Source organism: Hordeum vulgare, chromosome 1H (genome assembly GCF_904849725.1).
Source record: "Hordeum vulgare subsp. vulgare chromosome 1H, MorexV3_pseudomolecules_assembly, whole genome shotgun sequence".
Lineage (NCBI taxonomy): Eukaryota > Viridiplantae > Streptophyta > Magnoliopsida > Poales > Poaceae > Hordeum > Hordeum vulgare.
Genome location: NC_058518.1, coordinates 463,656,615 through 463,727,023, shown reverse-complemented (window position 1 = coordinate 463,727,023; position 70,409 = coordinate 463,656,615). Strand labels below are relative to the sequence as shown.

The 70,409-nt window shown below is 48.0% G+C and overlaps 6 protein-coding genes, 1 non-coding gene and 2 pseudogenes across 7 annotated transcripts; 7 read left to right on the top strand and 2 right to left on the bottom strand.

Annotated features, from left to right (window-relative positions):
- Positions 1 to 10,661: 10,661 nt before the first annotated feature.
- On the bottom strand, positions 10,662 to 12,456 carry LOC123445576 (aldo-keto reductase family 4 member C10-like). Its single transcript, XM_045122580.1, has 6 exons — positions 12,277 to 12,456; positions 12,149 to 12,199; positions 11,989 to 12,065; positions 11,776 to 11,863; positions 11,409 to 11,681; positions 10,662 to 11,198 (listed from the first exon to the last, which is right to left on the bottom strand). The coding sequence occupies exons 1-6, from the start codon at positions 12,451 to 12,453 to the stop codon at positions 10,869 to 10,871; spliced, it is 996 nt and encodes a 331-aa protein (XP_044978515.1). The 5' UTR covers positions 12,454 to 12,456; the 3' UTR covers positions 10,662 to 10,868.
- A 7,592-nt stretch (positions 12,457 to 20,048) lies between these two features.
- Positions 20,049 to 22,593, top strand: LOC123445569 (CASP-like protein 5B2). Its single transcript, XM_045122571.1, has 3 exons — positions 20,049 to 20,415; positions 21,064 to 21,196; positions 22,057 to 22,593. Exons 1-3 carry the CDS (start codon positions 20,285 to 20,287, stop codon positions 22,255 to 22,257), a joined length of 465 nt encoding a protein of 154 aa, XP_044978506.1. The 5' UTR covers positions 20,049 to 20,284; the 3' UTR covers positions 22,258 to 22,593.
- Positions 22,594 to 23,536: 943 nt separating this feature from the next.
- LOC123415103 lies at positions 23,537 to 24,255 on the bottom strand. Its single transcript, XM_045106701.1, has one exon. It carries the CDS (start codon positions 24,098 to 24,100, stop codon positions 23,864 to 23,866), a length of 237 nt encoding a protein of 78 aa, XP_044962636.1. The 5' UTR covers positions 24,101 to 24,255; the 3' UTR covers positions 23,537 to 23,863.
- A 1,715-nt stretch (positions 24,256 to 25,970) lies between these two features.
- Positions 25,971 to 26,131, top strand: LOC123422511. The gene has a single exon (XR_006620531.1). It is a non-coding gene; the product is annotated as a U1 spliceosomal RNA (small nuclear RNA).
- Positions 26,132 to 37,942: 11,811 nt separating this feature from the next.
- On the top strand, positions 37,943 to 39,293 carry LOC123400816 (protein CLT2, chloroplastic-like). The gene is made up of 3 exons (XM_045094666.1): positions 37,943 to 38,072; positions 38,433 to 38,558; positions 38,943 to 39,293. Exons 1-3 carry the CDS (start codon positions 37,943 to 37,945, stop codon positions 39,098 to 39,100), a joined length of 414 nt encoding a protein of 137 aa, XP_044950601.1. The 3' UTR covers positions 39,101 to 39,293.
- Positions 39,294 to 42,031: 2,738 nt separating this feature from the next.
- LOC123400800 lies at positions 42,032 to 43,647 on the top strand. Its single transcript, XM_045094665.1, has 5 exons — positions 42,032 to 42,090; positions 42,374 to 42,394; positions 42,502 to 42,799; positions 42,883 to 42,996; positions 43,188 to 43,647. The coding sequence occupies exons 1-5, from the start codon at positions 42,032 to 42,034 to the stop codon at positions 43,350 to 43,352; spliced, it is 657 nt and encodes a 218-aa protein (XP_044950600.1). The 3' UTR covers positions 43,353 to 43,647.
- Positions 43,648 to 63,988: 20,341 nt separating this feature from the next.
- Positions 63,989 to 64,120, top strand: LOC123422521 (annotated as a pseudogene).
- A 55-nt stretch (positions 64,121 to 64,175) lies between these two features.
- Positions 64,176 to 64,288, top strand: LOC123422529 (annotated as a pseudogene).
- Positions 64,289 to 64,657: 369 nt separating this feature from the next.
- Positions 64,658 to 65,248, top strand: LOC123415087. Its single transcript, XM_045106700.1, has 2 exons — positions 64,658 to 64,895; positions 64,992 to 65,248. Exons 1-2 carry the CDS (start codon positions 64,719 to 64,721, stop codon positions 65,037 to 65,039), a joined length of 225 nt encoding a protein of 74 aa, XP_044962635.1. The 5' UTR covers positions 64,658 to 64,718; the 3' UTR covers positions 65,040 to 65,248.
- Positions 65,249 to 70,409: the final 5,161 nt, after the last annotated feature.

Here is a 70,409-nt window from a genome sequence, read left to right as displayed (position 1 = left end):
CCTATTCCTAAATTTTGCATGATCGGGGCGCATCTGAAAATAATAACAGAATAGATACATGAGTCCAATTATTTGAGCAAAAACTAGACAGGAAGAAAGATAGTTCAAAACATGATAAATTACCTCTAGGTGAATTTTCCACCAATCATCATCTGCATCCATGGTTTTTGTTTGGGGATCCCAGCCTAGTCCGGTTGCATTTAGCAATTCCATCCACCACGTGTACTCCTTTTTCAACTGATCCCATTTGTTCTTAAATTGTTTCCTCACTAGCTTCTCTCCTACTTTCTCATAAAATTTTCTCTCCAGATTTTCATAGCCTTTTTTACTCAAGCAGCCCCCATCCCTATTGTTGTTGTTCACTTCTTCCATACAAATGTCGCAAAACACTCTAATACGGTATGCATCCCAAGTGGCAACCATTGTTTCTTCACTAGTTTCTATCAAAATTACAGCAAACAAATAAACATCAGATGGAGGCCAGTACTTGCTGTTCCTATCCCAGTACTTGCTGTTACAAACAAATAAACTAGCTACAAACAAATGGAGGCGGCAAGTACTTGCTGTTCCTATCCCATCTATGGAGGCCAAGCAAGTCCTAGCATCTATGGGAGCCCAAGCAGTACAAGCAGAGAGGAGGGGACGGGAGCTATACCTGAGGCCGACGACGAATCCGGCAGGGAGGTGGACGAATCCGGCAGGGCTGTGGACGAATCCGGCAGGGAGGTGGACGAATCCGGCAGGGAGGAGGGAGCAGCGGCGAGCTAGCACGGCGGGGATCCCTCCGCGGCGGACGACGAGGCCGGGAGAAGCAGAGAGGAGGGGACGGGAGGCCGGCGGCGGAGTTCGTGCTGTCGGCGATGGGAGGACTGCGTGCCACTTCGAGGACGGCGGGGACGGGAGGATGGCGACGGAGGGAGAAGGTCTTCGCCGCCAGGAGGTGCGCCGCTCGCCGGCGGGAGGAGTAGACGAGGCGGCGGCGGCGGCGGGAGGAGGAACCCTAGGAGGATGCGTCGGGCGCGTGGTGTTCGTGGAAGGGACTGGTGGGGTGGAGGCAGGGAGCGGTGGGGCTGTGGGAAAAATTCGAGTGGCATTCAGTTGTAATTTCCTTAGAACGAAATGTCCCTTATACAAAACGGTTCGGATCACTTTGCGGGAAGCGAAGGAAAGCCACGGAAAGCACGTCTCGGGGTGCTTTCTCTCCTACGTGCAATGGAGAGGCCGGCTTTGTCAAAGCCAATAGCTAAGCTAGGCTGTTTGGTGAGCTTTGTTGGCTTTTTTTTGTGGAAAGCCACCAAAAGCTGAAACAAACAGGCCCTGAGACGTAGGGCTATTACCTCCACCGCAGAGGGGCCTGAACTCATACAACCTCGCCGTAGCTAAGGCTCTGCCCATCCTTTCGTACACTACACATCTACTGTCAGGCTTATACCCACGACATCCGTCATCGCAAGTCTCTGTTCCCTTGTATGCCCGTCTGGAGCCCTATTCCGATGCCCTGCCGAAGGGGGATCGATCACGAAGGGCCTCTACATCAACCTTGCTGCTCCCATGGTGATGTGTGAGTAGTTTACCACAAACCTATGCATGGGTCTGTAGTTAGTACCTAGATGACTATCTCTCTCTTGATCTTTAATACAAGGACCATTGCATCTTTGATTTGATCTATCCGATGTAATTCTTTTGTGCGGCGCGTTTGTTGGGATCCGATGAATTGTGGGTTTATGTTTAGATTATTCATGATATATTTGATCCTTTTTTAAACTCTATTATGATTCGTATTTGCATGATTAATATAGCTTCGTAAATCTCTCCGGTATACTGAAATAGTTTGAACAACTAGATTGACATTTCTTCGGTGAGAGGGGTGCGTTATACTTGGTTCAATCTGGTGGAGTTCTATATATCAGTGATAGAAAGGGACAAGGACACGTCTTTGTACTGTTACCACTAAGGATAAAACGATGTGGTTAATTCATACTAATTGAGTTTTCTTTGTCTACATCTTGTCATTAATCTATTTTACTTAATACTCTAGATGCATGTTGGATAACGGTCGATGGGTGAAGTAATAGTAATATGTGCAGGCAGGAGTCGGCCTATTTGCTTATGAACTTGATGTATATATATACATGAGCGTTGTCATGAATATCACATAACTATGCGCTTTTCTATCAGTTGCCCAACAGTAATTTGTTTACCCACCGTATGCCTACTATATGAGAGATGCTGTTAGGGAAAACTATGCCCCCGGGTCTATTGACTTACAAGTTTACAAATGCTATAACTACGTCGCTGCCTTTATTTACTTTTTAGTTACTTTGCAATTATCAACTATCGTATACATACGCTTTACTTGCTTGTAAATAATGAGTCCAAGGGGATGGGCAACCCTCTTGCCCGTATTGGGTGCAAGTGTTTGCTTCTTTGTGTGCAGCCGCTGAAGACGGGGGTTGGTTGTTACTCCTATTGATTCGATAAATCTTGGTTCTCTAGTGAGGAAATACTTACCTATGTTATGATGCATCACATGTTCCTCTTCATAGAAAATCAAACGTGGATCACAAGTATTAATGACGCACAAACCTCAATGACGCCTCCAAGAAGCGGATGACACCCACGGGTGCCATCACCGTCGACCCGATAGAAACCGAGCAAGATTTTGATTTGGGCATGGCACATCACCACGCCCTTCTAGAATTGGGCAACACCGTCCAATTAGACTTGCACCACCGCCAATGCAACATTTAGATGAAGTAGTCACAAAGCAAAGGACCGACAACCGGCTGCACGGCAAAGAGGAACCCGGCCACAACACTAAACTCCCAACTTTAGGAGTACAACCAAAACCACCCTGCACCTCCAGCAAGGTCCTGGACCGCCCACAACAGTCGTCGCCAGGTCCAAAGGACGCCCTTGCAATGGTCAGACCCGCACCTCCACAAAGCACGAAGCTGCACTACCGGGAGAGCACAACCGCTCACCACACCACACAGAGGTGACCGACCACTCGTTGCTCACCAAGACTCCGTCTTGGACGAGCCATCACAGCGCCGCCACCACCAACTTATTTGTGGGTTCGAGCCTCTTCCTCCAAACGACGGCGCCACCACCAGAGCTCGGCACTACACCGATGCCACCCTAGCAAACCTCCTCTCGCGCATCGACAGCCAGCCCCACTCTCGGCGGATGCACATCTGACCAGTTCGAGCTCCGCCACGAAAAAACTTCATGTCGCCACCAGCCCGCGTGCTTCGCCTCGATGCACCACACCTGTCCAGCATGTCGTCCCGCCCTGCACAACCGCTGCCTGTGTGCACCACCCGTCGCGCCGTCTTTCGAGCTATGCCACTCGCCTGAAGAAGAAGCCCCCCCCCTGCGCGGTCCATGTTCCAAGAGAGGCAAAGGAGATCATGTCGTCAGGGGGAAATGGATGGGTCTCGGTCCGGTGGCTAGGTGTAACGACTAAGATGCGGTCCTTTCCGATTTGGGGATCGAGGCCCCGAATTGGAAAGGAGCGCATCTAAGCGTCTCGCAACCAAGGTATGATTGCACATACATAATATCAACAGAATGACAATAAGGGGTTCAATTGCCATCTCATAAATATATCAAAATACATCACGCATACAATCAAAGTAGTTCCACTACGGACTACAAAATAAGGGAAATGGCTATGCTACCTTGCCTGTGGCCCACGATCACGACCACGCCCCAATCTTCTGGATAGTTCACGTACAGGCGGTCGGTCTCCTCATCGTACTGCCACGTCAACTGCGTGCCGTCGGGATCACCTGTCTCTGGGGTACCGGAACTTGTTGGTGTTGTGAAGGAATCTGTGAGCCACGGGGACTCAGCAATCTATGACCTCGGTGCCAGAACTAGTCAAGTTATTAGGTTGGATAGGTGGAGTGTTTAAGGTTGCAACATCCTAAACTTGATATGGTGGCTAACTGACGTAGAACATGTGAAGGTGGTCTATACTAGCGGTTGATAATACTTGATCACTAAGTGATCCTGAACACCTACCTACGTCAATCATAACCCCATCGTGTTCCCGATCGAAGAGAGATCTTCGAGGGGACAGTCACGGTTACGCACGCGGTTGGCAATTTTATTAGTTTATGTTTAAGTTATCTAATACCGTATGTTAACAAAATATTTCAAGTTGCCACGTAACCGCGGGCACGGCTTTCCGAAAGATTAAACCCTGCAGGGGTGCTCCAACTAGTCCATCACAAACGAACACGGGCCGCAAAGTAATCCTCTATCACGAATCTCGTGATCTCGTCGGATTCCTTAGAGGAAAACCTCAACTCTGGGGGAACCAAAGCTTCACCGGGATTCCTATACGCAAGATATATCGCTAAGGTAAGACAAGACTAGCAGGACCTCCCGTCGTGTCGACGACTCTGATAAGAGCCGCGTATCTCAGTCTCAGGACACGACGGATGAGCTACGCTCACGATGGCCTGATAGAAATCACTCAAGTTGCCCTGAGTTGGCCCCGAGAAGTGCCCAGTTTGGACCAACACTCATGAGGAGCACTGGCCCGGGTTGTTGATTAATTCCTCGGGGTAGCTATTCCCTATGCAGATTATTATTAAGTGATTAGCAAATTAACACCAACGTTGGGTCCTGCGGACAAGTCTTAACACTACGCGATTTATCAAGGGGGTCCCCATAACAACCCCGAACGTGTTAGGAGCGATCAAAATGGAATCAAACACCGATAGCCGGTAACTATGGCGGCAATAACGGAACAAAGCACCCGGCAAAAGGCTAGGCCTTCCGTTATTTACCAAGTATATAGGTGCATTAATTAAATAACAGAATTAAGATAATGATATCAAGCTCATGTTATCACATGATGCAAAACACCTGCATCTAGCAATGCTAACATTAGTAGTTGAGCAAAGCCTACTTAGCCATTCAAGTTTGCTAGGAAGGGATAAGTGTTTGGTTTCATGGCATTTCAGGAGGCAATATTTCAGTGGTAGGCAGCGAGCATATGACAAGGAAACGTAATCTAGCATAACAAGTCTAGAGATGGAATCAAGGTCATATCATCTTGCCTGTGATATCCTCATCTTGGAATGGTTCTTGATCGTCCTGCACGTACTCTCCCGAATCCACGAACTCGTTCTCCGATCCCGGTGCTACCCAACATAAGAATAATATACAATGAACAACAGCACCTCAAGATGCAACAAGCACATGATGCATGAGATGAATATGAGCATGCATCACTATTTCTATCACTAGCACAAGCATAAGGAGTAATTACATGTTCCTGGACAGAACTGCATACTAATCTATTTTGACATGCATGATAATGACATGATCATATGCGTCTCGAGAAAACAATGCAAAAGCATACAAAGAACATTACAATCGGAGCCACGGATCAACGGGAATCAACGAAACAAGATATGAAGCCCTACGTGTCAAAATCATCACCACACACTCAAATGGCACAACTCTGGTATTTCCAGGTTGCCAAGACATAAAACAAACCATCATGAATGGGGTGGAGCAAAGAATAACACCACATCATCAACTAAGCACTCACAAACATAAAAAAGACAAAACTACACAATTTGCCATAAACTGCATCTTAGCACTTTGTGAGCTACATGCAAAGCACCTACAGCCACCCAAACATGACAAATAATATATGTGGCTGTAGCTATCCAAGAATACTACAAGAACAAGCAAGAATCACACAAAAAGGAATTAAACACAGAAAGATACAAGGCTGCAAACTTGCCCAAAAATATCAGATTTCAGGGACTTTGTGAAAATTCCAGTTTCTCACTTTCTGTCTTTGCTCTGAAGCATTTTGACATCAGACAAAACAATATCTACAGGACTCCAAATGGAATGAAATTTTACAGGGCGCTAAACAAACATATCAGCTTCAACTTTCTAGTTGAAAGCTAAGGTTAAATCACAACACATTGACCTGCACAACCTCATCAACAGGAGAAGAAAATATAAACAGATTCTCAGACTTAGTGAAAATCTCAGATTTTTACTAATCTGGAATTTCAGCCACAAGCCTACTTTGGATGGGCACAACTTGCACATATGGAATCCAAAACATGAAATGAAACCAACATGTGGTAGAGGGGGTCACCCTCTACTACCACAACCAAGAATCAAACACAAAGGCTCACCACAACTCATGAAACCAAGCTCTAAACATAGAAGAAAAATGAAATATGTCATCTCCAGAAAATGTTCCGATGGCAAAACTGAGTTCACCAATGGATTCCTTGGGAGATTCTACCCCAAGAACATATATAATATGTATGCACTTACTTGGAGCAAGTGACCACAAACTAGGAAGGAAGAAACTACAAGAAATAATACATAGTGAATAGTGCAACATTTCATGTGCATTTCACTAGAACAACTCCTACATAGATACTTGCCCATGTGCACAACACCAATGGTTACATGAGGGTTTTGACCCCATGTATGTGTGCCATAGCACATCAATCATCACAAGCACATCTACCAAGCTATCCACACCCACAAAACACCATGCCCTCTCACATATGGTCATGTGAAGTTGCATAGTTTTGCTTGCAAAGGTGGGAAAGTACCACACACACACATCTACTCCACACCACACTACAACATGCTCTTTATCAAAACACAAGAAGTAGGGATCTAAATAGTGACACAAGATGGGAGCACCATATCACATACACATGCTCACATCTAGGTTGTGGGTGTGTTCTTCACACCATAAGCACCACAAGACATATGCACACCAAACCTATCACCTACTCCACATAAGCATGACACTATGATCACCTACACACATAAAAACACAAGGCTAGCACCACCTCACATACACATGCACAACACCATGTATGCACACAAATACACACATACACCACACCCACATAAGCTGCCAACACCACTACAAGCACTAGACAGGAAGGAAAAAGAAGATGCACACCCTCATGCCTATCATACAGGCACAAGAAGTAGCAAAAAATAGCAAAGAAACAAAATAAGAAAGAAAGAAAGGAAAAAATACAAAAGGGCTGGTCTGGGATCGAACCCAGTGCCCCTGGTATACCACAGAACAGACTACCACTCTGCTAGGTAGCATGCACTCGACAGAGGAGGGGAACAGAGCAGGTTAACCTCCCTGCTGCTACTACTACTATCGTACAGGGAAAAGAAACCCAAAAAGGGGGGTGCACCACCGGGGACTCGATCCCTGCACCTCTCGACAACTAACAGAACTCCCAACCACTACGCTATGACACGGCAACTGATAGAACACAGGGGTACCGCAGGGTATACTAGCACGAACACCTATCCTCTACTCTGCACGCCGGCGACAGGGAGGACGCCGGGGTTATCTCGCCATTGCTGCTGCTGATGTGCCAAGGAGATCTACCACTCCACATACGCTGCGCCTGATACGCCACGGCTACACGCCATCACACCAAGCTACTGCACCACAAACGCATACCCTGCTGCCGATCTACTACGAACAGAGAGGCCGACGAACACCACGACGGATCCGGGCCGATCCAAGGAGGAAGAAGGAAGGGACGACGTCCTCACCTAGAGAAGGAAGTAGGAGGCCGATCTGCGGAGGAAGAGGCGCTGGAGGGGAAGAAGAACGACGACGAAGAAGCTCCTGTCGCAGAACCGAAGCAGAGGCGAAGGAGCACCGGGTTCGCGGCGAAGACAAGGTCCTGGTCGTCGGTGAGGACGAAAATGGGGCGCGGGCACCATCCTCGTGCCCCTGGACATGGCCGCCGGCGCTGCTCGACGGAGAAGGCGGGGTAGATGGCGGCGAGGGGTTCTCTCTCTCTCTCTGCTCCTAATCTATAGAGAGCTTACTAGGAAGAGGGAGGAGAGATGGGGAAAGGAGAGAGGTGGCGGCGGCGGATGGGAGAGATGGGAAACCCTAGGAAAGGGAGGAGGGCACGGACGCCGAGATAAATAGGGGGCCTCGATGTTAGTGCCTCACGGCGCTTGCGTCTCCCTCTGGTGGTCTGACGGAAAGGCAGAGAGGGGGGAAGACGGCGTCATGGAGGAAGAAGGATGCCGTGCGCTGGCCCTGTGCGCGCGAGAGAGAGAAGGTGGGCCGGCCAAGGAGAGAGAGAGCCCACCTGGGGCGCCACTTAAGAGTAGAGTAATTCCCTGGCCCTTTTCTTTTAACAGAAAAACCAGAGAATAAAGAAATGCACAGAGAAAAGTACTGGGGATAAAAATACAACAAAAATGCCCCTCTGCTTGGAAAAATCTAACCTATTTGAATAAAATGCAAAATGAATATTAGGGGCAATTGAATATTTTACAAAACAGCAATAAGTGGGTTGTTTTGTAATTATTTTGCACCTTTCAAACCTAAGTCAAAACAGAGACTTCACTTCATCACACCCAACTCAAATCAACCTAAATCATAGGCATTTTTAAAACAGAAAAGGAAGAAGTGGATCTTAGCATAGAAGAGATAGAAAGGGAGTGAAGGTGGTTTTTGAAACCTAAGCACTTACTATCTCATGCTTCACTCCACACAAGCCTCACATCACAAGGCATCACATGAAATCACAAGGTACATAACCACAAGATCACAAACACCACAACTCATCACATGATAACACAAGCAAACACAAGGACAAGACATGGCATGAAACATATGGTATGTATGCATGCAAGGAAGAACAAAAGGGGCACATGAAACCATACATGCAAAAGGACTCTCTCATATCAATGTCAAGGTGGTCCCACATGGAAGGTTACAAAAAGGGAAAGCTTTACACTTGGGGCATCACACTAGGGTTAGGGCACCGAGTCGCCTCGGGGGAGAGAAGGCGACACGGGGCTGGGGGTGGAGGAAGAATTCAAATTGTTGGTGTTTTAGCTCTCGATACCGTAATATTTTGAAGGATGTCTCCCGTTCCGATCGTTGTGACTTGCAAATTGTGCGTAGGGGCGGTACAAAGTTCTTTCTCATGTAGTTACAATTTTGTCTCGTGCTACATTCTCCTTTGATTGTTCAAGGGAAAACATCATAACTACATATGCTACTTCTTTTAGGTGTGGCTGGCATAGACGGGAGGCGATTCGGACACGTGAAGCTCCCTTACAATCACAACAAATCCTATGTTGGAATCATCGCAATGTTCTTCGCCGGCTTCGTTACATCGGTCATGTAAGCAAAAAATCAATATATTTACTATTGGACCCTTAAGCCGATCATCTCATGTTTTATTGTCCGAAAGGCTGAGGCCCGCTTTGATTTGCACGATCTTCAGAACGCGGGGACAGGGAAAATATAGGAGTCGAGCGGCATGTACACTTGTATATTGATTTCATTGGAAAAACAAAGAGATTGGAAAAAGAGGTTGGATTGGATGCTAGATTTCTAGTGAAATATAGTACACTTGGTTTTATAGAAAAAATCTATATGATTCAATCGTGTGAATCAAACGACAAACATAAGAAAAAATCCTATGGGTTCTAACCCTTACAAAATCCTATGAAATTCCTTTAAGTCAAAGGAGCCTTGAAACTAGTAGAGTGTGGTACTTATAGTTTCATGTGATACTTCCACCTTTCCAGGTTCATTGAGCATAGCTAGACCGTGGACGTTGCCTCCGGCATCACGTGAGTTGTCGTGCCGGTTTTCGAGTCAGTCATGGTCAACACACGCTTGAATGACATTGCCTTCTTGTCGGTCGCTTGCTTTTCTATAAGTGTAATGTCAAAAATATTTGTGTACTCCTTTTGTTCCTAAATACTTGTTGTTAGGGAGAACTAGACTAGTTCTTTCGAACAACAAGTATTATGGTACAGAAAAAGTATTATAGAACAGAGTGAGTACTATGTTAGTGATGGTGGGGTTGCCGGAAGCGGCATCTCGACAAGTGTAGCAATGTTCTTTGCAGTCAGTAGCTAGCACATTGTGGATACATTACTGTAATTTGGAAGGCTTTGTCGGTGAATACACTACAATGAACTTCTGTTGCAGACTATCACTGAGTGCTGGTTTAATCCATTTTCTGTCTCCCTAATAGAGTTTTAACTTGAATTTGGTTTTACAATGTTGTTGAGTAAGCATCATTGCTGAAAGTTTCGAATAACATTTGAAGACACAGAGGTAAAAGTCCATTTTAAAGAATATGGAGAAGCATGAGTTGTTGCTGAAACAGACACCCTATATTTCCTTCTTAAACATCCTCAACGTCTCTAGCTAGGGCGAGGCCACCCGTGCCAGCAGCTGGAAGAGGCCACCGAGGAGCAGCTGGAAGAGGCATCGCCACCGCCAGGAGCGAATCTAGGGTGGGGCGGGTCAGAAGGGCAGGTGGGCGGGCGCCGGGGGGGGGGGGGGGGGGGGGAGCCCCACCAACGCCATCATAGTGTCGACGCGGCTTCACCGGCCGGCCCTCCGACGACGACGACACGGGGTAAACTGGAGGAGGGGTGGCTGGCCAGCGCCGACAAGGTTCCCCACGAGTTGCCCGAGGCGGGCGACACGAGGGTCGGCTGCCGATAAAAAAAAAGAATTTATGAATACAAACGATAAAATTTGAGCCATGGCTGGTCGCTATTCGTCCATGGATGTTTGTGAGTCCAAGTTTATGAGTTGCGGCTGTAGTGCAGATGCTCTAATACGACTGTTTTCCCATAACTTTGAATTTTTGACTAATATAATGAATAAAAGCATAAACAACAGAGGAGGACAAAGCTATTTGTATTTTACAACGTCCATAGCAACAGAGTAGTTTACTACCGCGTTATTCCGTTGCCATGGCAGTTGAGTTGGCAGCCTCCTCCGGCATACGAAAACAAGCCGCCCTCCGCGCAAGGAACAGTGGCTGTTGAGACTATATTTCACCATCCCAGATCTCCTCTTCGGATTTGAACACGCCTTCCGGGTGAGTCCAGAACTTCCCTCGGATCAGCTTCGCCTGCTCGATCTCAGAGAAGCCGGCGAAGAGGTCGCCGGGAATGGACCAGTCGTAGACGTCGATGTTGGCCCTGATCCTCTCCTCGTTGGTGCTCTTGGGGAGCACGCTGTGCCCCGCCTGGACCCCCCACCGCAGCGCCACCTGCGCCGGCGTCTTGCCCAGCTTCTCCGCCGTCGACACCACCACCGGGTGCTCCAGCACGCTGAACGCTTTGAACGTCCCCGGCGAGCCCAGCGGCGAGTAGGCCTGCATACGCATCATCGGAGCACACTCCAAGTGTTCAACAACACACTGGGGAAACTACAGTAACAATGGCATGTTTCTATAATCTACTCCCTCCGTCCCAAAATAAGTGTTTTAAGCTTAGTATAACTTTGTACTAGCTCTAGTATAAAGTTAAGACAATTATTTTGAGACGGGTGGAGTATAAGTAAGACAAGAAGAGACATAACGTACGGAGAAGTGTATCCCTTTGGACGCACAGAGGTCCCGGAGCTTGGCCTGCTGCCAGACGGGGTGGCACTCCACCTGGTTGGCCGCCGGCGTCACGCGCGCGACGGCGAGCAGCTCCTCCACCTTCTTGCACGAGAAGTTGCTGACGCCGATGGCGCGGGCCTTGCCGGAGTCGTAGAGGCTCTCCATCGCCGCCCACGTCGCCGGTATGTCTGCCGGGATGACGTTCTCCGGGTTGAAGCCGGCGCCTTTCTTCATCCGGATCGGCCAGTGCACCTGACGAAGGAAGAAGGCATCTCAACATACCGGGTGTGGAATGGAAAGACAGTAGAATATACTACTCCATGTCAGTTGACGTGCAGGCTCTCACGAGGTATAGATCCACGTAGTCGGTCTGCAGGTCCTGGAGCGTGCCGTCCAGCGCCACCGGGACGTCCTCCGGCGCGTGGTTAGTGCACCTAAAACAAGTTCAGGTTGAAATTTTTGCTCGTGAACTTCTCAAATCAAATGATTTGCACTTGCAGTGTGTGAGTAGACAATGTTCAAATCGAAGAACGGGACAATGTTCAAAAGACAGACACACCATAGTTTGGAGGTGATGAAAAGATCTTTCCGAGTGGTTACGCCCTCGTCGAACACCTTCTTGAGAGCGAATCCGATCTGCGAAAAAGCGTAGTGGTAGGTTTTTGTCCTGCCTTTTGATGAGAAAAAGATCGTTAATTTGAGAGGACCGATTAGGTTACCTCTTTCTCGTTGCCGTAGACTTGAGCACAGTCGATGTGCCGATAACCGGCCTGCACATATAATGATGCGCACAATAAATTAAATTCAGATGCCGCGAACTTGTTAAAACGGGGAAGAAAGCACGCACCTTGACGGCGGCGTAGACGGCGTCGCCGACGACGCCGGGCTCGGACTGCCAGGTGCCGAGCCCGACGGACGGGATCTTGGCGCCGGTGTTGAGGACGAAGTGGAGAGCCATGCCTTGTCGCTCGCCTACACTTGCAAGTGCGCGCGCAGACGGGAGAAGGCGACCGAGTGCTCCCATCCCACTGACACGGGCCAACTTGTATAGGCCGAGCCGGGGCGTCCGGCGATTAACTTGGCGTGCTATTACCGGTGAGGCCGACGCGGCAGCTGACATGCAGCACGTGCCGGTGGGGGCTGGACACGGAAACGCCAAACGTGCTGCTGTCGTGTCTTTACTTTCTGACAGGTACGAAAAATGGTTTCCGGCTGTGCGTCAAGTGGCAAGAAAACGAACATACTCCCTCCGTTCCAAAATATAAAACATTTTAGAGATTTTACTAGAAGACTGCATACGGAGCAAAATGAGTGAATCTATACTCTAAAATATGTCTATATACATTCATATGTAGTTTATAGTATAATTTTTAAAAGGTCTTATATTTAGGAACGGAGGGAGTAAAATTTACTGGCCTACCCCTTGAAACAAAAGGACGACGGCTTAGGACATGTACAATGGGGGCAGCATCATGTAGGTGCCCATATGCGAGGTAAGATGAGACCGTGGTACATATTCTTTCTCTCCAATGCAAGGACAACTTCATCAGACCACTCATTCGCCATTTTTCTTGTTCTCTCTCTTACTCTTTCATCTACACATGCATCATCCCTCTCACTACTGGTTACTTTCCGTTGCTTTCTTTTACCTTTTTGAACGAGGCATCGGACTCCTTTGTAAGAGGTCGTTCGACCCTGCAAGCGATAGCTTTTTCCCCTCCCTCCTCCACATCAACAACTTTTTCAATGGGCAGCACTCCAAGTTGGAACGTTGGCGGCCATGCCCTTAGCTTCTGAAAGCAATGCTATGGAAGCCTTTTTAAAAAAAAAAGTGCAAAAAAACTTGACATTTCATTAACCTCTTGTATCTGTTTCAAACGTCAAGACAAGCTAGTGACCGATCATAAAAACTCGATCCAATCGGACCTTTCAAACTTGTCTCAAATGTCTGGACTAACCAGCACCCCTCATAACGAACCCAAATCTAAGACAGATATGAGGCGGCATGGTCACGCCCGAGCACGTCCACCACGTCCTAGCTGACAGGCCTGGCCCACCACCCACCCCACCACTATCCCACAAAAATCCCATTTTGGGCGCCTCGTTCTGAACCCTAATTCACTCTCTCTCGCTCTGTCCTCTCCTTTCCTTCTTCGATTCCAATCCCATCCACTCCAATGTCCAGCTTCAGCACCCGCTTCGTCTCCGACCTCGACTAGGACAAGGAGCTCACCCTCTGCATTGTGCTGGAGCGGTCCAAGGTGGACACCGACGGCAGCTCCGGATCTGGAGCGTCGCCACAACACCCGCGTCGGCGCAGCGCGGACGCTGGAGTAGGACCCTCCCAGCCCGCGCACAGCTCTGCGAGCATAATGCAGTCTGCACCGCCCCGGCACAGTCTCCTTCCCCCGCCAGTCGCTACTCCACACGGGGCGGCGGTGTGTGCTATTGCCCGCGCCGCCGACCCGCACGCGCACTCCAAAATCGGAGGCGCACGCCACCCGCCGCGAGAAGCAGCGGAAAAGGGAGAGGGAAGCGGTGGAGCAGTCTGCACGCCACCGCCACGTGTTGCACGCAGAGACGAGGACGAACACATCCTTGCATGGGTGTGTCGCTGGCCCCTCACAACGTCACAGACGGACGCTCGCCGCCTTCGACGGAACGCCAAGGCGCTCTCGCTTGCTATTGAGGAGTCGGAGCGCGAGGCGAAGGACGAAGCGACGGAGGCGGTTCGGGTCGCCAAGTTGAGGTGGGAGGAGGACAGGGCGTTCCATCGGATGATGAGGCTCATCGTCCTCTCCAACTCCGACAATGACGACGACGACAGTTGCACCTCCTCCGAGGACGACCGGCGATCGAAAGGGCAAAGTGGTCGGCGAGGAAGTGGTGATCACGTCTCCCTCTGTCTATGTTTATAACGTTTTTAGTTGTAGAAGTTTAAGAACTTTGTCCGGGTGAACTAAGCTGATTTTTTGGGTGATGTTTGGTGTCCGTTTGCAGCCAATCTTGTTTTCGTTTGCATCCGATTTTATTGTCTGATGTTTGATCACGTAGAGTAGCTTAACGTTGTGTAGTATGAATATATGGTGTATGATATGAGATATGCAGATGCAGAGTAGAAAATATGAGACGTGCACGGTGAGTGAACGCAAACACGGTCGGACGCCTCTGCGGGCATTTGAGGGGCTGAATTAGCCCATCGCGGGTGTAGTTGCTCTAAGGCGTTGTAAAGTGTGAAGACAACAACCAAAGACTGGCAAAAATTAAGCAACTACTCGCGGGATAAAATTACATTTAAACCTTTGGCATTGCCAACACCCATAATCGTGCCTTGTCGATGATCTTGTCGGCGGTAATTATTGACGGGACATAGACATTCCCAAAGACCATAGCATTCTTCTCCCTACAAAGTTCTCGAGCAATAAGCATAAGGAGAGAGGCCATTATTTTATCGTTCGACGAGCGTACAAGGGTAAGCTTGGTCCGCCAATATTTTCCACTGTTCATAGACGCCCAATCTCTGATCACAATATCAACCAATCGGATCCCCGCCTAAACCGCATTCCAAAGCGCAATCAAATATCGGCAGAATAGAAAATGTGTTGTTCATCCATGAACTTTGCTCCACAATGGGCACAGGCCGCAATTTGGCCACACCCTTGGGTGAAACCTATCAACTGTCCACACACGACATTCTTATGATGCACCCTTGATATTTGACGTGAAATGATGTGATGGAGTTCGACACGCGACTCCCATGTTCATTCATCCTGGACTGTGGCGGAGCCACCGCCCAGCTACCCTGGTCAGTTGCCCAGGCTCAGCTTGCAATCTCTTTCTTAAAATAATGGCAAGGATGAAGAAAATCCAGCTTTTCCATGGGCAAATCACAAAACAGCTGCCGTCCATTAGGAGCCTTCATATGTTGCCCAGGCTATCACATTAAGCTGGCTCCACCACTGATCCTGGACTTCACGACGCCGGAGCTTCTCGAATTCCAGCCACGAAACCTACTCCGATGAGGATCATGGTTGGTATTTCTCCATGCTGATGCTCGCACGATGGACTCGGGGGGATGGCGCGATGACATGGCTTTCACGGAGGGTGCGCTAGTTCAATTTTTGTGTTACTTAGCACAAGTTGGTGCTATGCAACGTACAGTTCCAGCAGCGGGCCTGCACGATGTGAGTCCCGTGGTGAGTAATGGAGGAGACAAAGGAGAGGTGACGTTACCCCATTCCGCCCATGTTCCCCTCCCACACCCAAGTCATTCACTCTGCAAGCTCCTCCGGATCCTATCGAGAGTGCATCGTCCTGCTGCGATCTCGATATCAAGGAGGGAGGACCAGTTGGTGGTGTTGGCTAGAGGCGATGTAGAGAGGATGGGGCGGTTGCAGAAAATCGACGCGTGGTTCTCGATGGCGAAGAGACTCAACGACGTCGAGTTCACAGTGCGCGCAAGGATGACAGATGCGGAGATCCTTCGATGTATCCCACGGTTTCAAGCCCAACCGGCGATGTAAGTGTTGCTCTGGGTGATGCTCGAAGCGGAGGCACCAGATCTATAGTAGTGCTTCAAGTGGCGGGTCTTTCGATCCTTGCGAATCAAGGTGAATCTACAACAGCATGAGGCGTCGATGGAGGTTATTGATACGTCTTTAAATGTATCGATAATTTATGAAGTATTCATGCCAACATTCTTCAACTTTCATATACTTTTGACAACATTTTATATTATTTCTAGGATTAACTTACTTATCTAGTGTCGAGTGCTAGCTCTTGTTTTTGTGTGTTTTTGTTTCGCAGAAAATCCATATCAAACGAAGTCCTAGCCCGGACTGGCGTTGTTTCCAGCAGAATTATCATGGTGTTGTTTTAGTGCACAAAATAAAAGTTTTCGGAATCACCCGAAACTTTTTTGTAATTTTTTCTATAGGAAATAAGCAGTATTGGAGCAAAGAACCAACGGAGGGGAGCCACATGTGGGCCACAAGACAATAGGGCACCCCCTAGGTCGTGTTGTGATGGCTTGTGGGGCCCATGTGGCTCCGTTTGGCATGATTCCAACACTAAAAAAATCCTATAAATATGAGAAACACGAGAAATAAAGAGAGAACTTCCGCTTCGCCGCCGCAACTATCTGTATCGACAAAAAACTCATCTCGAGCCTTTCTAGTACCCTCTCAGAGAGGGGAAATCATCTATGATGGCCATCTTCATCATCCCTGCGGAGGTCATGACGACGAGGCAGTAGTTCACCCTCGGGGCAAGGGTATGTACGAGTAACTATGTGTTCTCTCTCTCTCTCCCTCCCTCTCCCCCCTCCCCCTCTCCCCCTCCCTGTCCCCCTCCCTGTCCCCCTCCCTCTCTCTCTCTCTCTCTCTCTCTCTCTCTCTCTCTCTCTCTCGTGTTCTTGAGATGACACGATCTTGATGTATCACGGGCCTTGTTAATCTAGTAGGATCATATGATGTTATTCCCTTGCTACCTTGTTGTGATGGATTGAATCTTTCCCTTTAAGATCTCGTTATGTTGAATTGAATATTTTGGTTTGAAAACACTTGATGTATGTCTTGCATGCGGATACTGATACGTCTCCAACGTATATAAATTTTTTTATTGTTCCATTCTCATATATTATCATTCTAGAATACTTTTGGGGTGTTTACTTACCATTTTATATTATTTTTGAGCACTAACCTATTGACCTAGTGTCCAATGCGAGTTGTTGTTTTCTGCATGTTTTTTACTTTTCAGGTTTTCCATACCAAATGAAGTCCAATTGCCCCGAATTTTTTTGGTATTTCTTCTAGACCAAAAGAAGACCAACGAGCATCACAAGAAGGCTGTAGGCCACGAGGGGCCCATATGCCAATAGGGCGCGACCTGGGGGCGCCTTGATGACTTCTGCCTCCCTCGTGGCCCTCCCGACTTCGTTCTTTGGCTTATAAATTCTCATCTACCCATAAAACACAAGAGGGAGTCCCGAAACACTTTTTACGCTGCCGTAAGTATCTGTTCCGGTGACACGCGATCTGGAGCTCCGTTCCGGCTCCCTGTCAAAGGGGGGTCGATCACGAAGGGCCTCTTCATCAACCTTGCCGCCGTCACGATGATGTGTGAATAGTTCACCACAAACCTACAGGTCCATGGCCAGTACCTAGATGACAATCTCTCTCTCTTTGATCTTCAATACAATGATCATCACATCTTTGTTTTGATCCATATGATGTAATTCCTTTTCTGTGGTGCATTTGTTGCGATCTGATGAATTATGGGTATATGCTTATATTATTCATGATAAATATTTGAGTCTCCTCCGAATACTCATATGCTTCTTATGTGCATGATTATGATAGCTTCATAATTCTCTCGGATTTATTGAAATAGTTTGGCCAACTAAATTGATATTTCTTTGATGAGAGAGGTGCATTATTCCGTTTTACTTAATACTCTAGATGCATGCTGGATAGCGGACGATGAGTGGAGTAATAGTAATATGTGCATGTAGGAGTTGGCGTATTTATTTATGGACGTGATGCCTATATACACATGATCATTGACGTGAATATCGCATAACTATCCGCTTTTCTATCAATTTCCCAACAGTAATTTGTTTACTCACGGTATGCTATTTTTCATGAGAGATGTCATTAAGGAAAGCTATGGTCTCGGGTCTATTCACAACATATTGATAAAACCTTCATTACCTTGCAGCCATTTACTTGTTTTTATTTTATCTTGCTATCTACAATTATCTACACACCTCACTTCTTGCAAATAACAAGACAAGAGGATTGACAACCCTCTTGCACGTGTTGGGTGCAAGTTGTTTGTTCTTTTATGTGAAACCGCTGAAGACGTTTGTGGTTGATATTCCTATTGATTCAATAGACATTGATTTCATAACTGAGGGAAATACTTACCCACATTGTGTCGCGATAACCCATCCCTCTTCACGGAAAACCCAATGCAGATCACAAGTATCAGATACCCTTAGTGACATTGTGGTATTCAAGTGATTCACTTGATATATGTTATGGCATCAACTTGCGGATTCCGATGACTTTAGGGATCTATGCATAGGGGTTGATTACACGACGATAATTGCTGACCGAAAGAGTAAAAAAAAAAAAGAGTGTATGCACTGTGCACGTCATCGGTACGTGCATGCATGCCGCTGTCGCATTAAGCCCATGCACACATTATTACTATATAAAAGCAAAGCATCCTATGCTACCTAACAATGAGCTTAATATAGACTTCATTAATGAAGACGTATCCTTCCATTAAAAACGCCTCATAAATTTTTTAAAAATAAATTCAGAAATAATGTAAACGTCATGACTTAGACCCTTTTAAACACAATGCACATGCAAACGCTCATATACATGTGCCTACATTCACCCATATGAATGCAAGCACGCACATCATATCCCTACGAGCACCTCCGAGAGACCGAGTTGTCATATCATCTTGAGATTTACGAAATCAGCGTAGATGCCTCGTCATCGAAGGGGACGTCTTCTCCCAATAAATGTGCATCGCCGAAAAATCCTGAAAGAAATCCAGAAATAAATGCGAACAACATGACTTAGAGCATCTCCACCCGTCCCCCCGGGAAGTCTTCGAGGAGCACTTTTTTGGCGCCGACGGATGAAAAAAGCCACAGTCGTGCCCCCACGACCTGGAATAGCACCGAATTTGGTCAAAATTGCGACCGACGATCCCAACCCAAACCCAGGATCCTCTGGGGCAACTAGGGGGAGGAGAGAGACTGTTTTGCATGTCATTTGGCCCACCGTCAGCCTCCCACTCCCTATCTCCTTACTTTTCCTTCGGGCCCCACCCACGTGCTGCTCTCTCTTCTCCTCTCTTTTCCTCCGGGGACCAGGGAGGAGGTCGACGCAGCGAGCTCAGTTGCCGCGTGGCAGCCCGACAGGGAGGAGGTCGACGCGGCGAGCTCGTGTACGAGGTCAACACAACGAGCTCCACGGGCATGCGCGCCGTGCCCTCGCACCCGTCATCGCAGTCCACGCAGAGGAACGCCGGCTCGCCTCCCCCGATCGCCACGCGCGCCGCAGCCGGGCGGGCTACCTCCCCGCAGTAGTCGCACGCGAGCGAGCCAAGCAAAGAAGAGAACCTTGCGGTGTCAGAAAGAGGAGGGGCGGCGGAGGGGGGGGGGGTCAAACGGTGAGAAAGCGAGATTGTGTAGGGGCTGAACGACCGGGAAACTTTGCCCCCCTAGAGCAAAATTAGCGCCGGCAAATCTTCATCGGACACGAAAGTCGTCCCGATGCGATAGAACGGCTGAAGATGCTCTTTAAACCTTGATGAGCTGAGAATATTACAGTCCTTTTATAACCATCTAACCATAGGTTGGTTTGCAAATCGACCGGTTGAAGCGAATTGCAGAAATTTAGACGCACGTACGGACGGGGTGTTAAAAGACGTGCACGGAAAGATGATTAAGGGGATCGCTCACCACCACCTCTATCGGCTCACCCCGGCCATCAGATGAGGGCCAGATCCAGATCAGAAACCACCAACGCAAGCAACCCCCGGTGGCCGCTGCTCACGGTCCTTTAACCCGCGGCCGGGGCCCGCCGCCCGCGCGCGTCACCCCCGCACCAACTCCCCACCGCGCCGGCGCCCCACTCTCATCCCCCTCCCCTTTCCCAATCCCCTTTCCTAAAGCCGGCAGCTCAACCACGACTCCTTCCGCCCCCGCACGGCGCCGACCACCTTACACCGGCCCCGGGCCCGGATTCGGCGGCAGGCAGCAGCACTCCACCCGGCGCCTGCGCGCGAGCATGGCCGGTCGGGGCGGGAGGTGATAGGCGGGGGGCGCGCAGATGAGGGAGCTGGTGGGGAGGCCCGGGACGTGGGGCGGGCTCTGGCTGCGGCTCGGCCAGGCCGCGCTCGCCGCCGCCTCCATCGCCGTCATGGCCTCCGCCTACGGCTTCGCCGGCTACACCGCCTTCTGGTAACCCTCCCTCCCGTCTTGGTTTCGGAGGTATTTTTTTTTCCCCGGGTGGAGCACCATACCTAGCCCCGAATCGCTCATCGTGGACTCATGGAATGTAGTATTAGAGCGAGAGATGGACGATTCACGAGTGGCTTTCCTTTCAGTGGAGTGGGAGATGGATAGTTTATGACTACCACCACCAGGGGCTTTGTTAATCTGTGCGCAGGCAATTAGTACTAGACTACTCGCAGAGTTGGTTAGAGAATCTTACAAGATACACTAGGTTAACCATCACTGCCCCTGAGAAAATACAGTATGCAAGTTTAGACTTGTGATGAATGGCGATTTTAGTATACAAGTGTGCTCTTGCACGGGTGAGTGCTGTCCGAAAACTAATGGCTGAGCTCCTGAAGGCCAAATTTGTAAGCCATGTGGTGTTGGTGCATGGTGGTGATTCCTAGATTCGGCTAGAAATTTAGTGCAATGATGGCTTGTTTGCAGACTTGTAGTATTAATACAGCATTCCTAGATTCTATAAATTTCTACATTCGGCTGGCTATACTATTAGCCATGCTCTTAATACAGCATTCCCCTTTTATAATTTGATTTCTACTGCTAAAAGCATTTGAGTTTTGTAATGAGCTCTTTGTCTCTTTCCAATTTCAGCTATTTGATTGCGTCCATGGGATTGCAAGCGTTGTGGAGCTTGGGACTTGCATGCCTTGATGGATACGCCCTTAAAGTCAAAAGAGATCTCGGCAATGCTGTTTTAGTGAGCTTATTTGTCGTCGGAGACTGGGTAATCATAAAAGTCCTTCTGAAACTCTTGTCATGCAGTGTGCTGTTTTTATTTTTGTCTTTCTCCACTTTTTTCCCTTTGAAATATGCTCTACTTCATTGTTTATCATGGACTAACATTCTACTCCCTCCGTTCCTAAATATAACTCTTTTAAGAGATTTCAGTAAAAGACTACATACGGAGCAAAATAAATGAATCTACACTCTAAAGTATGTCTATATACATTTGTATGTAGTTCCCTAATGAAACCTCTAGAAAGACTTATATTTAGGAACGGAGGGAGTATATATGATAAGCATGCTCTTTGAGAAGCTCTGAAGCGGAACATATATGAGAAAATGAGATCAAATGATCATTCAAGGCTTATTTTGCGCGCTGAAGTGCTACAGAATGTGGAATTCTGTACTTAATATAGTTTTACTAGGTTAATGGTCCTTTTCTAGTTCAATTATTCCCTCCCTCTGTCCCACTCAGGATACATGCTTGGCTGGAAGCACACATATTACATTGGTGACTTTTCAGCTACAGCAGATGGGTGCCCTTGTGAGTTATTGCTCGTTCAGTGGAGTTTGTTGCACAGTAAATTTAGGGTGTTGTACTTTTTGTTGAGTTTTGGTTTCTCTGCTTATTATCTAAGTTATTCATAGTCTTTCTATTCTTCTTTCCATATAATGCATCTAGCGTCATCTGAATGGTTATACTAATTTGACATCAAAGGAAATCTTATCTGTTCGTGTCATACAGTCTTAGTCGATCGAGTTATCTACCAAATTGTAAGAGTATGCCCTTCATTTGGACATGTTGTGTTCCCTTGTTCAGTGTCTCCAGCAACACTAATGAAGCCCAACTATGAAATGCAGGTTACGGCAATTCTCTCGTTTGCCGCATCATGCTCAGCTGCTGGCGTCATAGTTCTTTTTGAGAGGGACATTTCTTTCTGCAGAAGATTTTACCAACTGCCTTGTGGGAAGTATCAACTTGCCACGGCATTTGCTTTTCTGTCTTGGGCGCTAAGTGCTACGTCAGCGGTCATCATGTTTTGGCTCCTGGCATCCTTCTGATTTTGTATATAGTCCCCCTATGTAAGTTCTGTTTATAGATTTTTCAGCGATGTAAGCAACAGAAACCACACTGCCAAAACGCATGGAAATGTTGGGACACCTGTAAACTCCATGGAGCTGGCATGTTCTAGGTATTACTCACTGGAAGCTTTGCTCCAGATAATGATGCTGAATCGGCCTGTCATTGTAGCGGCTCCAGATACTCTTGGTATTCATTCTCTAAGGCAGTAGTAGAGCCATAGTCTTAACGGTGCAGTTGTACCTGACTAATTACTTCCTTTGTAATTTGGGATGATGTGATGTAATATTGGTGAGCAATTGGGAAGTTTTAGCTGAGATGTGGATGTGCATTACTGCTCTTTAGCAGCATCGCGAACGAACACAAACAATCTGTGGAGTTTCAGGCACGCTGAAATCTATCAGCTCTGTTTTGAAGAGCCAAAGTATAAGGGTGTTGGTTTGGACATAGGTGTCATTTCAATGGTGCACGCTCTTTCTAGCCCGACTACTTTAATGTTGTTCCATAACTCTACCTGAAGACTTTGTATATATTTCATCAACGTAATGTTGACTACACTCTGCACCTCTAAATCATCTGAATGGCACTCTGGTCCATCAAGCCTACAAAAGGCTTTTGTTGCATGATCCAAATGGGATCAAAGATGTGGGAGTGGTCCTCGATATCAAACCGAACTTAACAAAACAGGAAAATTCATTTGATATCCAAAGCTTGTTTCAGACGGATTTGTTAGGGCACAGGTGCCTGGAATTTTTCTTAAATTCCAATTTACTTGCTCCTACCCCTGTTTTTTCCTTTGGCGCCCACCCGACATTCCGGTGTTAGGGCTTAAGGTCATTCGATGCATTCTGTTTTTTTGGTGAAAAGCTTATTGGAATAGACTTCCGTGCAGAAAGAACATGTCTTTAGGGTAAAAGGGGCAAGGTTTCAAAGTGGGAGGGGGACATGAACTTCATGATCCCCGCAAGAGATGGTCCTTTCCTGATTAGAGACTATAGGCGTACATCTCCTTTTTCTTGCGGGGTCGATATACATCTTTTCACCCCAAAGCTGTTCTTGTTCTTCCGAGTTTCAAAAGAAAAATAGTTATTCTTGCTCTGGGTGTCAAACCAGAAAGTTGTTTTTATCCTGATTCTGAACCGAAAACGAGATATATTTTTTCCTTGGAGAAGGAAGACTAAACTGAAGAACGAGGATGCATGTGATCAGCAATCTTGATGCTTTGTACGCATTTTTGCAGCGTTGCATTGCAGCAAGTCATGTTATAACCTTCTGTCTTCTGTCTTGTGTAAATACATGGTAAACCTTTTATTGCCATATTACACTCCACGTATGCACTCCGACACTATACATACATCTTCTTCACAGGCAGGGCCTCCTTCGGAGGTCCTGCGCTTATGCATCCCATAATTATTTACAGTTGATACTCACCGACTCACGGACCGATCATTTTACAAGCTTAACTGAAACACAAATACATGCATGCATAACACACACAAACTGCTAGTTTTGCAGCTCGTATTAGCTTAGCTAGGCCAACAATACTCGCAGCTCCTCAGCAATCGGCGTCGCATCATCCACGGTCGGTCACCACGATCCGTGCTCCATGGTGAGCCGACGGTGCGCGGGAGACCGCCGCGCCGCCGTACCGTAGTCGGCCGAGAAGAGCTGGTGCCGGCCGGAGTCTCCGGGGAGACGGAAGTAGGCCGAGGTGGCCGTCGGCGAGGAGGAGGGGTCGTCGAAGAGGAGGTCGGCGAGGGAGACCTGGCCCTCCTTCCTGTACTGCGCCACGGCCCTGTAGATGAACGGGATGAGGCCCTCCATGGCCCTTCGCTTTTGCTTGAGAGAGCTGACCGAAGAAGAAGGTAGAGAGAAGAGAAGAAGCAGCTATTAGGACGCCACTCGAGAGAGAGAGAGGGAGGGAGGTTTGACACGCTTTGTTAGTGGATGATGGCAAAGGCAGGAAGACATGGGTTTAAAAAGGGAGGCAAGGCACAAGAAGCCTAGCCTCGGAGTGGATAGCAGGATAGAGACCAAATGGGGCGCTCGGCTAGGAAGGATAATTGCTCCCTGACAGCTTCATCTTAACTCTGAATCAATCAATCAAGAGCAAATGTGTCGTGCCAGACACTCACCATGAGAATTCATCAGGGTGACTGCTAGCTAGCTAGCTAGCTAGGGCAGAACTCCGGGTTAATCATTGCTGCAATGGAATTCCAGCAACGGACGGGATGAGGCTTGAACGCAATGGGATGGTCAGTCTTACAAGCCGGGTTTTCCAAGCGGACAGCGACGTGCCGAGAGCGCTAAATTAACAATCCCGACTCGTTGCGGTAATTTCTGTGTTTGAAAAACCTTCGGTTGACGCCTACAGCTTACCTGCCACGAAAGGGAAGCAAGCAAAGCCTCCGACGGATCGTGAAAGGAAATGTTTATCTTCTCACCCGCGGTGGCGTAAGCCTTCGGGAATCGCTGCCATGGCAGGAAAATTCAGGGTGATTGATCTCACCCCCGGCCGGCTATGCTACGCTTTGCTGCCAGGGCGGGGCGGGACAAGCGGATCGATCCACCTGGACGCTGACTTCTTCTCCGATACACTTGTCGGGCGGGCGGCTGACGTGGAGGCATGCATGATTGCTAGGGTTGACCGACTTATGTAAAGCTTAAATTAAACTAGCAGCACGTATGGTGCAGGTTGGTTTGTGATACCCAAGATGCTGATAGGACAACGGGTTCATACCAGATCATGTTTCTTTTTTGTCCCCCCCCCCCCCCCCCCCTCGGAAAATAGAATGAGCGGAGGTTCGTACCAGATCATTGTTGTATTCTGTATCATATAGTATGTTTTTTTTAGCTGAGCCACAGTCTGATCAATTTGTATTTTGCTTAGGTAGCTGGATCTGCTAAGCTTGGCTATTTGTCATTGTGTTGGCACTGATCGATGTGGCTGTCCCAACTAACTGCAGTTAGGCTGGGCTCAAGAAGAGCAGAGCTACGCAGAAGCATTTTTTTTTGCACTGGCTTAAGAATACAATTTAAAAATCTTACTTTTTTTCAGATTTATCAATAAAAATTACAGATGCATCGATGAAATATGTCCCTCCAATTTTCATTTTCAACTAAGGCCGTGATTGGATTCCCGTGTTTTCCTTCAATACGCCTGTAAAAATTAGATGCTCCTCGGCGTTCGTATCGCTTCCGGCCGAAAATTAGGCTAAAGCCTTGTTTGGAATGGATGTAAGATTTTACACCTGTATTTATCTTATAAATGTAAATTACCAGTCAACACTTGATTCCTGCCTGAAATCAAAACGACGGGACAAGCTCTGTATTCTTTACCGGTCTGAAACGAGGAGAAACACTAATTCAATCACGGCCTAATCCTGTAAATTACGCTTGTAAAATTAATACACCTACATTATATTACATTCAATCCAAGTGCGGCCTAATACAACTCCGTTCCCTAAAAGAAAACCTATACAACTCTGTAGGTGACTCGGACTGGATGTATTGTGTCCGCTTTGGCCCAAGAAGCCCAAGTCCCGGACGTCACCAGCCCATGGGCCTGCAGCTGGGAAGAAACATATTTACATATGGCAACACGTCTGATCTCGTTTAGTCCCGTACCGCTCATCAACAGGGCAAGGCATGTCAGCGGAGGCTATATATGAGGCACCTGGTGCTACCGGCAAAAATACTTACCTGGACGGGGTCGATGGCTGATCAAAAAGACCCATGGCCTGGATTAGTGGCCTCCATTGCACTTGGGAGGAGCACTGGTCCACCATCTCCTCTAGTAGGAGAATGGACGTCATAATTTGTGATAGAGGGGATACGCGTTCGCGCGGCCCCTGCCAATCCAAATTCAAAATATTCATGCTATGGGTAAGGAGAATTCGTAATTTTATTTACAACAAACTTTGAAAGTGTACTAAGTTCTCTGCTCCGAAGCAAACTAGTGACGGGATTCGACTCAGACTGCAGTTTTTCTTTTTGTTTTGAACAACAGATTCGACGTCTGAAGTCTGGTGCAGAAACGATCTGCTTTTCGGTGCATTCTGGGAATTTCTAGCTGACGCCTGACTGCTTTCAGCCCTCAAAAATGCTAGACTTACCAAAAAGTTACGGGCCTATACTTTTCCCTTCAGTAATCTTCCCCTTTGATTGGCCTATACTTTTCCCTTCAGTAATCTTCCCCTTTGATTTTTACCGTAGGACCGGCCTCATTTAATCACCAATTAAAATAACCCAGCTCAACCTCGTCCGTAGAAGTCCTGTAAAGCATCCGTAGCTGTAGCAAAGCTCTTCAGCCCCTATAAAAGACTCACGCCAGCTGCTTACAAGAGAGCATTCGCCCTTCTGCTTGGTCCAGCGGTCTGATCAGTTTGTATTTTGCTTTAGATAGCTGTTTCTGTTAAGCTTGCTATTTGTCATTGTATTGGCACTGATGTGGCTGTCTTGAACTATCTGATAGGAGTACTTGCCTGGTTTGCTCTGCCGAAACTAAGAATAATTTCCACGCTTTCATCGATTGTCCACTTGCTCGGGAACCTGGAGTTTATACAGAACAGCGGGACTGAATGGCTGTTACAGTTACTTTATCATTTGCCTGAAATTGAGATATCCATGGTTCTTATGACTCTGTGGCGTGCCTGGCACTAGGGATGTAGGCGGACAACCCACATAAGCCCGCATAACATAATATTAGTTTAAACTATGGTAAATCTAGTAAAAAATTATAACTAACCTAAGATATTTTGACTTGGAAGCGGGGCGGACCGGATGTTCATCACAAACCTCCTCCTCCTATGGAACTATCCAGAAGGTTCTTAGCCAGCTACCTTGGTTCTTTGATTGGCATAAAGGTAGATCTCTCACCCAATCCAAAGAAAGGTAAGTCTATTGTCTGAAGCAGTCCGGCCACATGAGACACAAGCTGCTGCTGCACCGGCCAAGTGGTGTTTCCCTAGTGTTGGGTGGGTTAAGTTGAACGTGGATGGGTCTTATTTGGAGAAGCATGGAGCAGGTGCTGGTATGGTGCTTCGCAATGACAAAGGAAAAAATATTTATCTTCTCATCTTGCAGACAATTGTTTTCGTGCCGGCTGAATAGTGTGCGTGTATGGAAGGGCTATCATTTGCATTTCAGAGGAGATAGAGCATCTACAATTGGGCACCTCAAACCCATGCCATACGTTCGGTTGGGCTGTTCGGTCAAAAAAATTGCCCCATACGGATGTCTTAAACCATCAGGACGGATATGAGATGGCCCCCGGTCACATCCGGGCGTGTCCATCCACTAGTAGAATCTGCAAATATCCCTAGGGCTGAAATTGTTCCTTAGAGCTAGAAAGAGCACCCTAAGGACAAAAGGTTTCCCTAGGATACGAACTCGCAACCCGAGGGATTGTATTATTTTCTTAGGGGTAACTGTGAGACCCAAGGGATATTCATTGTATAGGACCTTTCTAGAGCCACGTCGGCAACGTTTCTTAGGGGTTACTTCCCGAACCCTTAAAAAACATCTATGCTTAGGGTAAGAAAATGAAATCCTAAAGAAAGAGCACAAAAAAACTAACATTTCCATCATTCCTTACTAACACCGTAAACTACCCTCAGGGTTTTGATGTTAACTCTAGAAAGATCTGCACACGCTTAATTTGCAAAATATGTTTTATACCTTAGAGTAATATTTTAAATATACACAAAAAAATAAAATAAAAAACTATAAGGAAAAAGTACATGCGGAAAAAACACGAAATAGATCGATCATGTTTTTTAGAAATATAAGTTGATCTATCTAGTTCGTACACACACTTGATAAAAAGATATCTTTATTATTAAAGGGGGATCTGTCGTCGTCGTGATGGTTCGACCTCGTACTATCCTCACTTCCTCCCGCTAGCACTTCCACCGATTTTTTTCATCCCTTCGTAAACCAGACGATTAAATAAAGAAAAAAACCGGTTCATAAAAAATGCCCTCTATCTTAATGAAACGATAATCCCCACCACCCCTCGCACGTCTTCCCATCGCTCAGCCTCACGCCCGCCCACCCCGCACCCGCCCCACCAGCCCGCACGACCCCCCGCCCACCTCGACCCCCTCGCCGCCAGCGAACCCAGCCCCGCCGAAACCCACGCCACGCCGCCTACCCCTGACCCCCTCGCCGCCGGCCATCCCAGCCCCGACCCATCCTTGATTCGTTCCACCTCTCCGGACCCGATCGGATATAGCCGCCTCGCCCCTGCCTCAGCCCCGTCCCGAACGCGCCATTCAATAGTCCCAAACGCGCCATTCAATACCCCACGGATCCGCCTCTCCTCATCCTCGCCGGCGTCGAGTGATGGTGGTGCTCGGGCGGCCCAAGAGCGGGCGCGGCGCGGGCGGGGATCCGCCTCTCCTCATCCTTGCCGGCGTCGAGTGATGGAGGTGCTCGAGCAGCCCAAGCAGCGGGCGCGGCGCGGGCGGGGATCCGCCTCTCCTCATCCTCGGCGGCGTCGAGCGATGGAGGTGCTCGGGCGGCCCATGAAGAGGGCGCGGCGTGGGCGGGCTACCACATGCGCCTTTTATGCCACCCGCCCTTGGTTGTCCAAGTCACGGGGTGCAGATGGCGTCGTGCGCGGCGAGCTGCGGCGTTGGAGGCGGGGACAGAGAAAGGGAAGAGGAGGAGAGTGTTGGGGAACGTCGCATGGGAAACAAAAAATTTCCTACGCGCACGAAGACCTATCATGGTGATGTCCATCTACGAGAGGGGATTTCCGATCTACGTACCCTTGTAGATCACACAACGGAAGCATTAAGAAACGCGGTTGATGTAGTGGAACGTCCTCACGTCCCTCGATCCGCCCCGCGAACCGTCCCACGAACCGTCCCGCGATCCGTCCCACGATCCGATCCGATCTAGTGCTGAACGGACGGCACCTCCGCGTTCAGCACACGTACAGCTCGACGATGATCTCGGCCTTCTTGATCCAGCAAGAGAGACGGAGAGGTAGATGAGTTCTCCGGCAGCATGACGGCGCTCCGGAGGTTGGTGGTGATCTAATCTCAGCAGGGCTCCGCCCGAGCTCCGCAGAAACACGATCTAGAGGAAAAACCGTGGAGGTATGTGGTCGGGCTGCCGTGGCAAAGTTGTCTCAAATCAGCCCTAAAACCCCACTATATATAGGAGGGAGGGAGGGGAGGAGGCAGCCTCAAAACCTAAAGGTTTGGCCGAAATTGGAGGTGGAGGAGTCCTACTCCAATCCTACTTGGAGTAGGATTCCACCTTCCCACTTGGAAACTCTTTCCACCTTGTGTTTTTTCCTTCTCAAACCTTATAGGCCTTAGTGGGAACTTATTCCAGCCCACTAGGGGCTGGTTTATCTCTTCTCATAGCCCATGAGACCCCTTGGGGCGTGACACCCCTCCTGATGGTCCCCGGCACCCCTCCCGGCACTCCTAGTACACTATCGATGAGCCCGAAACTTTTCCGGTAATGCACGAAAACCTTCCGGTAACCAAATGAGGTCATCCTATATATCAATCTTCGTTTCCGGACCATTCCGGAAACCCTCGTGACGTCCGTGATCTCATCCGGGACTCCGAACAACATTCGGTAACCAACCATATAACTCAAATACGCATAAAAAACGTCGAACCTTAAGTGTGCAGACCCTGCGGGTTCGAGAACTATGTAGACATGACCTGAGAGACTCCTCGGTCAATATCCAATAGCGGGACCTGGATGCCCATATTGGATCCTACATATTCTACGAAGATCTTATCGTTTGAACCTCAGTGCCAAGGATTCATATAATCCCGTATGTCATTCCCTTTGTCCTTCGGTATGTTACTTGTCTGAGATTCGATTGTCAGTATCCGCATACCTATTTCAATCTCGTTTACCGGCAAGTCTCTTTACTCGTTCCGTAATACAAGATCCCGCAACTTACACTAAGTCACATTGCTTGGAAGGCTTGTGTGTGATGTTGTATTACCGAGTGGGCCCCGAGATACCTCTCCGTCATACGGAGTGACAAATCTCAGTCTTGATCCATACTAACTCAACGAACACCTTCGGAGATACCTGTAGAGCATCTTTATAGTCACCCAGTTACGTTGCGACGTTTGATACACACAAAGCATTCCTCTGGTGTCAGTGAGTTATATGATCTCATGGTCATAGGAACAAATACTTGACACGTAGAAAACAGTAGCAACAAAATGACACGATCAACATGCTACGTCTATTAGTTTGGGTCTAGTCCATCACATGATTTTCCTAATGATGTGATCCCGTTATCAAGTGACAACACTTGCCTATGGTCAGGAAACCTTGACCATCTTTCATCAACGAGCTAGTCAACTAGAGGCTTACTAGGGACAGTGTTTTGTCTATGTATCCACACATGCACTGTGTTTCCAATCAATACAATTATAGCATGGATAATAAACGATTATCATGAACAAGGAAATATAATAATAACTAATTTATTATTGCCTCTAGGGCATATTTCCAACAGTCTCCCACTTGCACTAGAGTCAATAATCTAGTTCACATCACCATGTGATTCCAACGAATCCAACACCCATATAGTTATGGGGTCTGATCACGTCTTGCTCGTGAGAGAGGTTTTAGTCAACGGTTCTGAAACTTTCAGATCCGTGTGTTCTTTACAAATCTTGATGTCATCTTATAGATGCTGCTACTATGTGCTATTCGGAAATACTCCAAATATCTACTCTACTATACGAATCCGTTTCACTACTCATAGTTATTCGGATTAGTGTCAAACCTTGCATCGACGTAACCCTTTACGACGAACTTTTTAACCACCTCCATAATCGAGAAAAATTCCTTAGTCCATCAGTTACTAAGGATAAATTTTGACCGCTGCTAGTGATTCCATCATGGATCACTCTCTGTACCTCTCAACAGACTTTGAGTCAAGGCACACATCAGGTGCGGTACCCAGCATGGCATACTTCAGATTCTACGGCCAAGGCATAGAAGACGACCTTCGTTTATTCTCTTTATTCTGCCGGGGTCGGGTGTTGAGTCTTACTCAAATTCACACCTTACAACGCAACCAAGAACTCCTTTGCTGATATATTTTGAACTCCTTCAAAAACTTGTCAAGGCATGCATCTTGTTGAAACTTCTATCAAGCGCTTTCGATCTATCTCCATAGATCTTTGATGCTCAACGTTCAAGTAGCGCAACCCAGGTACTCCTTTGAAAACTCCTTTCAAACAACCTTGTATGCTTTACAGAAATTCTACATTACTTCTGATCCACAATATGTCAACCACATACACTTATCAGAAATTCTATAGTGCTCCCACTCACTTCTTTGGAAATACAAGTTTCTCATAAACCTTGTACAAAACCAAAATCTTTGATCATCTCATCAAAGTGTATATTCCAACTCCGAGATGCTTCCACCAGTCCATTGAAGGATCGCTGGAGCTTGCATACTTGCTAGTATCTTTAGGATCGACAAAACCTCCTGGTTGTATCACATACAATGTTTGCTCAAGGAAACCGTCGAGGAAACAATGTTTTGACATCCTATGTGCAATATTTCATAAATAATGCAACAACTACTAACATAATTCTAACAGACTTTTAGCATCGCTACGAGTGAGAAAGTCTCATCATAGTAAACTGTTTGATCTTGTCGGAAACATCTTTGCGACAAGTCGAGCTTTTCTTAATAGTGACTTATCACCATCATCGTCTGTCTTCCTTTCAAAGATCCATCTTTACGCAACAGTCCTATGACCATCAAGTAGTTCTTCCAAAGTCTACACTTTGTTTTCATACATGGATCCTCTCTCGGATTTCATGGCTTCCAGCCATTTGTCGGAATCCGGGCCCACCATTGCTTTCTCCATAACTCGTAGGTTCACTGTTGCTCAATAATATGACCTCCAAGACAGGGTTACCGTACCACTCTGCAGTAGTACGCGACCTTGTCAACCTACAAGGATTGTAGTAACTTGATCCGATGCTCGATGATCACCATCATCAGCTTTCACTTCAATTGGTGTAGGCGCCACATGAACAACTTCGTGCGCCCTGCTACACACTGGTTGAAGTGATGGTTCAATAACCTCATCAAGTTCTACCACCCTCCCACTCAATTCTTTCGAGAGAAACCTTTCCTCGAGAAGGATCCGTTTCTAGAAACAAACACTTTGCTTTCGGATCTGAGATAGGAGATGTACCCAACTATTTTGGATATCCTATGAAGATGCATTTATCCGCTATGGGTTCGAGCTTATCAGACTGAAACTTTTTCACATAAGTGTCGAAGCCCCAAACTTTCAAGAAACGGCAGTTTAGATTTCTCTAAACCTCAGTCTATACCGTGTCATCTCAACGGAAATACGCGGTGCCCTATTTAAAGTGAATGCGGTTGTCTCTAATGCATAACCCATAAACGATAGTGGTAATTCGATAAGAGACATCATAGCATGCACCATACCAAATAGTGCGTGACTATGACGTTCAGACACATCATCACACTATGATGTTCCAGGTGGCATGAACTGCGAAACAATTTCCACATTGTCTTAACTGCGTACCAAAACTCGTAACTCAGATATTCATTTCTATGATCATATCGTAGACAGTTTATCCTCTTGTTACGACGAACTTCACTCCGAAACAGAATTGAACTTTTCAATATTTCAGACTTATGATTCATTAAGTAAATACTCTTGTATCTACTCAAATCGTCATTGAAGTAAGAACATAATGATATTCACTGCGTGCCTCAGCACCCATTGGACTGCATACATCAAAATGTATCACTTCCAACAAGTTACTATCTTGTTTCATCTCAATGAAACACAAGGCCTTGCTCATGTGGTATGATTTGCATGCCACTAGTGATTCAAAATCAAGCGAGTATAAAGATCCACCAGCATGGAGCCTCTTCATGCAATTTATACCAACATGACTCAAGCGGCAGTGCCACAAGTAAGTGGTACTATCATCATTACCTCGTATCTTTTGGCACCAATATCATGAACATGTGCAACACCACGATCGAGATTCAATAAACCATTGAAGGTGATTATTCAAGCAAATAGAGTAACCATTATTCTCTTTAAATGAATAATCGTATTGCAATAAACATGATCCAATCATGTTCATGCTTAACGCAAGCACCAAATAACAATTATTTAGGTTTAACACCAATCCCGATGGTAGAGGGAGCGTGCGATGTTTTGATCATATCAACCTTGGAAACACTTCCAACACGTATCGTCACCTCGCCTTTAGCTAGTCTCCGTTTATGCCGTAACTTTCATTTTGTGTTACTAATCACTTAGCAGCCGAACCGGTATCCAATACCCTCGTGCTACTAGGAGTACTAGTAAAGTACACATCAACATCATGTATATCAAATATACTTCTTTCGACTTTTGCCAGCCTTCTTTATCTACCAAGTATCTAGAGTTGCTCCGCCTCAGTGACCGTTCCCCTCATAACAGAAGCACTTAGTCACGGGCTTGGGTTTAATCTGGGGTCTCTTCATTAGTGCAGCAACTGCTTTGCCGTTTCACGAAGTATCCCTTCTAGCCCTTGTCTTTCTCGAAACTTAGTGGTTTTACTAACCATCAACTATTGATGCTCCTTCTTGATTTCTACTTTCGCGATGTCAAACATCGTGAATCGCTCAAGGATCATTGTATCTATCCTTGATATGTTATAGTTCATCACGAAGCTCTCACAGCTTGGTGGCAGTGACTTTTTGGAGAACCATCACTATCTTATCTGGAAGATCAACTCCCACTTGATTCAAGCGATTGTCGTACTCAGATAATCTGAGCACACGCTCAACGATTGAGCTTTTCTCCTTTACTTCGTGGACAAAGAATCTTGTCGGAGATCTCATACCTCTTAACAAGGGCACAAGCATGAAATCACAATTTCATATCTTTAGAACATCTCTTATGTTCCGTGACGTTTCAAAACGTCTTCGGCGCCTTGCTTCTAAGCCATTAAGTATTTTGTACTGAACTATCGTGTAGTCATCAGAAACGTGTATGTCGGATGTTCACAACATCTATAGACGACGCTCGAGGTGCAGCACACCGAGTGGTGCATTAAGGACATAAGACTTCTGCGCGGCAACGAGGACAATCCTCGGTTTTACAAACTCAGTTTGCAAAGTTTGCTACTATCAACTTTCAACTAAGTTTTCTCTAGGATCATATAAAAACAGTAGAGCTATAGCGCAAGCTACATCGTAATTCGCAAAGACCATTAGACTATGTTCATGACAATCAGTTCAATTAATCATATTACTTAAGAACTCCCACTCAAAAAGTACATCTCTCTAGTCATTTGAGTGGTACATGATCCAAATCCACTATCTCAAGTCCGATCATCACGTGAGACGAGAATAGTTTCAGTGGTAAGCATCTCTATGCTAATCATATCAACTATACGATTCATGCTCGACCTTTCGGTCTCATGTGTTCCGAGGCCATGTCTGCACATGCTAGGCTCGTCAAGCTTAACCCGAGTGTTCCGCGTGTGCAACTATTTTGCACCCGTTGTATGTGAACGTTGAGTCTATCACACCCGATCATCACGTGGTGTCTCGAAACGAAGAACTGTCGCAACGGTGCACAGTCGGGGAGAACACAATTTCACCTTGAAATTTTAGTGAGAGATCACCTCATAATGCTACCGTCGTTCTAAGCAAGATAAGGTGCATAAAGGAATAACATCACATGCAATTCATAAGTGACATGATATGGCCATCATCATGTGCTTCTTGATCTCCATCACCAAAGCACCGGCACGATCTTCTTGTCACCGGCGTCACACCATGATCTCCATCATCATGATCTCCATCAACGTGTCGCCATCGGGGTTGTCGTGCTACTCATGCTATTACTACTATAGCTACGTCCTAGCAATATAGTAAACACATCTGCAAGCACAAACGTTAGTTTAAAGACAACCCTATGGCTCCTGTCGGTTGCCGTACCATCGACGTGCAAGTCGATATTAACTATTACAACATGATCATCTCATACATCCAATATATCACATCACATCGTTGGCCATATCACATCACAAGCATACCCTGCAAAAACAAGTTAGACGTCCTCTAATTGTTGTTGCATGTTTTACGTGGTGACCATGGGTATCTAGTAGGATCGCATCTTACTTACGCAAACACCACAATGGAGATATATGAATTGCTATGTAACCTCATCCAAGGACCTCCTCAATCAAATCCGATTAACCTAAAGTTGGAGAAACCGACACTCGTCGGTCATCTTTGAGCAACGGAGTTACTCGTAGCGATGAAACTAGTCTCTCGTAAGCGTACGAGTAATGTCGGTCCAAGCCGCTTCGATCCAACAATACCGCGAAATCAAGAAAAGACTAAGGAGGGCAGTAAAACGCACATCACCGCCCACAAAAACTTTTGTGTTCTACTCGAGAAGACATCTACGCATGAACCTAGCTCATGATGCCACTGTTGGTGAACGTTGCATGGCAAACAAAAATTTTCCTACGCGCACGAAGACCTATCATGGTGATGTCCATCTACGAGAGGGGATTTCCGATCTACGTACCCTTGTAGATCACACAGCGGAAGCGTTAAGAAACGCGGTTGATGTAGTGGAACGTCCTCACGTCCCTCGATCCGCCCCGCGAACCGTCCCACGAACCGTCCCGCGATCCGTCCCACGATCCAATCTGATCTAGTGCCGAACGGACGGCACCTCCGCGTTCAGCACACGTACAGCTCGACGATGATCTCGGCCTTCTTGATCCAGCAAGAGAGACGGAGAGGTAGATGAGTTCTCCGGCAGCGTGACGGCGCTCCGGAGGTTGGTGGTGATCTAATCTCAGCACGGCTCCGCCCAAGCTCCGCAGAAACGCGATCTAGAGGAAAACCGTGGAGGTATGTGGTCGGGCTGTCGTGGCAAAGTTGTCTCAAATCAGCCCTAAAACCCAACTATATATAGGAGGGAGGGAGGGGAGGAGGCAGCCTCAAAACCTAAAGGTTTGGCCTAAATTGGAGGTGGAGGAGTCCTACTCCAATCCTACTTGGAGTAGGATTCCACCTTCCCACTTGGAAACTCTTTCCACCTTGTGTTTTTTCCTTCTCAAACCTTATAGGCCTTAGTGGGAACTTATTCCAGCCCACTAGGGGCTGGTTTATCTCTTCCCATAGCCCATGAGACCCCTTGGGGCGTGACACCCCTCCTGATGATCCCCGGCACCCCTCCCGGCACTCCTAGTACACCATCGATGAGCCCGAAACTTTTCCGGTAATGCACGAAAACCTTCCGGTAACCAAATGAGGTCATCCTATATATCAATCTTCGTCCCCGGACCATTCCGGAAACCCTCGTGACATCCGTGATCTCATCCGGGACTCCGAACAACATTAGGTAACCAACCATATAACTCAAATACGCATAAAAAACGTCGAACCTTAAGTGTGCAGACCCTGCGGGTTCGAGAACTATGTAGACATGACCCGAGAGACTCCTCGGTCAATATCCAATAGCGGGACCTGGATGCCCATATTGGATCCTACATATTCTACGAAGATCTTATCATTTGAACCTCAGTGCCAAGGATTCATATAATCCCGTATGTCATTCCCTTTGTCCTTCGGTATGTTACTTGTCTGAGATTCGATCGTCAGTATCCGCATACCTATTTCAATCTCGTTTACCGGCAAGTCTCTTTACTCGTTCCGTAATACAAGATCCCGCAACTTACACTAAGTCACATTGCTTGCAAGGCTTGTGTGTGATGTTGTATTACCGAGTGGGCCCCGAGATACCTCTCCGTCATACGGAGTGACAAATCCCAGTCTTGATCCATACTAACTCAACGAACACCTTCGAAGATACCTGTAGAGCATCTTTATAGTCACCCAGTTATGTTGCGATGTTTGATACACACAAAGCATTCCTCTGGTGTCAGTGAGTTATATGATCTCATGGTCATAGGAACAAATACTTGACACGTAGAAAACAGTAGCAACAAAATGACACGATCAACATGCTACGTCTATTAGTTTGGTCTAGTCCATCACATGATTCTCCTAATGATGTGATCCCGTTATCAAGTGACAACACTTGCCTATGGTCAGGAAACCTTGACCATCTTTGATCAACGAGCTAGTCAACTGGAGGCTTACTAGGGACAGTGTTTTGTCTATGTATCCACACATGCACTGTGTTTCCAATCAATACAATTATAGCATGGATAATAAAAGATTATCATGAACAAAGAAATATAATAATAACTAATTTATTATTGCCTCTAGGGCATATTTCCAACAGAGAGGTACACGAGCAATATCAATGGAGGTAGTGGCAGAGGTTGAGGAGGAGGGGGGGCATGCGCACGACATCGTGTATGCAGGGTGCTCACCCGAATTCCCAACCCGTGGAAGCGAACGAAGGAACACGGTATGCTCCCTCACTGTATCAATGCCTCGAGCCCCTCCATGACTGCTCGAAGTACTGGATTAAGTGAAAAAAGAATCATTACTTAGATCGTCTTGTTTGGTAATTGGTACCTTACGAAGCTATGGAGTTTTCTCATGGTTGTTGTATCCTTGTTCACTCAATCCACTGGTTTTTCTCCTATTTGTGCACTCCAAATCTGCTATGTTGAACTATGCAGGCCCTTTTTGTTTTGCTACTCCTGTCGTTCCTCTCTAATTTGAAAGGCATTCCATTGATTGAGCTCCCTGCATATGTAAAGAGTGGTGTTGCATGTTTTCTGAATGTTGGTGGTAATCTGAACGGTGAGTGTTACTCATAATCGTAGTATATTCAGATGGTAAATAATTAAGCATTATATGTACTCTGTATACCATTTGTTACTTCAAATCTGTTGTTGGGTGGAGAAGAAATCTTCCTTGGAATCTTTGCACTAATAAGTATCGTACTTTTCTCAGTTACCTGGACATATTGTTTGGTTATGAATGGCATACACAAACACAACAATCGCTATATATAGCAGTTCATTATGTTGAAGGGCCCTTGTATGTCACCTCGATGCCTTGGCAACTGATTACTAAAAGCTATATGTCAATCTGAGAGGCTGACATTGGCACTTTTTCCTAAATATACCATAATCATGTGATGATGTTTTGAGTTTTCAGATTGTCCTGGAGCCCCTTTTCTACCACAGCTCTTCACAACTATGAACATGGCCTTCAACATTTTTGTTCTAAATCTGGTGAAGATGTCTACAACACTGGTTGCTTCGCTAACAGCAACACTAGCAGGTTCAGTAACAAAACACACTCCCTCTGAATAGTTTAAGAAGCACTATGATGGTTCATACCTACGACTATATGAGGCACATGTTTTTGTAGTTTAGTTAAAAGTACCAAGATAAAGCTGTTTGAAAATTGAAACATTTAGTTTGGCTTGCAAATCATTTCGTAGTGTGCTAGCACATATGCCCTGATAAGTACTCCCTCCATTCCATATTAGTTGTCGCTGATTTAGTACAACTTTGTACTAAATCAGCGACAACTAATATGGAATGGAGGGAGTAATAAGCACCTAGCGCCTGCCACGTGCGTGCAAATACACAATTAGACATGGTTCTTCTGTGTGGTCAGTCCTATTCATTTCTAACTTTTTGATTTCTTCGTTCACTGCAGTACCTCTTTCGATATACGTCCTGTCGCTTCCTCTTCCATACATGCCTGGAGGAACAAGTTTAAGCACATCCTTTTTGGTCGGCGCTGTTGTCTTGGTGCTTGGGTTACTCCTATACAATCTCCCCCAGAATTCAGCTGATCAAGTGAAGACAGAGTGATATAAACCAAAGTCACTCACAAGGATGGCAGCAAGCTTTTGATGCACATTGATACAATACAAGACCGTGCATTTTCAACTGCGATCAGAAGCACATGTTTGTACAGAACTTCTGAAGGGTGTGACGCTCTACAACCTGAGAGAAATCTTTTCGCACAGGAAGGGTTGTCAGGCGTGAAGCTGCGGCTGACAAACATTCAGTTAACTATACAAGAAGATTTCCGGGCCAAAGCAGGTATCACCCTGATTCTTCATTTGTAATTTTGAGAACAATCCAAGATGTATGTGTCCTTATCGTCTGTTCAGTTGACTTCCTCTTAGCATTGGGGCGTTAAACTAATTCAGCTATTGGTGGAAAGTTTTGGATATTTATTTCCTTGGTTTTTGATGTGCTTCGCTTGCCAGAACGAGGCTAGGAAGGCGAACTATCATGCGATGACTGTAGGGAACAAGAGGATGGAGCCTCGTTGTAAGAAGAGAGGCTTATATCAAAGAATAAGTGGTTTGAATGCAGGAAAATGAAGATCGTGAGACTACCTGACATGAATGGCATGGACTTGTTAATAACTTACATGCTTGATACACAATAGATGACAGAGCTAAAATTATAGAAGTGGGAGAAGGGGGACCGCGGCACATGGCTCGGGTAGTGAGTTTATCTCCTAACATCGTTTATTTATTTGTTGATGTGGTATCTTATGCTCAATTGATTGTGAATATTTGAACATAATTAACTTGTTATGCTGATGTTCATGATAATTACGCAGTTGTTTGTTAGTGATCTTTAAGGCCGTGTTCCTTCTCATCTTGCTAATGGAAAATTAAATATTGCAAACTTTATTCAGTGCAATAAAAAAGTTATTTGTTGTCTCGTGCGGCTCTAATTTCATCTGCATTTATGTTCCCGTACAATCTTTTACACTTAGATTGACCTCTTGCGACTATGCTTCACTGGCCTTTGATACTGCGTTCCTTCTATTCTAGAGAATGGGAAAAATATGGAACTTTACTATTCTACCTGATTCACACTTTATTCATCGGATGTTTAGTTTTTGTTGAACTAGGAGACTCTGTTCCGTCGAGTTTTCCTTTACGTGTGGAACCTTGCAAGGAAATATGTTCAAGCACCTAACATATTCTATTTGCAATTGACTGACAGCAGATTTTTATGATAAAGCGGCACGTAACTTCAAGCACCTAACATATTCTATTTGTAATTGACCGACAATAGATTTTTATGATAAAGCGGCAGGTAACTTCAAATCACAACTTTTTTGCCAAGTGTTCCACAATAAAAATATAAATTTTTATACGAACTGATATGCTCGACTTTATTCTACTCATCAGCTAATAGTTTGACAGCATGAAGACAATAGATCAAGTGGAGCATGTATTACTTCATTGCAGTTTGATATGCCCTCCAGTATTCTTATATTTGGGGATCATAGTGGAACGGTAAACTATTCCATGGTTACAAGGGTGTGTTTAGTTTATGTGTTTAATACACGTCCAGTGCATTGAAATTTATTTCTTCTTTCCAGGTCCGCATAATCACATTTAGAAAGGACTCTAGAGGCAATATATTATACTTTTGTTTAGGATTTTTTAGGACTTAATTTTTATCAATTGTATTTTGAGTATTGTACTGTATAACTGAAGCACCATCATATTTTAGTGTGTGAAATGTGCCCGTGTGACAATCTTTATAGAAGCTACAAAAAAAATCTTGAAATTTGATTCTATAGTATTAGATATCATTGTAAATTTTAATCTCTCGCGAGATGTGTGGACAAGACACTTCGTAGTAGAGATTGTGCAAGGCGAAGTATGAGGAAGATAACACGGAAGATAAAGAGTCGTGCAAGAAGGTTTCCTCTCGAGAAGAGGGAGGGGAGAGGATGACGATGAGATGTATTTATCTACCACTTTAGGACCATGAGATATCATATGTGAATAGTCTATTCCTCATGTCACATTACATTTTTCTTGATATACATATTTTATTATCCCGTGGCAACGCACGGATACTATACTAGTATAATAGTGAAAATAAGCTCACATATTTTTTAAGATTAGATATAAAAAATAGCTCAAGGTAGTTAAGTACTGTTACTATCTTTTTGGCTAATGTTAGTACAGTAGGGCCAAAATTAGTGTACATGCGCATAAAATTGGTCGTGTCACGCGGGTATTCAGCCCGCCGGATATTTTTTTAGCGAGCGCGCGCAGAATTGGTTGTACGCGCGTATTCAACTTGTCAGATTTTTCTTAGGCCCTGTTTGGTTTCAAATAAGTTACCAATTTATAAGTTGAAAAGTGCAAAAGATGACTTATTTTGCCAAACAGACTCAACTTATAAGTCACCCCAACTTATAAGTCATAAGTTGCTCCACCCCAACTTAAAACTTATAAGTCACCTACTTTTGCATGGAAAGATGAATTATAAATCAGATGACAACCAAACATGCGTGACTTATAAGTCACAGAATTGGTCACGCGCGTATTTAGCCTATCCCTCATGTGTACACGCGCTAAGGCCGTTTCCCCCAAATCCACCGTTGTACACTTCCCCCAAATCCCACCCCAGCGCCGAGAGCGCCGCCAGGGCGTCGCTGCCGCCGCCGTAGACTGGACTTCCCGCGGCTGCCATTGCTGAGGTTGCCCCGCCGCCGCCGCCGGCGAGGGCCTTGACGGACCTGCCGCCCTCGACAGCTTCGGACGCAGGAGGCGGAGGGCTCCGTCGCCGCGACCGCGGCCCGACCTTGTCACCTTGGACGGATCCTATCCTGCCTCCTCGACCAAGACCAACCTGCCTTAGCTGTAGATCGTACGTGTGCTTCAGCTTCACAAAGCTTTTATGAGTGCAAGAATATGTTGGGTGTCCTTAATTAAGATGCCATATGTGAAGATTGACGCCTGCACCAATAATTGCATGTTATACTACAAGCAAGATGATAAGAAAGAGAAGTGTGATATTTGTGGAGAAAGTCGGTATGAAGTTGTTGAGGGAGGAAGCTTAGAAATATGAGTGGCTGTAAGACCATGGTGGTGCACTGTTATTTCCTGGGAGGCCTTCGTTGATGAATGGTGTGATGCTAAATGGATCGCAACATCTAAGAAAAATCGTGTTAATCGCCTCAACTCTAAGTACAAGGCCCATAGAGGTGGATCTAATTCCTTGACGACAGTTTGCCAAAAATTGGTACCCTCCTAACTTTTGAATAAAAATTAAGTATGTTTTCTATGTAGTGACTTTGTTTTTTCTTTATCTTAGTCTGAGAAAGAAGGAAGAGAGGTATCTAATATTGAGGCACGGATATATACGCATAGAGGAAAAAGATCCAAAGAATTGTCATCCAAAGGATTTGTACAAAAATAAGGTTGTTAACATGCATGGTGAAGACGTACTGATTGGAAGCATTGTCATGTTGAACCACAAGCCCTTTATGAAGCTGGTGGTGGGAAGCCGCATGGAAAGTGGTCACTATTTAATGGTGCTGTGGAGGGTAAAGAAACTCTTAGGGAGGTGCAGGTCAATCGCTCTTTGTCTTCATCAAAGCGCCAACGAATACAACATGATAAAAGGATTGCTCAACATAATGAGTTAATGAAAGCACATGCACAAAGTATGGTTGATTGGGGGGAATCTGTGCAGGCTACAGTGGAGAGTAACCCTGGTGGTGTGAACAAGTTTCTTATGGTGAATACATTCTTTTTGTGCAGTCATTTTGTTTCTATTGTAGCCACTTGCCATAACTTTCTAATTTGTCTCACAAATTTCAGACCATTGCGTCCCTTCAAGGAATTCCAGGGCCTGAGATTCCCTGCATTACTATACCCCCACCTCCAACTTTTCCAACTTTAACCACTTCGTCTCCAATCTTTTCTCCAGAAATGGTATGTACATATGTTTTTTTAATGCAATAGCAGCAAATAGGCCAAATGAGAACATAAAAAGAATATGTTGTAGTATATCAGCAAATGTGCAAAAACGAATTAAAATTTCCCAGAATAGTAGTCAACATATGCTTTAGACCTCGTTATTTGAAATTTGATACTCCAAGATTCTAAAAATGTCATTTGTGCAGCCCTCCACTGGTGAATCAGCTAATGCTGCTGAACATATGGATAATACGTGGTGTGGAGCTGAAAATGGAATGTTTGGTGGCTTCTTTGATGCAAATGGTAATGATGCCAATGGTGTACCTGTTGAAAATTTCTCCCCGTCGTGTGACGATCTACCTCCATTTTGAGATATCTCTTGCGGTGGTGAAGGAAATGGCATAAACTTATTGTGATGAGTAACTGGAAGCCAATGATTGTTATTAGGATATGCATACGTACTTAATTAAGTGCAACCTGACACTTATGTTTTTGGCCATGTATATCCTGATGGTTGTGATTTGTTGGGATATCAATGACTTACATGATGCATGGTGCATTTGACAATCCTAGTTAGATGACATTTTTTTAAGTGTAGGGTACTTTTGTAAGCTCCTGTATGTTGTCATTTAAAACGATGATGGTTGAATATATAATTTGTATGGTTTTGTGTCTTCAGCTTTGCGTTGTGAGTGTATAATTTTTACATATTTGTGTAAATATAATATAGACGTGTGGTGTTTTATTGTAATATCTATTCCCTAGGGTTCCTAAACCCAAGGGGTTGTATGTGCTAACGGTCACTGCCGTTATGGAAGATTTTCCTAGGGGACATGGTAAACCCAAAGGAAACCAACTTTACACGTCAACGGCGCTAGTGTCTTGTCCCCAGTTTCCCTAGAGTGGAAAACCCAAGGGAAACTAAATTTTGCTTAGGGTGTACTTCGCGGACCCAAGGGATACCTGGATTCCCCCACCACCGTGGCCCTAGGGTTGTTTCCATAAAGTATACCGTAGGGAAAATGCTTTCCCTAGTGTTCATGCCCTTTTGCTTAGGGTATAAGGCTCTAGGGCTATTTGCAAAATCTAGTAGTGGTCATGTCCTAGCTAATAGGCCCGGACCACCACCAATCCCACCGTTGTTCCACACAAACACCAATCAGTACAAGAAATATGGTTGATAATGACCCACCATTTTGGTCATTATATTGTCATTATTTTTGATTTATGACTTTCTTTTGACCAAAATGAGAGGGTCAACAGTTGGCCGTCAAGAATAAACAAAGATGACCTTCCGTGGTTTTTGGTCATGGATCTTATGACCAAAAACTATAGGTCGTAGAATCTCTTGACCAAAAAATTGGTCATTACCCATGAGCCTCATCCACGTATAATCTGATATGGCTAAGCTGACATGGCATCATCCACATGGCACAAAGTGACATGGCAAAAAAATGACATGGAGGCCATGTATAATCTGACATGGCATTTTTAGTGGCCCAACGGACCAAGCCCATAAATACAGCCTATTCATTAATTTCAAGGATCTGTTTTTTTTATTTTGATAGGGGTATTTTGTTAAGCAAACATTATTGGGACATGGTAATTTTGCATGCCTTTAGCAACTTTCTTAAAACTAGCTGTTCAATGCTATACCCAATTGCATGGCCTAATTAAGTAAGAGTCATGGCCTATTTCAACGGATCTTCTATCCAGCAAGAAGATAATCACATTATAGTACATAATCACATTATAGTACATAACTCGCAGCGAATCAGAAGGGCACATAATAGCTAGCAATACTCAGTATTTCATCAACTTACAACCTAACATAATATAACATACACAACCATATCACAGGAAACTTCCATTTTGTTCTAACTTGAAGTAAGCTTCTTCAAACTTCATAATTGGAGCTGTTCTACATGAACGTCAACACCACCATCAGATCTGTCCTTAGAAGCTGCTAGTCACACGCGTTGCGTCGGTCGCAGTCGCGGGCGCGGGAGGCGGAGGAGAAGCTGGCCACCAGCAGCGGAGGCCTCGCGGCGCTGCTCGTGCGGGACTCGGTGGCGCTCTCGGCGCACCGACGGTGGGTGATGATGCTGGAGGCCGAGAACTCCGCGCTCAGGGCAGGAGGAGGAGCCGCCGGCGCGGAGCCCGAGGAGGACGATGGCGCGGGGCACCGGGTGGCTGCCGCGTGGTGGGTCGCGCTGGTGGTGTGCGTCGGCCTCGCCCTCGGCAACCTCCTGCTCTGAAAAGTGAAAACTCACCTCCTGCTGTGAAAACCGAAATTAATCAATCATCCTTGATTTGATTTTTGTAAATCAAGCGCCCGTGTGTGTGTGAAAATGTTCCTGCTATCATCGATCGATGCTTGGCAAGGGAACCCCGTGCTCTTGTTGAAAAACAGATGAAATCAAGAGGGTTGATAGATTGGAGCGGAAGCTGCCGTATCTGTCTCTGCACGCGATCAGCAGATTCGTGCCGAGTCGTAGGTTAGTTAGTGAGTATGGTTGTTTAATTTAGCCTGATCGATCTGGATAACATATTAACATCTGGTCCTGGCACAGTGCTCCATGAGTCATGACTGCGACATTTCAGCCGGTCGCCGGTTGGCTTTTGCACATTTCAGCACAACGGGTAATGAGCCACTGCCCATTGAACCCGAGATGGCTGTCCGATCAAACTCACTAGGGGCCTCTTTTTGGAGCCATTCAGATTGTATAATTCAGTTTTTATAATTTATTATGTCTTCAAACATGACAAGATTATGATATACATTGTAAAAGATTTTAGTTCTGTTTATTTATTTATTTTCAGTTCCTTTTTATTTATATTAAATAATTTAGAACTTCAAATAATCTTTAAAATTTTAATAAACTGAAAATTATAAATCAGCATATTTAAAAAATTAAAATGTTTATGACTTCAAAAACTGCTCGGAGTTTTGTAAAAAATGCTCGCATATATAATAAAATGTTTGTAATTTTAGAAAAATGTTTGTACAATAAGAAAAGTCCATGATCTCAAATACAATTCCATGTATTAAAAATCCTCCAACATAAAAAATTATGTCCGTCTTTTCTAGAATTGGTCGCGAATTCAAAAGAAAATATTTAAACCCGTTTGAAATATAAAAAATATTCACGATTTTTAGTAAATGTTTGTAAATTGTAAAATATGTTCTCGATTTTAAAATTGTTCTCATATTTGTAAAATTGTTCATGAAAGATCTAATGTATGTAGTTAAACATTAATGCTTCTAAGTCTTTGTGAAAATATACCCGTGTGATTTTTGAAAAATTAACTGTTGGATGGATCGGATTATTATTGTATGTTTTCTAAAAAAAATTCTTGAAATTAAGAATAATTCTTTGAGTTACCAAGATTTTTGACAACCATGATTTTTTTTTGAAAATGTAAAGATTGCTTCAACTTGTGAATAAATTTAAAAGAAGAAACATTTTCTTGCATTTGTGCATAAAATTTCAAAATCAAACGATGATGTGTGAACATAATGTGGTCATCATCATTGAAGATTATGTTTTTTCTCCCGTTGCAACGCACGGGCCATTTTGCTAGTCATATCTAATGTACAATTGAAACAATTGTTTAGTGCCAAGATCTTTCGACCCACCTCTAGTGAAAAAGACAAATTTCCATCGATTCAGCTAGAAGCGGGTCAAATTTGAACTGCGGTTATAGTTTGCTCATGATTTTTTCCAAAATTATATCTAGGTATAAGAGTACCTATTTAACCAGAGAACCACTAATTTTTTTTCAAGATTCAACCATTATCTAGGAACAATCATGTTCACCGTTTTGAGGATAATCAAAAAAATATAAATTCCGACCTCTGAACGTACTTATACTTTGTGGCCTTGTCGATACATATACAAGACACGTAGGCGAAAATGTCGAGTTGTCTGCCCAGTCACCTCTAGTTAAGCCTATGACCTTCTTAATTTTGTCATGGAGGACCTACAATACGGGCATAAATAGAGCTACACATGAGAGTGACCATTTTGTGCAATGGGATTATGACCTTCTTGATAGAGATGGTCAAAGTTTTCTAGGGTTTGGACCCTCTTAGACACCTCATGACCTTTTTGTAAATTTTAGTCATAGATCAATGACCAATAAAACCGATGTCATTATTTTTTGTCATAAATGAGCTTATTTCTTGTAGCGAATCTGATCCTCGCTTCGAACCCTAGATCACCCTCACTCGTCTCTCTCGCTCAGTCCTCTCATCTCCCTCTCTGATTCAATCCAACCCAATCCGATATCAAGCTCCGGCAGCCACTTCGACTTTGTCCTCGACTACGAGGAGGAGCTGGCTCTCCGCATGGCCTTGAAGCGGTTCAAGGTGGACATCGAAGGCTCCGGATCTGCAGCATCGCCGCAGCTCACGCGCATGGGTCTACTGTGTGTCCCTCACAACAGCGGAAACGGATGTTCACCACCTGCGGCAGAAGAACGCAAAGGAGCCCCGGCTTGTTATTGACGAATCAGAGCGCGAGGCAAAAGAGGCAGCAGCGGAGGCGGCTCGGATGACGAGGACGATGATGACAGTTGTACCTCCTTCGACGACGACCAAGACCCTCCATCAGCCATGGACACCTACAGTTGCATCGACGACCAGAAGGGCAAAGGCCCGACAAGAAAGTGGTGAATCTCCGTCGTCTCCGTCCTTAATTTGTAGTTATTTTGTAATGTACTCCCTCTGTACCTAAATAATTATAGTTGAGATAAACTAGACTAGTTCTTTCCAACTACAATTATTTAGGTACAAAAGGAAGAGTAGATAGTAGAACATGTCCCTCGTATGTGAACTTTGAGGACTTTTTCACTGTTCTGACCCATGTGGTGTAAAAAAATCACAGGATGAACTCAATCTCAATCTGAAAGTATTTTCGGATCTGACCCTTTTAGAAACGCCAGAGCCCGTAACGTTGCAGCTCAACGTAAAAACGCCAGTCTATCTTACGTTTGTGTTTCAAATTCAAACGCCTGTCTGCATGCATGGAGATGAAGCCATCGGCGGTGTGCAGTGTGCGCGCGTGCGTTGTGTACAATGCGCGCGCTACGGCCTAGCTATGCGCCACAACCTACGCGCGCGCTGCGGCCAGTAACGTCCTAGCGGCGCTAGTGCAGCAGCCATACAGTAGCTAGCAGTAGCACTTGCAGCTAGATAGGACCCGCTGGCTACTCCGGAGCAGACAATGGTGGGTGCATGCATCGTGAAAGACCCGCTGGCTACTCCGGAGCAGCAGGGAAAGTGCATGCATGCCGCACGCCACCGGACAATGGTGGGATCCCTGCTGTAGAAACAGTGGCGTATCCTTCCCACTTGCCACTTGCCACCAAGTACTAGTACTACCTCCTTTTCGGTTTATAAGGCTTGCACGTATCTCTAGGTTGATAAATAGATCAACATAATACAAGTTATATACCACAAAAGATATATCATTGAAAACTTCAATTCGTCTACTTTCTAATGGTATAATTTTTAGACTATACAACTCAACTTATGTTGGTCAAATTATAGATCTAGGAATACACGCAAGCCTTATAAACCGAAAAGGAGGTAGTAGTACGTATACTTGCTGCTCGCTAGCTGGCCGTGCACCCACGCGCTTCCGCCCGACGCAACGCACGCGCGCACACGGCACACCGCTGGTGGCTTCATCTCCATGCATGCAACGCCATGAGGCTTGGCGTTTCCAGGCTGCACAAAAACGCCAAGGGCCATGGGTTTCTTGTGTGTCCTGCAACGTGCGTGCGCGTAGGCTGACGTCTGAATTTGGAGCAGTAACATCACAATAGACTGGCGTTTTTACATCCAGCAGCAACGTCACGGTGTGTAGCGTTTCTAAAAGGGGTCAGATCATGAAATACTTTTAGATCGAGTTTGTTTTGTGATTTTTTTACGTCACGTGGGTCAAAACAGTGAAAAAACCCAGACTTTGAGTACCTTTTGGGTATCCGTGTGGTCTTTTGATGATTGAAATGTGTATATCTTGCTCCGTTTCATAGTCAGTGTGATGTTCTACATAATTTATCTTCATGTTGCATGGCTAGTATAGATATAGGGTGTCTGATATTAGGGATGCAGATGTGAGGGACAATTTAAGGCGTGCCCAGTCAATACCCGTGGATGCGTCCGGACGCATGTGCAGGCGTTTGAGGGACCGGATTTGCCAACCTGATTGCAGATGCTGTGACTTGCCTATCATTATTGAGATCAACTCTATTATTACAGTCAAACTGCTCCAATCGAGGGATTTGGACAGATCGATTTTCTTCGTTAGTTAGGGCATCTTCAATAGTTTGTATGTAGTCTTGTTGGTAAAATTATCCATGTCATCAACCAACAATGGATCATACAACTACTCCAATGGTTGCATCCAAATTATCTAATAAAAGAAGAGTGAATGATGGGGTCATAGTCCTAGGGTAGGGTCATAGGCCTGCCTTGTAGGTCCAACCCAAGGACTACCCCTCATAAGGGATAAGACCCTTAGTCAGTTCCGACTGAACTAAGGAGTTCCCTCCATCCAGTCGGTAACAGATCCTCGACCGTCCAGTCGGAGATTAGCATTCGGAGTTTATCAAACTAACCGACTGGATTCCACTCTGTGCATCGTAACCCCCCTGGAGGGAAACGGTCATACGTTTCGATGTGCCTTTACTAGCATTTAAGACGTACGTTACCTGTAACGTAGGCATTTATTCGCCACTACTCCACCCCTGTGCACCGAACCGTTGTGGAGGGCAGCGCATTCTATATAAGCCACCCTCCCCCACTGGTGCAGGGGTTAACAATTCACTATATTGGATATTCCACTCGACAACAAGCTCCCTGAGCACTGAGACGTAGGGCTATTACCTCCACCGCAGAGGGGCCTGAACTCATACAACCTCGCCGTAGCTAAGGCTCTGCCCATCCCTTTCGTACCCTACACATCTACTGTCAGGCTTATACCCACGACAGTTGGCGCCCACCGTGGGGCAGGCGTCTAAGCGACTTCCGGCGAGTTTGCGACTACATCACTTCGTCATGTCGTCCGGTGGAGATTCGAGCATGGGTCATGAGATCCTCTTCGGCGCTCTCTCCTTCATCGTCGACGATTCGACATGGCTTCGGGACGCCCCTCTCGACATCGAGGCGCTTCCCCGCCGCGGGGCTACGCACTTCCGTGCCGGCGCCCGCGGCATTCTTCTTCTCCAGCAGTCGGCTCCGGTGTCGACCTACACCGCCGTCACGCGCCGCAACAAGCGGTCCCGCCGTCCGCGGCTCAGCGTTGGGTGCAACACGCCCAGGCGCGCCAGAACGCGTCTTCACAAGGGGCGGTTCTAGAGTCAGTTGTGGTCGCCACGCCGTCCCAGCGCTCGGGATCGGTTCCGACTGAGTTTCCTTCCGAGTGCGCGGGTCGCGGGCCTGCAGCAGAAGTACACATGGCCAATTCCCATGAAGATCCCCGTCAAGCTGGCCGGAACGAGCCCGAGATCGGCGAAACGTCCGGCGCGCGTCGTCCGCCTCGCCGTTCTACCAGTCGGCACACTCGGCGTAGCAACGTGGAGCTGTTCCGCACACCCCTCCTCAACTTGGCCGCGGCTGCCAAGATAGCCGATTCCCTTCAGCCGACTGATTCAGAGGCTGGCAGGGGGATCGAGCAAATTCGCGCCCTGTTGCACACGGCGCAGCAGCAAAATTCGGCGGTCTCCGAGTCGCACAACAGGATCTACAATAGTTCTGTTCATGCGAATACGCATCGGTCAGTTCAAAGCCCTGGTTGTCATCAGCGACACAGAGAAGGCAGTCGTTCCATAAATCCCGAAGATCGTCGCCGTTCACGCACCCCTCCGCGGGGTGGGCCCTACGGGCCCCGACATCATGATGATCGGCGTTCAGTCGGCGGCACTTACGACCCAAGGCCCGACGCGAGAGGGCATATCGCCCAGCGGAGGGTCGACAGGGGCCGAGCCCACCGCGATGGTTACGATATTGATCGTCCGAGTGGAAGCAGGACCATCGTTTCTGGTCCCGAGTGTTTCAGTCGAGCCATCCGTTCGGCTGACATCCCTCCCAACTTCCGATTGGTGACGGAAATTAGCAAGTTTACAGGAGAGTCCAAGCCAGAAACGTGGCTGGATGATTACTGAGTAGCAGTCCAGATCGGAGGAGGAGACGACCATGTCGCCATGAAGCACCTCCCTCTGATGCTCGACGGCTCGGCGCGAGCGTGGCTGAACCAGTTGGCCCCCTCATGCATCTACAACTGGGCGGATCTGGCCCGAGTGTTCATCCGGACCTTCGAAGGGACGTGCAAGCGCCCTGCTGGCCTCGTGGAACTCCAGCACTGCGTCTAGAAGCAGAATGAGCCCCTGCGTGATTTCATTCAGCGTTGGACAACTCTCTACCACACGGTGGAGAACGTCACAGAGCATCAAGCAGTCTGCGCCTTCAAGGCAGGCGTGCGGTACAGAGATCTGTACCTGAAGTTCGGCCGAACATGCGACATCTCCATGAGCAAGATGATGGAGATAGCAACACTCTATGCAAATGGCGAAGAAGAGGACCGCATCCGAAGCGGCAAACACAAAACAGTCGCCGATGGAGATGGGAATAACACTCGGAAGCAAAAGCAGAAAGCTCCGTCCGCTCCACAGGCGGAAGCTGCAGCCGTAACCAATGCCAAGTTCAAGGGCAAAGGGAAGGCTCGGTTCACCCCCAAGAAGAAGCAGTTCAATAACCCCATCCTGGACCAGCCATGTCCGGTTCATACGAAGATGGATGAAGAGGGCAACCCCATATATGCGAAGCATACCACTCGACAGTGTCACCTCCTCATCCAGGGGTTCAGCGAAGGGCAACCGAGTGAGAAGGACAATGAACAGGATGAGGAGGATAAGGAGGATCCGTTCCCCCAAGTCCATGCAACACTCATGATTTTCGCTGACGTTGAGAGCAAGATTCGACTGAAGCTGGTGAACACGGAGGTGAACATGGCCACCCCTACCAACCCCAAGTTCCTCAAATGGTCTCAGACTGCGATCACCTTTGACCAGTTGGACCATCCGGCACACGTACCCACCCCAGGAAGACAGGCTCTGGTCGTCGACCCGGTGGTGGAGGGAGTCCGACTGCGCAAAGTCCTCATGGACGGCGGCAGTGGCTTGAACATCATGTACGCCGACACTCTCAAGGGGATGGGCATTCCGATGTCCAAACTCAGCGAGAGCAGCATGCAGTTCCATGGAGTCGTCCCTGGACGAAAGGCCAAGTCACTCTGCCAGATCGCGTTGGACATCGTTTTCGGCTCCGACAAGAACTTCCGCAAGGAAAAGCTGACGTTCGAAGTGGTGGACTTCCAGAGCGCTTACCACGCAATTCTGGGCCTCCCAGCGTATGTGCGTTTCATGGCCCGTCCGTGTTACGTATACCTGAAGCTGAAGATGCCAGGCCCGAAAGGTGTGATCACCATCACGGGCAATTGACAGCAGGCCGAAGAGTGTCTGCAGCAGCGATCAAGAATCGTCGACCAGCAGATGGCCGTCCTCGAGCTTGACGAGTATAAGAAAACAGTCGACCCCGCTGACTTGATGCGTTCGAAGAAGCCAGCTTCGGAGTCTGCATTCCAGTCGGCGGGAGAGACGAAGAAGGTCAGCATCCACCCGACGGACGCCACTGCTGCCCCGACGAACATCTCTACCACCCTCGATCCTAAATAGGAAGCCGAGCTCACCCAATTCCTCCGTGAGAACTGGGACATCTTTGCATGGAAACCCTCTGGCATGCCAGGTGTACCATGGGAGTTGTCTGAGCACCGACTGCATGTGGATCCCACCGCTCGGCCTGTCCGAGAACGCCTGCGTCGGTCCGCCGCGCACAAGAGGAAGGCAATCGGAGAAGAGGTGGCCAAGCTGTTGGCAGCCAACTTCATTCGCGAGGTTCACCACTCCGAGTGGCTCGCCAATGTTATCATGGTGCCCAAGAAGGACAAGTCGCTCCGAATGTGCATCAACTTCAAGCACCTCAATAAGGTCTGCCCGAAAGACCATTTTCCGCTCCCCCGCATCGATCAAATCGTCGATTCGACTGCGGGTTGCGAGCGTTTGTCATTTCTTGATGCCTACTCGGGCTATCATCAGATCCGTCTGTATGGCCCCGATGAATTAAAAACAGCCTTCATCACCCCATTCGGGTGCTTCTGCTACATCACTATGCCTTTCGGTTTGAAGAATGCAGGAGCTACCTTTATGCGCATGATCCAAAAGTGTCTCCTCGACCAGATCGGTTGGAATGTGGAGGCGTATATGGATGATATCGTAGTCAAGTCACGCAAAGGTTCCGACCTGCTGACTGACTTGGCAGAAACATTCGCCAACCTCCGTAGGTACGATATCAAGCTCAACCCCGCCAAATGTTCATTCGGCGTTCCCAGCGGAAAGTTACTCGGTTTCTTCGTTTCCGAACGAGGGATCGATGTCAACCCGAAAAGATCGGGACCATCGTCCGAATGGAGAGGCCGGTCAGAATACACGATGTTCAAGGGCTCACAGGTTGCCTAGCGGTTTGAACAAGTTTATCAGTCGACTCGGCGAGAAAGCACTTCCTCTGTACCGACTCATGAAGAAATCAGATACTTTCGAGTGGTCAGACAAAGCCCAAGTCGCATTCGACGACCTCAAAGTCCTACTTTCCACCCAGCCGGTTCTTACTGCTCTGCTCAGTAAAGAGCCCCTTCTTCTGTATATCGCGGCTACAAATCAAGTCGTCAGCACTGTTCTTACAGTCGAACGAGAAGAAGAAGGCAAAGCATACAAAGTTCAGCGGCCAGTGTATTACGTCTCCGAAGTCCTGACTCCTTCCAAGCAGAGGTATCTTCACTATCAAAAACTTATCTACGGGATTTACATGACTGCGAAGAAGGTGGCCCATTATTTCCAAGACCACTCGGTGTATGTCGTTTCTGACGCTCCGTTGTCGGAAATCCTCCACAATCGAGACGCATCAGGCCGAGTGGCGAAGTGGGCAATGGAGATGTTGTACTGTGATATCAAGTTCGAGGCCAAGAAAGCTATTAAGTCTCAAGCTCTGGCTGACTTCATAGCAGAATGGGTAGAACAACAGCAACCAACCCACATCTACTCGGCTCACTGGACAATGTTCTTCGATGGGTCCAAGATGTTGAATGGTTCCGGCGCTGGCGTTGTGATCATATCGCCAAAGGGCGACAAACTCAAGTATGTGCAGCAGATACACTTTGATTCCTCCAACAACGAGGCAGAGTATGAAGCTCTCCTCTACGGATTGCGCATGGCCATCTCACTCGGCGTCCGTCGCCTGATGGTCTACGGCAATTCGGATTTGGTGGTCAATCAAGTGATGAAGGAGTGGGACGTCAGGAACCCCACCATGACTACATACTGCAATGCGGTGAGGAAGCTCGAGAAAAAGTTTGAAGGTCTAGAACTCTACCATGTTCCGCGACTGAAGAACCAAGCAGCTGATGAGTTGGCAAAACTCGGATCCACTCGGAAACCAGTCCCGAGTGACGTCTGCCTCGAGCACCTCCACCTTCCCTCAGTCAAAGAAGATCCTTTCACAGAGGAACCAGTACAACCAAAGAGCTCGACAGATCCGACTGAAGTCGACGTACCTGCTGTGGTTGATCTGATCATGGAGATTCTTGCTGTCATCCCCGATTGGACTGTGTCGATCATTGCATATATCCTGAGGCAGGAATTACCAGAAGACGAAGTCCAGGCCAGGCAGATAGTCTGCAGGTCGAAGTCGTTCACTGTCATTGATGGCCAGTTGTACAAGGAAAGCGTTTCAGGCGTTCTTCAACGATGCATCTCCCTAGAGGAGGGACAATTAATCCTGGAAGATATTCACTCGGGAACCTGCGGTCATCACGCCTCTTCGAGAGTGATCATCGCCAAAGCATTCAGAGTTGGTTTCTTCTAGTTGCAGGCAAACGAAATGGCTAAAGATATGGTCGACCGATATGAAGGCTGTCAGTTCTACTCCAACAAGTCCCACAAGCCAACATCTGCGTTGAAGACAATCCCTCTTGTGTGGCCGTTTGCAGTATGGGGATTAGATACAGTCGGTCCATTCAGGACAGGCCAAGGAGGATACACACATTTGTTGGTGGCAGTCGACAAGTTCACAAAATGGATTGAAGCCAAGCCCATCAAGAAGCTCGACGCCCTAACAGCCATCAAGTTTGTCAGGGACATCATCTCCAGATTTGGTGTACCTCACAGCATAATCACGGACAACGGGACAAACTTTGACTCGGACAGATTCAAAGGTTTCTGTGCAAGCCAAGGTATCCGAGTGGATTTTGCTTCCGTGGCGCATCCTCAATCCAATGGACAAGCAGTGCGGGCGAATGGACTTATTCTGCAAGGTTTGAAGCCCCCGACTCCTGCGAGAGGTGGGACATGCCGCTGGCGCATGGGTCACCGAACTACCTTCAGTGCTTTGGGGTCTCCGCACAACCCCGAACAGATCTACACGGCGATCACCGTTCTTCCTCGTTTACGGAGCAGAAGCAGTCCTTCCGAGTGACTTGCTTCACAATGCTCCATGAGTCGAACTCTTCTCCGAAGCTGAAGCAGAACAAGCAAGGCAAGATGGAGTGGACCTTCTAGAGGAGGAGCGTGAGATGGCACTGACTCGCTCAACCATTTATCAACAAGATCTGCGGCGCTTTCACGCACGCCACGTCAGGAGTCGCACGTTCCAAGCAGGCGACCTGGTGCTCCGAGTGGATCAGCAAAGACCTCACAAGTTGGCTCCTGCCTGGGAAGGACCCTTCATCATCTCCAAGGTGCTGAACAACGGAGCATACAAACTCTACAACATCGACAGGGAGACAGACGAGCCGCGAGCATGGAACGGAGATCTCCTGAAGCGCTTCTACACGTGACCGTCGACTGAAGCGATGTAAAGAACAAGTATTGATGAAATAATATAAAGCAGATTGAGCTTTTGCAGATTCTGAATTCTTCCGCGGTCACATACTCCGGTCTCAAAAAAAAACTTAGCTGCGATCCAGAATCGCCTAAGTTCTAACTTTCTCCGAGTGTGCACTTAACGTCGCACTCGGGGACTTAGCTACGATCCAGAATCGCCTAAGTACTAACTTTCTCCGAGTGTGCACTAAACGTCGCACTCGGGGACTTAGCTGCGATCCAGAATCGCCTAAGTACTAACTTTCTCCGAGTGTGCACTAAACGTCGCACTCGGGGACTTAGCCGCGTTCCAGAATCGCCTAAGTACTAACTTTCTCCGAGTGTGCACTAAACGTCGCACTCGGGGACTTAGCCGCGTTCCAGAATCGCCTAAGTACTAACTTTCTCCGAATGTGCACTAAACGTCGCACTCGAGGACTTAGCTCCGATCCAGAATCGCCTAAGTTCTAACTTTCTCCGAGTGTGCACTTAACATCACACTCGGGGACTTAGCTGCGATCCAGAATTGCCTAAGTACTAACTTTCTCCGAGTGTGCACTAAACGTCGCACTCGGGGACTTAGCTGCGATCCAGAATCGCCTAAGTACTAACTTTCTCCGAGTGTGCACTAAACGTCGCACTCGGGGACTTAGCTACGATCCAGAATCGCCTAAGTACTAACTTTCTCCGAGTGTGCACTAAACGTCGCACTCGGGGACTTAGCTGCGATCCAGAATCGCCTAAGTACTAACTTTCTTCGAATATGCACAAAACGTCGCACTCGGGGACTTAGCTGCGATCCAGAATCGCCTAAGTACTAACTTCCTCCGAGTGTGCACTGAACGTCGCACTCGGGGACTTAGCTGCGATCCAGAATCACCTAAGTAATAACTTTCTCCGAGCGTGCACTGAACGTCGCACTCAGGGACTTAGCTGCGATCAAGAATCGCCTAAGTAATAACTTTCTCCGAGCGTGCACTACTCGTCACACTCGAAGACTTAATTGCGATCAAGAATCGCTGAAATGGGAAAGCTTCCCGCGACTGTATCCTACAGATACACTTGGGGACTCAGCAGACCCTCATTGACGCTCATGTGGATGTCAAGACCACTGACAATTACATGAGTAGCAGACCCTCATTGAGGCTCATGTGGATGTCAAGACAACTGACAATTACATGAGTAACAACTCGCTCCGAGTGGAGCATGTCCGTCGCACTCGAAGACTTAGCCGCGATCATGAATCGCCTAAGTACTCTATTACCTTCGAGTGTATCCTACAGATCCACTCGGGGACTCAGCAGACCCTCATTGAGGCTCATGTGGATGTCAAGACAACTGACAATTACATGAGTAGCAGACCCTCATTGAGGCTCATGTGGATGTCAAGACAACTGACATGGGTAACAACTCGCTCCGAGTGCGGCATATCTGTCGCACTCGAAGACTTAGTCGCGATCATGAATCGCCTAAGTACTCTATTACCCTCGAGTGTATCCTACAGATCCATCGGTGACTTGGCAGACCCTCAGAGAGGTTCACACAGATGTCAAGGAAACTGCCAATTACATGCTCCGCATGTTTGCCATTGGCTTAACCAAGAAATGCCAAACAAAACTCGAGCCAAAATTGCAACAGAAGAGCAAACGATTTGATTCAAATTCGAAGTTCACCTAAAGATGGTTCACTCGGTGCGGATCAAGCTTACCCGCACCGAACCAAGAATGTGACGACCAACAGAAGTGGCCAAGGTTTCTTACAACCAACACTCGGCATACCGAGGTAAAAGTTTTCTTACGCGTCGTCCGGATTAGCGCCAGGACTGGAGGGCTCCACGAATGTGTCCAAGTCGATCCCGTCGGGGATGCGGGTGGCACTCTCAAGGAAGGTTTTCATGAAGTCTTCGAATCGAAGTTTCTTCGTGTTGGCGACCTTCAACGCTTTCAGCTTCTCCTCGCGCACCTCCTTGCAATGCACTCGGACCAGGGACAGAGCAACGTCTGCACCACAGCGAGCCGCAGATTTCGTCCATGACTGCACCCGGTTTGGGACCTCCTCCAGTCGAGTCATCAAGTTTTCCATGTCATGCCGCGACTCATCTTCCGGCGAAAGCTCCTTGTCGATCCGGCCGACGACTTCTCTCAGTCGACCAATGAAAGGACCAACTTTGCCCACGCGAATGTGCGCTGCGAGCAGATCTCGATTGGCGTCCTCGCCGAGTGGAATGTTCTCGCGAATCGACAGCTCCACGTCAGCTGCTTCAGCTTCAGCGTCCATGCAAAAATCTGCAAACACAGGACAAGCAAACAATAAGCGCCGAGTGTAACGCACGTACCACAAGCACTCGGAAAAACAGGACTTACCACCCAGACGCGTCATCATCTGCCGAGCCCAGTCACTGACGTATTTCTCCAGCGCTATACACCGCTTGTTCAGCACATTAATTTGCCCCATCAGATCAGACCTTTGCGCCTTCATCTTCTCGACTTCAGCAGTCAGTGCCTTGTTCGCTTCACGAGCCTGCTCCAACGACTTCTCTCGTTCCACCATAACCTCCTTCATACCAGCCATTGCAATCAGTGCCGCATCCAGCTCACCGGCAAACTGAACCTTTTCCGCCCTAAGAGTCTCGTATGTTGTCCCCATCTCACAAGTTTTCTGCCAGCCAGCAACAAGAGACGATCAGACAAATCCAACACTAAAAAGTCTAAGTTCTTCAGACCCCTGCCGACGCAAGCAGTCGATAGCGGTCTCGGGGACTACACCCAGTGGGTTCCCTGAGAGTGACCCCACTGGCATGAAACTCAAACAGGTCCGCCCTATTGAGATACATGACAACACCTACGCCTACAAGGCTAATACTACCCGACCTGAGTAAAATTACTCTCGGGGACTCTTACAGTAGGTGCACTCCGAGTGCCCCAACTGTTAGCAGTCGACCATATTATTTACGGATCTGACCAAGTCAAAGACCATATGTATAAAGACAACTGCCGGTGCAAGCACTCGACAGAAGTCTCAGGGACTACACCCACTGGGTTCACTCAGAGCGAACCCATTGCAAACATCATACGGTATCCGAGCACACCCAGTGGGTTACAACAGAAAAGTAAATACTTACTAGCCCACTTACTCGGATATCGTCCCGCAGCTCCAAGCTCCGCTGGTACAAGGATGCGATGGAGTCGTACGCTTTCTTGGCTTCTCCCGCCATTAGCTCCGCCTGCACCATGGCCCCCTTGGCCGCTCCCGCCTGATCCTCCGGGAGGTGCTGGACGTTGAACTCGACATTCGACAGGCCTGGCATCGTTGGAAGCTCATTGGGCATCCCAAGGCCCGCTCCAGTCGGTTCAGCAGCCACCAGCGCCTCCTCAGTCGGCGGCATCGCCTCAGTCGGCGGCACGTCCGTGGCGAGAGCAGTAACTGGCGGGACAGCCTCAAGAACAGGCTCCGCAGCTTGCTCAGGTCTCCCCTGGTCACCCTCATCCACATAAATCACCCTTGCCAGACCGAACGGCGCGAGATCTCAGAAAAAGAAAGGGGCAAGACCGAAGACAGAATTTGCGATGCGATAATATAAAACTTTCGGAATCGCTACAACGCACCTGGCTGGGACGAGACGACGTTGTCCGCGTCCATGGGATCATCCTCCTGGCGCGCCGGAGAGGTGGCAGAGGTGGCAACCCTGTCGAGTGAAATTCATTCGACCATCAAACATGAGTTCAATCGAATATCAGAAGAAGAACAATGCACTTACGTTGAGGTGACGGGAACAGTGACCCTCATCCGCGGCAAAGCCTTCCCAGGTTTAGATCCGCTCGGTTTAGCCACCTTGGAAGGCTGACCCGCAGGCTCAGCAGCAACGTTCCTGGTCCTCTTGGTGCTCCGAGCACTCGGGACCACGGGAGCAGTGGGCGGAGCACTCGAGGATGCTGGAGGGGCCGAGGGAACTGCAGGTTCATGTCGGCGCTTGGTTCGGTGCTCCGGCAGTGGGGGCGGCGAGTCCTGCTCTTCGTCTTCCTCCTCCTCCTCACTAGACTCTTCCTCCGTTTCTCCGCTGTCGGAGACATACTCGGCGCTCTCCATGATGCCCTCCTGGCTTCCCTCCTCCTCCTCCTCGGCCGGGTTCCCGTTCGAGACAGGAGAAAACCAGTTGGTCCACTCTTGCATAGAATACAGTCGGCGACATCAGATGCAAGGCAGAGATTCAAGAAAGCAATAAAACTAAGACAGATACATGCACTCGACAAATGGTACTCACCTGGTTCGGAGGAGGATTGTCCACGCAGAAAGCCCTCACTCGCCGAGACCCTCTGGGGTTCTCACAGGCGCCTGTGATCTGGAGCACCCACGACGCCACCTTCTCCTTGGTCACGCCCAAGACGTTGCTCCGAGTGGAGTCTTCGGGCCCCGTGTAGTGCCACATGGCGTGGTCGCGAGCCTGCAGTGGTTGTATGCGTCGACCGAGGAAAATCTCCAGCAAATCTATGCCGGTGACTCCCCTCCTGACGACATCTACGAGTGCGCCGACCAGAGGCTGGATGTCGACCTTCTCCGCCTTCGTGAGCGCAAGCTGCTTAGGCGGATCGGGTCAATCTAATCTAAAGGGAGGCAGCCCTGTCGTGGCATTCGGGCAGGCAACGTCCTGGCAGTAGAACCACGTCGACTGCCAGTTCCTAACCGACTCACTCAGCTGAAGGGCAGGATAACTACTCCTACTCTTCTTCTGGAAACCTAAGCCTCCGCAGAGCTGGAGAAGGTGTGTCTTATCATCCGACTGGTGAAGTCGTTTGATAGTTCGGGATCTAGCAGAGAAAATATGTTTGAACTGCCCCCAATGGGGAGGACAGCCGATGAAGCACTCGAACAGGACTATGAAAGCAGAGAGATGAGCTATAGCATTCGGGGGAAAGTGGTGAAGCTGCGCCCCGAAGTGGTTCATAATGCCTTTGAAGAAAGGATGCGGGGGCAGAGAGAAACCTCGATATACGTGGCTGAGCAGTAGGACGCGCTCCCCCTCCAGGGGCGCCGGCTCGATCTCATTCTCCGTCGGCAGCCTCCACGACTTGTGCACGATCATCCTGTGCTCCACCAGCTGCAGCAGATCCCCCTCCGTCACCGTGGAGGGGAGGAAGTCCCCCTGGATCCACCCGCCGGCAACGCTCGCTGCCGCCGCTGAGCAGGAGCCGCCGCCTTCCCCTTCTTCTTCTTCGCCTCCAGCTTGCTGGTCTGTCCCTTGGTCATGGCGGAAGCTGCGGGTCCGCGAAGGAGAAGGAAAAGGAGGAAGCTTGGGTGCGCAGGGGAAGGCGAGAGGAGCGGACCAAGCAAAGGAAAGAGATCCGGCGAGCGTAACGAGAAAACCCTCGCCACTGGGGTTTAAGTAAGGTTCCGACTGTGTCACTGGCAGGTGGCCCCAAAACCTTATCCCCCGACCAACCGCGGCGATATCAGTGGAGAAGATGAAGGCGCGAGAATTGAGGCGTCAGGCGCTACTCGAGCACGATGGCGTCTTCCCCGTTGAGCGCGCGGTAACCGAAATTTGAGGATCCCGAAAAATCCGCCGCTGTCAGTTGACTGGTCGCGTCAAGAGATACCCTAGAAGCACTCGGTTTCCGACAGTTTATTCCACAAAGAATTTCACTCGGATCGTTGGTCAGAAAAGATAAAATGGATCGAGGCAAGCAACGCCAAAGTCACATTCGTTCCAGTCGGATCCAAACTTCAAGCATCGCTTCGTCGTTCCAACCCCAATCCATTCGGGGACTAATGATGGGGTCATAGTCCTAGGGTCGGGTCATAGGCCTGCCTTGTAGGTCCAACCCAAGGACTACCCCTCATAAGGGATAAGACCCTTAGTCAGTTCCGACTGAACTAAGGAGTTCCCTCCATCCAGTCGGTAACAGATCCTCGACCGTCCAGTCGGAGATTAGCATTCGGAGTTTATCAAACTAACCGACTGGATTCCACTCTGTGCATCGTAACCCCCCTGGAGGGAAACGGTCATACGTTTCCATGTGCCTTTATTAGCATTTAAGACGTATGTTACCTGTAATATAGGCATTTATTCGTCACTACTCCACCCCTGTGCACCGAACCGTTGTGGAGGGCAGCGCACTCTATATAAGCCACCCTCCCCACTGGTGCAGGGGTTAGCAATTCACTGTATTGGATATTCCACTCGACAACAAGCTCCCTGAGCACTGAGACGTAGGGCTATTACCTCCACCGCAGAGGGGCCTGAACTCATACAACCTCGCCGTAGCTAAGGCTCTGCCCATCCCTTTTGTACCCTACACATCTACTGTCAGGCTTATACCCACGACAGTGAATAAATGCAATTGCACTCTATGTAACCTCGGAGCTTGTGCAAGAGCTGTTAGTTAATCTACATACACCTTTCCTCTCTCTCGTCATGTATTTATTGCCACATCATCATATATCCTAGATGGCAAAGTTTACCAACAACTATCTTACAGCCATTGGAGATGCCCTTAAGGAGAACTAAGTACTTTTTGGGAATTCGTGATATTTGTGTTATTCATGAAAATCTGTTGAGTATATTGACTAGTTAGAAAATATGAGATATACTAGAATTTGTCCTACCTTGCCTTGTGCTTCAAGTTAATCATTATACTTCTATATATATGCCCATGAGCCTCAAGCAATACAACAGCTATTCTATCAATCATTTTTTTCTCTTTTAACATGGTATCTGCCGTAAGTTTTTAGACCTAACCGCTGCCCGCCGTTTCCGCACTGCGCGCCGCCGCCCACGGGGCGGTCGGCCTAGCTTAGCTAGTTTTGCTAGATTAGAAGGACGAAGCATGACATGTGTTGGTTATGGTCCAGATGTTGCCGTTGAGATAGCTCTCGCTGATTGTGTGGACACTATCATCTGAATAATATACAGTACAACTTATCACCTGAAAAAAGGAGATGTGGCTGTCCCACTAACTGCAGTTAGGCTGGGCTCAAGAAGAGTAGAGTTACGCGGAAACCTCTAATCTTTGCACTGGCTTGTTATTCTGGTTAATTTTCCCAAGAAAAAGGAATACGCGCGCGGCCTCCTCGATGAAATATGTATCCGCTTTGGCCCAATAAGCCCAAGTCCTGGACGTTATCATCAGCCCATGGGCCTGCAGCTATCAAGGACATATGGTAGTAATATGGATGGAGCTATGGCAAAGTCATCAAATACTGGGGCTGTTGGAGTCATTTATCGCAGCGCTCAGGGAGTTTTTCTTGGTGCTTCCGCGGTGGTTATTCCTGGCATGATCGATCCGGAGGTGCTTGAGGCTCATGCATGTAGAGAAGCCATTGCATTAGCGGAAGATATGATGATTTCCAAAGTTCGGATTGCATCCGACTGTCTGAGAGTCGTTAATGAGCTGAAGGAACAAGCACACCGGGGCGCGCATTGCATGATCCTAAATGATATTCAGGGAAGGATGTCTAGTTTTCGTAGTTGTGTTTTTATTCATGAGTATCGCAAAAGTAATAGTGAGGCACATAACCTTGCACGGATGGCCACTACCCTAGATCCAGACCGTCATGTGTGGTTTGATTGCCCTCCTGACAATCTCTGCATCCCTCAAAACATTATGATATGAATAAAGTGGTTGTCTTTCAAAAAAAAGTAATATGGAGTAAAAAACAAATAGCAACACGTCTGATCGATGTCGCTGGACATTTAGGACCTATTTGGTTCATGACTAACTTTGCCACAACTAACCTTAGGCAAAGTGTGGCTGCCACAAAAAGTATAGCTAACAAAATGGACACTACAAGTATGGCAAGATTTGGCAAAAAATTAAGTGTATGACATGTGGACCATATAACTATAAAAGTGTGGCAAGCCACAAGTATGGCAATGAACCAAACACATGTCTAACTATTGTGGCATGACTAAGGTTAGAAGTGGCAACCTTAGACTGGGAACCAAACAGCCTCTTAGTCCCACACCGCTCGTCAACAGAGAAAGGCATGACAGCGGAGACTCCATATCAGGCACCTGGTGCTACCTGAAAAAATACTTACCTGGACGGGGTCAATGGATGATCAACAAGACCCATGGTCTAGATTAGTGCCTTTCATTGCACTTGGGAGGAGCATAAAAAATGCTAGACCTACGTAGCACATTAACTTAAACTACGTTATTGACTTTTATCCTGCCAATTCAATTAATCCAAATCAACTCATTTGTAACATTATGTAGTCTGTTTACGTAGGCGTAGCAAAGCTCGAGGAGCATTGGTTCACCATCTCCTCTAGTAGGAGAATGGACGTCATAATTTTTGATAGGAGGGATACGCGTTTGCGCGGCCCCTACGAACCCTTAATTTAAGATTATTTGAATCTGGTTTGATTTTAAGAAAACATATTTGTGTCTGCCTTTTATTAGAGTTTGGTGATCATGCTAGAAGCAAATAATCTGGTCATGATTTGTATTTCCATTCAGGAGACCTTTGTTTGGGTCACTCAGTTTGAAAGTGGATATTTGGACGTATAATCTAAACTGAGCTAGAACGTTCTGGGCGGACCGAATCGAACGGCCCGGGGTCTGAAATCTGGTACGGAAATGACCGGGAGCTCTGCTTTTGAGTGCATTCTGGGAGTTTCTAGCTGACGCCCGACGGCTTTCAGTGCCTATTAAAGATGCCGACGCAGCGACGCTCAGCCTATCCGTTTCTACCGGCAGCTGCTTTACAAGAGATCGCTCGCCGTAGTAGCAAGTGTTCCCGCCGTGTATTCTGAGAGGCATGGCGCCGTCGTACTCGCCGGAGCCGGAGCCCCCGTTCCGGCCAAGGGAGAAGGTGGCGGAGAAGCAGCGCTACTTCCAGAGCGTCCACCGGCCGACGTACCTCAAGGGGCGCTACGACGCGGTCACCTCGGTCGCCATCCCTCTCGCCCTGGCCGCCTCCAGCATGTTCCTCGTTGTAAGCGCAGCAGAACATCCACGTACTCCTTCCTTGTCGAAGTACTACATTTCCTTCAGCTTCCGGTCGCTCATTGGGCTGATGTGGTCTGTGCAGGGGCGAGGGATCTACAACATGTCTCATGGCATTGGGAGGAAGGAGTGACCAACGACCGTTTCGGCACCGATCCAAGCCATCCTTATGCGTGTTCTTTAGACATAAGAGAGCCATATTGAACAGTTGCCCGTGCTGTGAAGTGAAAGCAATGTACTGTTAGATGTGTATAGCATATCCCTATTGTATAAGGGTTTTCTTGACTTTTAGCACATGTATATGTACTAGCCTCTGTGAATGTGAGTTGCTCATTCCGAACATGGTATCGGATCCTTAGGTTCTTTCCCACCCCGTACGCTGCAGCTCCGTGCTCTCTTCCTCCACGGCCGCCGCTGCTAGCTGCGAGCTAGTTGCTACTTCGGCCACCCTCTCCTCGTCCGACTGCCCCTGGTCTTGCCCGACTCTGCCCCTTTTTGCCGCCGTCACCAGCCCCAAGTCCGGCTCCGCCCGAAATCCATCATTGCCGGTCATTTCCTCGTCCGGCCCCGCCCGAATCCACCACCACCGGCTGCTCCTCGCCTGGCCTTGCCTCGGCTGCGCTGCCGCTGTCGTCCGGCGCCGTCGCTGCTTCCTCCTCGCCCGACGCCGTGACTGTTGCTTCCTGCAACTGTCGTCCGGCCTGCGCGTGCTGTAGGCGGCTGTCCGGCCTCCTTCCGACTCTCCTACCCTGCGGGTGCCTGGCCCGTGGGTCGTCGCCGGCCGTTGGTCCGCTCGGGCCCTGATCCAGATTGGGATCGGTTGCCTGTGAGGAAAAAAAGTGAGAGGGAGATCAGCATGCCTTCTTCGAGCTATGTTGATGTTCATCGCGAGCTATGTTGATGTTCATCGGTGTTCGATGATCTTCGATGGCAACAACTATTCTGAGTTTGTGGACTTCATGCGTATCCACATGCGCGGTTTTCTGTTGTGGGGTGTTCTCTCTACTGAGCTCCCCTGTCCGCCATGCTTTGTTGCTCCAGTGGCTCCTACCCCGTCGGTGACGCCTGTTCTGGATGCTGATGCTTCCGAGGCTGACCAGGATGTAGCCAAGGCTCTCGACGATGCAACAGTCGATATGGTCAACAGGTATCGGCTTATTCAGATGCTTTTTCTGTCTACCGTGATGATTTGTCTGCTTACACTCAGTGATGCAACGATGATGCTCGGGCTGCTGCTGTTCTCACTTCGAGTGTTCGTCCTTAGTTTGCCTCAGAGTTCATGGGTCTCGACACTGTTGCAGCAATGTGGTTTTATCTCTGTCAGCGCTATCAGCCCTCTCGTGATGTTTTCTACTTATCTGTGGTGCGTCAGGAACACACTCTTCAACAAGGTGACTCCAGTGTTGATGAGTTCTACACAAAGAGTTTCGCCATCTAATGCCAGCTTGACTCTATTCGGACAGCTGTTTGTGGAGTTTGCCGTTGTTGTCAGACTATGCGGTCCGACTTGGAGTTTCAGCGTGTCCATGAGTTATTAGCTCACCTCCGCTCCGAGTTTGAGCCTCGGCGTTCTCACTTGCTTGCTCGTTGATGGGGTTATAGTTCTAGGGTAGGGTCATAGGCCTGCCCTGTAAGTCCTACCCAAGGACTACCCCTCACAAAGGACAAGGCCCTTAGTCAGCTCCGATTGAATTAAGGACTCCCCATCATCCAGTCGGTAACAGGTCCTCAGTTATCCAGTCGGAGACTAGCATTCGGAGGATATCAAGCTAACCGACTGGCTACCACTCGGTGCATCGTAACCTCCCTGGAGGGAAACGGTCGTACGTTTCCAGGTGCATTTATTAGCATTTAGGGCATACGTTACCTGTAACGTATGCAGTCAATCGCCACTACTCCACCCCTGTACCGGAACCGTTGTGGAGGGCAGCGCACTCTATATAAGCCACCCTCCCCCACTCGTAGAGGGGTTAGCTATTCATTGTATTCCATATTTCCACTCGACAACAAGCTCCCTGAGCACTGAGACGTAGGGCTATTACCTCCACCGCAGAGGGGCCTGAACTCATACAACCTCGCCGTAGCTAAGGCTCTGCCCATCCTTTTCGTACCCTACACATCTACTGTCAGGCTTATACCCACGACAGTTGGCGCCCACCGTGGGGCAGGCGTCTAAGCGACTTCCGGCGAGTTTGCGACTACTTCCTTTCGTCATGTCGTCCGGCGGCGATTCGAGCATGGGTCACCAGATCCTCTTCGGCGCTCTCTCCTTCATCGTCGACGATTCGGCGTGGCTTCGGGATGCTCCTCTCGACGTCGAGGCGCTTCCCCGTCACGGGGCTACGCACTTCCGTGCCGGCGCCCGCGGCATTCTTATTCTCCAGCAGTCGGCTCCGGTGTCGACCTACACCGCCGTCACGCGCCGCAACAAGCGGTCCCGCCGTCTGCGGCTCCAGCGTTGGGTGCGACACGCCCAGGCGCGCCAGAACGCATCTTCACAAGTGGCGGTTCTTGAGTCAGTTGTGGTTGCCCCGCCATCCCAGCGCTCGGGCTCGGTTCCGACTGAGTTTCCTTCCGAGTACGCGGGTCGCGGGCCTGCAGCAGAAGTACACATGGCCAACTCCCATGAAGATCCCCGTCAAGCTGGCCGGAACGAGCACGAGATCGGCGAAACGTCCGGCGCGCGTCGTCCGCCTCGCCGTTCTGCCAGTCGGCACACTCGGCGGAGCAACGTGGAGCTGTTCCGCACACCTCTCCTCAACTTAGCCGCAGCTGCCAAGATAGCCGATTCCCTCCAGCCGACTGATTCAGAGGCTAGTAGAGGGATCGAGCAGATCCGAGCCCTGTTGCACACGGCGCAGCAGCAGAATTCGACGGTCTCCCAGTCGCACAACAGGATCTACAATAGCTGTGTTCATGCGAATACGCATCGGTCAGTTCATAGCCCTGGTTCTCATCAGCGACACAGAGGAGGCAGTCGTTCCATAAACCCCGAAGATCGTCTCCGTTCACGCACCCCTCCGCGGGGTGGGCCCTACGGGCCCCGACATCATGATGATCGGCGTTCAGTCGGCGGCACTTACGACCCAAGGCCCGACGCAAGAGGACACATCGCCCAGCGGAGGGTCAACACGGGCCGAGCCCACCGCGATGGTCACGATATTGACCGTCCGAGTGGAAGCAGGACCATCGTTTCTGGTCCCGAGTGTTTCAGTCGAGCCATCCGTTCGGCTGACATCCCTCCCAACTTCCGATTGGCGACGGGAATTAGCAAGTTTACAGGGGAGTCCAAGCCAGAAACGTGGCTGGATGATTACCGAGTGGCAGTCCAGATCGGAGGAGGAGACGACCATGTCGCCATGAAGCACCTCCCTCTGATGCTCGACGGCTCGGCGCGAGCGTGGTTGAACCAGTTGGCCCCCTCAAGCATCTACAGCTGGGCAGATCTGGCCCGAGTGTTCATCAGGACCTTCGAAGGGACGTGCAAGCGCCCTGCTGGCCTCGTGGAGCTCCAGCACTGCGTCCAGAAGCAGAATGAGCCCCTGCGCGACTTCATCCAGCGTTGGACAACTCTCTACCACACGGTGGAGAACGTCACCGAGCATCAAGTAGTCTGCGCCTTCAAGGCAGGCGTGCGGTACAGGGATCTGTACCTTAAGTTTGGCCGAACAGGCGACATCTCCATGAGCAAGATGATGGAGATAGCGACACGCTATGCAAATGGCGAAGAAGAGGACCGCATCCGAAGCGGCAAGCACAAAACAGTCGCTGATGGAGATGGGGGCAACACTCGGAAGCAGAAGCAGAAAGCTCCGACCGCTCCGCAAGCAGAAGCTGCAGCCGTAACCAATGCCAAGTTCAAAGGCAAAGGGAAGGCTCAGTTCACCCCCAAGAAGAAGCAGTTCAATAACCCCATCCTGGACCAGCCATGTCCGGTTCATACGAAGATGGACGAAGAGGGCAACCCCATATATGCGAAGCATACCACTCGACAGTGTCGCCTCCTGATCCAGGGGTTCAGCGAAGGGCAACCGAGTAAGAAGGACCATGAACAGGATGAGGAGGATAAGGAGGATCCGTTCCCCCAAGTCCATGCAACCCTGATGATCTTTGCTGACGTCGAGAGCAAGAGTCGACTGAAGCTGGTGAACAAAGAGGTGAACATGGCCACCCCTACCAACCCCAAGTTCCTCATATGGTCTCAGACTGCGATCACCTTCGACCAGTCGGATCATCCGGCACATGTACCCACCCCGGGGAGACAGGCTCTGGTCGTCGACCCGGTGGTAGAAGGAGTCCGGCTGCGCAAAGTCCTCATGGATGGCGGCAACGACTTGAACATCATGTACGCCGACACACTCAAGGGGATGGGCATCCCGATGTCCAAACTCAGCGAGAGCAGCATGCAGTTCCATGGAGTCGTCCCTGGACGGAAGGCCAAGTCACTCGGCCAGATCGCGTTGGACGTCGTTTTCGGCTCCGACAAGAACTTCCGCAAGGAAAAGCTGACGTTCGAAGTGGTCGACTTCCGGAGCGCTTATCACGCAATTCTGGATCGCCCAGCGTATGCGCGTTTCATGGCCCGTCCATGTTACGTATACCTCAAGCTGAAGATGCCAGGCCCGAAGGGTGTGATCACCATCACAGGCAATCGGCACCGGGCTGAAGAGTGTCTGCAGCAGGGATCAAGAATCGCCGACCAGCAGATGACCGTCCTCGAGCTTGACGAGTACAAGAAAACAGTCGACCCCGCCGACCTGATGCGCTCGAAGAAGCCAGCTTCAGAGTCTGCATTTCAGTCGGCGGGAGAGACGAAGAAGGTCAGCATCCACCCGACGGATGCCACTGCTGCCCCGACGAACATCTCCACCACCCTCGATCCTAAATAGGAAGCCGAGCTCACCCAATTCCTCCGTGAGAACTGGGACATCTTCGCATGGAAACCCTCTGACATGCCAGGTGTACCCAGGGAGTTGGCTGAGCACCGACTGCACGTGGATTCCACCGCTCGGCCCGTCCGAGAGCGCCTGCGCTGGTCCGCCGCGCACAAGAGGAAGGCAATCGGAGAAGAGGTGGCCAAGCTGCTGGCGGCCAACTTCATTCGCGAGGTTCACCACTCCGAGTGGCTTGCCAATGTTGTCATGGTGCCCAAGAAGGACAATCGCTCCGAATGTGCATCGACTTCAAGCATCTTAATAAGGTCTGCCCGAAGGACCATTTTCCGCTCCCCTGCATAGATCAAATTGTCGATTCGACTGCGGATTGCGAGCGTCTATCATTTCTTGATGCCTATTTGGGCTATCATCAGATCCGTCTGTATGGTCCCGATGAGTTAAAAACAGCCTTCATCACCCCATTCGGGTGCTTCTGCTACATCACTATGCCATTCGGTTTGAAGAATGCAGGAGCTACCTTTATGCGCATGATCCAAAAATGTCTCCTCGACCAGATCGGTCGGAATGTGGAGGCATATATGGATGATATCGTAGTCAAGTCACGCAAA

Bases quoted from the DNA above. Each gene is read 5' to 3' on its own strand.
- LOC123445576 (XM_045122580.1), bottom strand. From the start codon at position 12,453: ATGGGAGCACTCGGTCGCCTTCTCCCGTCTGCGCGCGCACTTGCAAGT. The intron at 12,066-12,148 runs GTAACCTAATCG...GCTTTTTCGCAG, and splicing joins TCTACGGCAACGAGAAAGAG to ATCGGATTCGCTCTCAAGAA. The intron at 11,864-11,988 runs GTGTGTCTGTCT...AACTTGTTTTAG, and splicing joins TTCATCACCTCCAAACTATG to GTGCACTAACCACGCGCCGG.
- LOC123445569 (XM_045122571.1), top strand. From the start codon at position 20,285: ATGAGGGAGCTGGTGGGGAGGCCCGGGACGTGGGGCGGGCTCTGGCTG. The intron at 20,416-21,063 runs GTAACCCTCCCT...TTCCAATTTCAG, and splicing joins GCCGGCTACACCGCCTTCTG to CTATTTGATTGCGTCCATGG. The intron at 21,197-22,056 runs GTAATCATAAAA...TATGAAATGCAG, and splicing joins TATTTGTCGTCGGAGACTGG to GTTACGGCAATTCTCTCGTT.
- LOC123415103 (XM_045106701.1), bottom strand. From the start codon at position 24,100: ATGGAGGGCCTCATCCCGTTCATCTACAGGGCCGTGGCGCAGTACAGG.
- LOC123400816 (XM_045094666.1), top strand. From the start codon at position 37,943: ATGCAGGCCCTTTTTGTTTTGCTACTCCTGTCGTTCCTCTCTAATTTG. The intron at 38,073-38,432 runs GTGAGTGTTACT...TTGAGTTTTCAG, and splicing joins TGTTGGTGGTAATCTGAACG to ATTGTCCTGGAGCCCCTTTT. The intron at 38,559-38,942 runs GTTCAGTAACAA...CGTTCACTGCAG, and splicing joins GCTAACAGCAACACTAGCAG to TACCTCTTTCGATATACGTC.
- LOC123400800 (XM_045094665.1), top strand. From the start codon at position 42,032: ATGTTATACTACAAGCAAGATGATAAGAAAGAGAAGTGTGATATTTGT. The intron at 42,395-42,501 runs GTATCTAATATT...TGCATGGTGAAG, and splicing joins CTGAGAAAGAAGGAAGAGAG to ACGTACTGATTGGAAGCATT. The intron at 42,800-42,882 runs GTGAATACATTC...CACAAATTTCAG, and splicing joins GTGTGAACAAGTTTCTTATG to ACCATTGCGTCCCTTCAAGG.
- LOC123415087 (XM_045106700.1), top strand. From the start codon at position 64,719: ATGGCGCCGTCGTACTCGCCGGAGCCGGAGCCCCCGTTCCGGCCAAGG. The intron at 64,896-64,991 runs GTAAGCGCAGCA...TGGTCTGTGCAG, and splicing joins CCTCCAGCATGTTCCTCGTT to GGGCGAGGGATCTACAACAT.